The sequence below is a fragment of the Akebia trifoliata genome, chromosome 3, assembly GCF_017979445.1.
Source record: "Akebia trifoliata isolate Shusen 1 chromosome 3, ASM1797944v1, whole genome shotgun sequence".
Classification (NCBI taxonomy): domain Eukaryota; kingdom Viridiplantae; phylum Streptophyta; class Magnoliopsida; order Ranunculales; family Lardizabalaceae; genus Akebia; species Akebia trifoliata.
The window spans coordinates 41,137,811-41,201,951 of NC_141377.1; the positions used below are offsets into that span (position 1 = coordinate 41,137,811).

At 34.3% G+C, this 64,141-nt stretch overlaps 7 protein-coding genes and 1 long non-coding RNA gene across 30 annotated transcripts in view; 7 read left to right on the forward strand and 1 right to left on the reverse strand.

The window, feature by feature from the left end:
* Positions 1 to 451, forward strand: part of LOC147406994 (serine carboxypeptidase-like 18) — a 5,033-nt gene extending 4,582 nt beyond the window's left edge. The window contains exon 8 of the mRNA XM_086432581.1: positions 368 to 451. Within this exon, the coding sequence (XP_086288707.1) occupies positions 368 to 451 (84 nt within the window). The remainder of the gene's footprint in view (positions 1 to 367) is intronic.
* Positions 452 to 1,330: 879 nt separating this feature from the next.
* On the forward strand, positions 1,331 to 11,975 carry LOC147406995 (serine carboxypeptidase-like 18). 3 transcript variants are annotated; one of them, XM_086435360.1, is made up of 14 exons: positions 1,331 to 1,502; positions 2,082 to 2,227; positions 5,502 to 5,578; positions 5,657 to 5,779; positions 6,178 to 6,280; positions 6,413 to 6,450; positions 6,622 to 6,723; positions 6,888 to 6,974; positions 7,064 to 7,210; positions 8,385 to 8,456; positions 9,001 to 9,119; positions 10,794 to 10,907; positions 11,404 to 11,449; positions 11,580 to 11,975. In XM_086435360.1, exons 1-14 carry the CDS (start codon positions 1,366 to 1,368, stop codon positions 11,661 to 11,663), a joined length of 1,395 nt encoding a protein of 464 aa, XP_086291486.1. In that variant the 5' UTR covers positions 1,331 to 1,365; the 3' UTR covers positions 11,664 to 11,975. The 3 variants fall into 3 exon arrangements, with proteins under 3 accessions (XP_086291486.1, XP_086291487.1, XP_086291488.1); XM_086435361.1 differs by lacking the exon at positions 6,888 to 6,974 and having other exon boundaries at positions 1,333 to 1,502; XM_086435362.1 differs by lacking the exon at positions 6,622 to 6,723 and having other exon boundaries at positions 1,334 to 1,502.
* Positions 11,976 to 15,854: 3,879 nt separating this feature from the next.
* Positions 15,855 to 25,688, forward strand: LOC147406996 (serine carboxypeptidase-like 7). 3 transcript variants are annotated; one of them, XM_086435357.1, is made up of 14 exons: positions 15,857 to 16,109; positions 16,201 to 16,346; positions 19,529 to 19,605; positions 19,689 to 19,811; positions 20,240 to 20,342; positions 20,471 to 20,508; positions 20,680 to 20,781; positions 20,946 to 21,032; positions 21,122 to 21,268; positions 22,997 to 23,068; positions 23,636 to 23,754; positions 24,632 to 24,745; positions 25,247 to 25,292; positions 25,422 to 25,688. In XM_086435357.1, the coding sequence occupies exons 1-14, from the start codon at positions 15,973 to 15,975 to the stop codon at positions 25,503 to 25,505; spliced, it is 1,395 nt and encodes a 464-aa protein (XP_086291483.1). In that variant the 5' UTR covers positions 15,857 to 15,972; the 3' UTR covers positions 25,506 to 25,688. The 3 variants fall into 3 exon arrangements, with proteins under 3 accessions (XP_086291484.1, XP_086291485.1, XP_086291483.1); XM_086435358.1 differs by lacking the exon at positions 20,680 to 20,781 and having other exon boundaries at positions 15,855 to 16,109; XM_086435359.1 differs by lacking the exons at positions 20,680 to 20,781; positions 20,946 to 21,032 and having other exon boundaries at positions 15,855 to 16,109.
* A 3,313-nt stretch (positions 25,689 to 29,001) lies between these two features.
* Positions 29,002 to 37,685, forward strand: LOC147406997 (serine carboxypeptidase-like 7). 5 transcript variants are annotated; one of them, XM_086435363.1, is made up of 14 exons: positions 29,002 to 29,272; positions 29,359 to 29,504; positions 32,226 to 32,302; positions 32,381 to 32,503; positions 32,933 to 33,035; positions 33,164 to 33,201; positions 33,374 to 33,475; positions 33,643 to 33,729; positions 33,819 to 33,965; positions 35,076 to 35,147; positions 35,709 to 35,827; positions 36,642 to 36,755; positions 37,238 to 37,283; positions 37,419 to 37,685. In XM_086435363.1, the coding sequence occupies exons 1-14, from the start codon at positions 29,136 to 29,138 to the stop codon at positions 37,500 to 37,502; spliced, it is 1,395 nt and encodes a 464-aa protein (XP_086291489.1). In that variant the 5' UTR covers positions 29,002 to 29,135; the 3' UTR covers positions 37,503 to 37,685. The 5 variants fall into 5 exon arrangements, 4 of the variants coding, with proteins under 4 accessions (XP_086291489.1, XP_086291490.1, XP_086291491.1 ...); XM_086435364.1 differs by having other exon boundaries at positions 33,846 to 33,965; XM_086435365.1 differs by lacking the exon at positions 35,076 to 35,147.
* An 831-nt stretch (positions 37,686 to 38,516) lies between these two features.
* Positions 38,517 to 45,882, reverse strand: LOC147406998 (uncharacterized). 13 transcript variants are annotated; one of them, XR_015176668.1, is made up of 12 exons: positions 45,596 to 45,882; positions 44,341 to 44,410; positions 42,580 to 42,647; positions 41,790 to 42,484; positions 41,623 to 41,715; positions 41,428 to 41,478; positions 41,076 to 41,338; positions 40,946 to 40,998; positions 40,798 to 40,848; positions 40,431 to 40,713; positions 40,183 to 40,286; positions 38,517 to 39,399 (listed from the first exon to the last, which is right to left on the reverse strand). It is a non-coding gene; the product is annotated as an uncharacterized LOC147406998 (long non-coding RNA). The 13 variants fall into 13 exon arrangements; XR_015176663.1 differs by having other exon boundaries at positions 38,517 to 40,713; positions 41,790 to 41,985; positions 42,075 to 42,484; XR_015176669.1 differs by lacking the exon at positions 40,183 to 40,286.
* A 4,494-nt stretch (positions 45,883 to 50,376) lies between these two features.
* Positions 50,377 to 52,478, forward strand: LOC147406999 (uncharacterized). Its single transcript, XM_086435367.1, has 4 exons — positions 50,377 to 50,575; positions 50,796 to 50,865; positions 50,948 to 51,223; positions 51,445 to 52,478. The coding sequence occupies exons 1-4, from the start codon at positions 50,408 to 50,410 to the stop codon at positions 51,579 to 51,581; spliced, it is 651 nt and encodes a 216-aa protein (XP_086291493.1). The 5' UTR covers positions 50,377 to 50,407; the 3' UTR covers positions 51,582 to 52,478.
* Positions 52,479 to 54,526: 2,048 nt separating this feature from the next.
* Positions 54,527 to 60,665, forward strand: LOC147407000 (magnesium transporter MRS2-3-like). 3 transcript variants are annotated; one of them, XM_086435369.1, is made up of 7 exons: positions 54,527 to 55,064; positions 55,194 to 55,433; positions 55,527 to 55,655; positions 56,558 to 56,721; positions 58,570 to 58,813; positions 60,018 to 60,057; positions 60,138 to 60,294. In XM_086435369.1, the coding sequence occupies exons 1-7, from the start codon at positions 54,648 to 54,650 to the stop codon at positions 60,155 to 60,157; spliced, it is 1,254 nt and encodes a 417-aa protein (XP_086291495.1). In that variant the 5' UTR covers positions 54,527 to 54,647; the 3' UTR covers positions 60,158 to 60,294. The 3 variants fall into 3 exon arrangements, with proteins under 3 accessions (XP_086291495.1, XP_086291496.1, XP_086291494.1); XM_086435370.1 differs by having other exon boundaries at positions 60,021 to 60,057; XM_086435368.1 differs by lacking the exon at positions 60,018 to 60,057 and having other exon boundaries at positions 54,529 to 55,064; positions 60,138 to 60,665.
* Positions 60,666 to 61,581: 916 nt separating this feature from the next.
* LOC147407001 (WD repeat-containing protein PCN-like) overlaps positions 61,582 to 64,141 on the forward strand; it is an 11,690-nt gene continuing 9,130 nt past the window's right edge. Inside the window, 6 exon segments of the mRNA XM_086435372.1 lie at positions 61,582 to 61,957; positions 62,040 to 62,177; positions 62,881 to 63,178; positions 63,289 to 63,352; positions 63,741 to 63,854; positions 63,958 to 64,120. Of these exon segments, the coding sequence (XP_086291498.1) occupies positions 61,790 to 61,957; positions 62,040 to 62,177; positions 62,881 to 63,178; positions 63,289 to 63,352; positions 63,741 to 63,854; positions 63,958 to 64,120 (945 nt within the window). The 5' untranslated portion in view covers positions 61,582 to 61,789.

A 64,141-nucleotide genomic window follows, 5' to 3' on the forward strand; every position in this document is an offset into this window, starting at 1 on the left:
TAGTAAACCAAAGTTCATATTAATATTGACTAATTTTCCCAAACCATAATAATAAGATGTAATAAAAAAGTTAAATAAAAAAATTCTATAATTAGTATAAAAATATTTATATATTAGTATATAGCACTGGATTTTGGTTGAGTAGGGTTGCTCGTACCCTCAACCTTGGCTCTATCCGAATTGAAATCAATTTGAGATATTGTAACCCAGGCTCAACTCATCTTCTACGTAACTCAGTTTATGCACGTTCATCAATCAGGTTGAGTTCGGGCCAACCCGCCTAGGTTGCAGTCCTATCACATGCACCAGTTGAGTTTATTTAACTTATGAATCCAACGGTTGTAAGTCAAGATAATGTTGAATGAAGTATAAGATTCATGTTGCTGACCCATATTTGGAGTTGGCTGAGATGGTGATACTGATGATGAAGATGGAGAAAACTTTGAAGTGACCAGTCCGCTTCAAATTTCTGAAGAAACTACTTCTAAACCGTGACACGTGTTTTCCACTAATTTTTGAATTTTTTTATATACCTCCCTACTTTCTGGGTGAATTTTGTAAGGATTTCTTTAATTTCTACAGTAAAACTCCCTCTTTTAACCTCTCTCGACTCCCTTCTTTAATAGATAATGTATAAAATTACCTAATTGTCCATACTAATATCGTGACCAAGATACCCATGGTTTACAAATCGTGATTTTCAACATTTTTTATTTCTAATGGTCTTGGTAGCTTACTTTTCAACGAGATTTTATACACTTATGACTCATCACCTTTTAACAATAAAATTAAATTAAATTTTACATTATTTTCCCATAACTATATGCCCTTTAAATTTGTGTTTGATTAATATTTTATTTATTTCAACCTTCAAAAACGTGACACTCCTCTTTTATCTTAAGATTAATTCTAGTATAACCTTTCTAACAGAAGAATAAGATAAAATTTTAACAAATCAACATACGAACTCAATAGAAGATATAAAATTTTTAAGATTACCATATAAATTATAAATGAATCAATCTATTTTTTTGAAATTCAAACATAACAAAGATAATCTTAAAAATATAGTCGTATCCATCCCTTAACAAAAGTCAATCAGTCCCACCAAAAATTGAAAATTAAGTTACATTTATTCAAAATTTAGACTTTTTCTCTATTGATTGAAGTCATTCCCTTTGTTCCACGAAATATTTTTGCTCCGCTCATTTATTTTCACGTGGAAAAAAATCAATAGTTAGACGTACACTCCACGTCAATTGAATATTTTTGAGTCTGTTTAGCACGGTTCAAAAGAAATCTCCTATCTATAAAATCTTATGAACCCTCGAAGAAAATTAGTTTGCTTAATTGGTTGGTGTTGAAATGGGAGTAGTGGTGGATCCTCTCTTCATAATTTTGCTATTTCTTATGCTAACTTGGTCACTAGCAGTTGTCTCTCGCTCGACCGTCAGATCTCTTCCAGGCTTTCAAGGGTCACTACCTTTCGATCTTGAAACTGGGTATGTTTAATTTAGATTAATTTACCAAAACGGTAGAGTTTTTAAAATTATTTATCAAAACGGTACACTATTCAAAATATTTCCGAAAATGGTAATTTTACCGTTTTTGGAATTAATTTTTTTTTACCAAAATGGTAAGAACAGTCAAATGTATTTTTTTTTACCGAAAATACCCTTTTTTGTTTTACATATGTATTTATAATTTTAACATTAAAAAAATGAAAATCCAACTAAAAAGATTCACTCTCTTTCGGTAATCCAATAATCATATGTATTTACAATTTTTTTTTTTACAGAAATCAATTTTATTTTCGTAATTTTAGTCAAAAAATAAAAAGGGTATTTTCGGTATAAAAAAAATACATTTTACTATTTTTACCGTTTTGGTAAAAAAAATTAATTTCGAAAACGGTAAAATTACTGTTTTTGGAAATATCTTGAATAGTGTATCGTTTTGATAAATAAACAAAAAGTTGTGCATGTTTTGGTAAATCTGCCTTTAATTTATATGTTTCTTATCTTATTTTGAATACGATACAATTACCAATAATAGTGTGGGTTTCATATGTTCTGTGTTAGGTATGTGGGTGTGGGAGAGGGGAACGATGTGCAGCTATTCTATTACTTTGTTAAGTCACAGAGAAATCCTAAAGAAGACCCTCTTGTGATATGGTTCACTGGTGGCCCTCGTTGCTCAACTTTCTCAGCTTTTGCTTACGAAATAGGTCAAATTGGATAAATTGGAACTATAATATTTTTTCCGATTCTAGTTCTTATTGGTTCCAATTTTGATTCTAAAATTACTTGAATCGGAATCATAAATACCAGAGTAATAATTAGTTTTGATTCTTAAAAAAGGGATTTTAAAAAAAAATGTTAGTAGGAATCCTTCTCCTTTACAATCATGTTTTTTCATCATAAAAGACGAAAAATTATCATTTACAAATGAGTGATGCTAAATGAATCTTTCTCTCTCCTGCCCATAGTGTAAAAAAAAAATGCAAATTTTTTTATTTGAAATCTAAAAAAATTAAATATGTAGTGATCCCAACGACCCTTTTTAAGATGGAAAATGCTGGAATGACACAGGGCATTTACTGTGATTCTTATAAGTTTGACGTGGGATGTTCACATACTCATAGATGTGTTTCTTTGTGATACGTGTAAAATCATCTACGATTATGTATACACGTCCACGTCAAAATTGTGAGAATCACAATAAATCCTAATAAACATATAGGGAGCGTGCAAAATTGAGAAGATCTCTCTCTCTCTCTCTCTCTCTCTCTCTCTCTCTGATGTCATTGTGTCACATGTGAAACATAAGAAGTTATGGACGTGGGTCAAAAAAAAAACTGCCTCCTTTGAATATTTCTCTTTACAAATAAATTATTTATAAAAAATAGTTATTATTTACACCCCAAATTTTACTTATTACATTTAATTTCTTAAATTATTTATCACACCTAATTAAACAATAAAATACATCATCTTCTAATATTACAAATGTTTGACTCAAATTATTATCTCAACATTACAAAACATTATACCAATCTCCAATAAACAATTTTAGTAATTGTTACAATTATGATTAGGCTCATATAAAGTCTTAGACCCCCCCACCGCAAGAAGAGAAAAAAAGAAAAAGAGAGAAAGGTTCTATTGGTACCTCAACTTTATCTATTCTCAATTATTTACTTAAATTTTTTTAATTGGGGTGTAACAAGTTAAAGTTAGGGTGCTAACAACAGTTCCTTTAATAAATGATAATACATCGGTAATAAAAGCATTACCAACGGATTTACGCTTAGTTGGTTTGAAACATTGAAAAGGAAAAAACTTTGAAGTGGGCAGCCCGATTCAAAATTTTGAAGCAACCATCTCTAGTGGATTACATGTGGCACTTTCAAGGAGGTGTTTCCAATTTGAGTAGAAATGTAGAGATGAAATAAATTAAAAATGCCAAATGTTTTATAACGAAGAGGATTCCTTTAATTTTGAAGCGGGCTGTGTGCTTCAAAGTCGGACTCCATTGCAAAGGACTTTTGAGGCCTTGAGTAAGTCCCAACTTACCTATATAGAAAATGGAGAGTGTTCGATTGACTATCTTAGGATGGAAAAATGGAGTTAAAACTTTTATCTTATGTGGGTTAGAAATTTTTAATTGAACTGATTTTTTTTTAAGATAATCTCTATGGTGAGGAGATCAGCCTCACAAAAAATCAGCCCAATTTGAAACTTCTAACCCCATCAAAATTATTTTAGAATTGTAAACTACCATTTTTTTACTGAAAATTTGCAAACCACTTTTGATGAGCTTAGAAGTTACATATTGGGTTGATTTTTTGTGAGGATGATATCTATGGTGAGGATGATCTCTTCACCATAAATATCATCCTCACAAAAAATTAGTCTAATCCAAAAAATTTAAGTCATATAGAACAAATTTTGTTAATCAACATTGTCATCTTAAGATTGTCAGTCAAACGCTAACCATAGGATATATATATATATATATCCAAGACTTCATGGGGACCTTAGCATTCTCCACCAAGTTCATTTTTTAATAATACATTTACATATTTTGTCTTTTAGTGAAAAAGACAATAGTATATTAATTTTTTACATAATTAATACAGGTATTATGCCCTTAATAAATATATTTATTATATTGGCAATGATTGCCTTAACATTTATTATGAAAATGACTAATATATCATTGTCTTTTTCATTAAAAAATCAGTCCATTATGAAACTTATAACCCCAATTTACCAGTTGAACAATCGTTGACCTTTCATTTTTATTGTTAATTTGTAAATCATTTTTTATGGAATTAGAAATTTTGGAATGAGCTGATTTTTTGTGAGGATGATCTCTATGGTGTAAAGATCATTATTACAAAAAATCATCTCATTCTGAAACTTCTAGCTCATATTTAACAAAACACGTTGGCTACAAAAAAAAAGTCTACTATTTGGCCAATTTTGTCTTATATAGGTTAGAAGTTTTGGTTATGGTGGGTAGAGCTGCAACTTGGGCAAGTTGACCTGAACTCAACTCGATTGTTGGGCGAGCTTGAGTTATATAAAGATGACTTGAGCCTTGGTTAGAATATCTCAACCCGACTTCAATTCAGATTGAATTCAAGTTAAGGGTTCAGGCAACTTAATTGAACCCAATGCTCACATACCAATACATAAATATTTTTATATTAGTGTGTGTGTGTGTTATTTAACTTTTTAATTCAATCTTAGTATCATGGCTTGTGGACAATTGTATATTACTAATGTGAGTTTTGGTTTTGTATGATTTGTCTAAATATTCTCTCAATGATAGATTTGAAGGTTGCATGTGATTTTATTTTGACATTACATTTTTTTTAAATAAAAATTTATTTGCTTATCAAAATGAAATTAGGATTATTCAACGAGCCCAACCCATCCACCCCACCCAAAATTATCTAACTCAGGCTATCCAGAGCTCAACTCAATTTTAGAAAATCAAACTCGGGTTTAGCTTGGATTTATGAGCTCAAGTTGAGGGTTCTGCCATTTGGGTTGAGCTTGGGTACCCTCCAACCCCCTCAGGTTGTAGTCTTAATAGTGATGAGATATTCTTCACGAAAAATCAGTCCATTCTGAAACTTCTAACCCATGTAGGACAAAATATGTTGGTCGAAATATTAAAATTTTAGAAAAGATAAACAATTTAAATTAGAGTGCAAAATTAATATGGAAACCTATAAAAACTTTACAAGGCAGGAAAATATTTAACTATTTATACGATATTAAAAAATCTTAAAATAAATCGGTTCTGATTATTCGGGGATATCCATTGGATAGAACCAATTGGTTCCTATTCCTATCCGACTCCAAAACTATGGTTTTCAGTCTCCATTCCGGTTAAATGGGTCCATTGACAGCCCAAGTGTCCACTACAAGCTTAAGCTAAGGCCCTCATCAATGGCTTGATATTTTATTTTTTAATTTCTTTTTTAGGTCCATTTTACTTTGAAAATACAGAATACAACGGTAGCTTACCCACTTTGGTGCTGAACCCAAACTCATGGACAAAGGTAATTAATCGGGGCCCGGCCCATTTATTTGGAGGGTTAGGTTCATGATCTGCTTTAACGGTGATGATGTATTCTCAGATTGCCAACATCATCTTTCTTGATGAACCTGTTGGTACTGGATTCTCTTATTCAAGGACCATGCAAGTCTCAAACATTGGAGACACAAAATCAGCCCAACACAGCTATGAATTTCTGAGAAAGGTTAGTACGTGGAACACTCAATCAGGCCCACACATAAAATGACATGAGTCAACAGTTATAAACAAGAGTCGGATCGGTGTCCCGTTCCTATAAGGAAACACGGTCTCTACGTGGCACGTTCTTATTTATTGGAGAATAAGTGCATTGGGCTGCGTGAAATAAAGAAAACGGCTTGGTTACAAGCCCAATGCCTCATAAACTCCTATCTAAATATGGCACGTAGATACCATAATCAATCAAGCTGATTTTTGGGGTTGTAGATCCATATCCACTACACCAAGAGTAGGCTAAAAAATGTTTATTGGGAACACATGACATAATGTATGGAGATCTGAAGAACATTAATGATCAAAGCAATTGTATTTAAAGAATATAATTTGTGGTGTTTGCATTTGTAGTGGTTGATTGATCATCCAGATTTCGTATCAAACCCGCTCTATGTGTGTGGTGATTCATATGCTGGCATCATTATTCCAATTATTGTTCAACAAGTAATAAATGGTAAGAATTGTTACTTTGGGTTTTGTTTTCAAATACCACATTTACATATTTCACCTTGAAGTAAAGAAAAACAACATATATTGGTGGATTCTAAATGAAATCCAATTGATTTGAGTGTTTGTGGCTTTTCAGATATTGAAGCTGAGAAGAAGCCAATCCTCAATTTTAAGGTATATAATTTGATACATTTGCATATTGATTGTAAGTTATTAAGAGTGTACAAACTTTGAATGAATAAACGAGACTAGTACCAATCATTAAGATCATATTAATCACACAATGGACGTGAACAAAATTAACCATGCTTCGATTTGTTATTTTATGTGTTGTAATGGTTGAAGGGGTATTTGATTGGCAATCCGGTTACGAATGAACAACTGCAAGAGAATGCACAAGTCCCATTTGCTCATGGGATGGGTCTTATATCGGATGAACTCCACGAGGTAATGTAACTCATAAACTCTTCATGTTCATCTCATTTTTGATGAGTCAAACCATTTGAATCAATTTAGACAAATTATTAATATAAATTTATATTAAATATTTATAATTAAAATAGTTAAACAAGAAGAACTACATTTTTTTTTCTTTTATCTTTTAATTTCAGTCGATGAAGCGAAATTGTAAAGGGAAGTATGTAAGTTTTGATCTTAGCAATGTAATGTGTTCAAAGGATCGCGAGGCATTTGAGAATGTAAGGCAATTTAGTTTTATTTTACAAGGATTCTCATTCCCTATCTTATTATTTGGGTCCACGACCAAAATGATTATATTCATTTTCAGTGCATTTCAGGATTAAATAAAGGGCAGATTCTGGAGCCCTCGTGTCCTCATGATTCGGAAGTGAAGAAGATTGATCGATATAGACAATTGCTTACTAACTCGAGAAAATCCCTCATCTCTCAATCTATTTTTCCAGAGGGGTGTAGGGTAATGTCTCATACTTTTGTTGTTCCTTTTTTTTTTAATAAGCAAGTAGATTAGTCGTTAGTAACTCACCAGGCGTTAGTTGAGATGGCAATACTGACTGGGTTTGCTGCCCAGATCATGTCTTTGAAACTTTATATGCTCCACAAAAAAAGTGATTATTTAATAATGTACACAGACTGGGTAGGATGGTACATGCAGCTTGCCAAAGCCAAATAAAAAAGAAAAGTTTGATGTTAGTAATTACTAGGTGAACATGACGATTTTGAATCCAGACCATGGTATCAATGTGAAAAAATCGCAAGAGCAAAGATAACACAATTGCACAAATACACAAGGACTTACGTGGTTCAATAGTTTGCCTACGTCCACAAAAAAAAACAAGAACAATCACTATTTTCTCTCTTAAATTTTACAACCTTAGAGATCTCTATCGATATAACTGAGAGTTACCAAAACAAGTAAAACTCTCCAAAATAGAAAATCCCTTAAGAAAAAATTACACGATTGCCATTTTCATACTCCTTAAAAAATTCAAAACGTGTTTCGCCCCCACATCCTTGGGAAGGGACGTTGCCCCCTTCACCCCTACCCCCGCATCTCTACGTAGCATAATAGAATACAAGACATTTACACAACAATCAACACTTACAAACCTTTATCAACTTAGCAAGTTGGTACTTTCAAGATATGTCTCTCACTCGTGTGCATAAACATATAGACTAAATATCTACTTAGATCACACTTCATAACAACAAGATTTAGGTGATTCATGAACAACGTACCTACATCTACATATTAGATAAGAGAAGCAAAAATAGATGATCGTAGATGCCAATTTTTTTTTCTTTTTCTAAAATTGTCCTCCACATTCCAAAATGGCTCCATATTACATTTGAACTTGCTATCATCAAAATAAATAACATTACTTTTACTTTATTGAATAAGAGAGCATTATAATAAACAAATGATAACAGTACGATTTCTTAACCTCAAATGAAATGGCTAAGATGGGAGAAACAACACAGATTTCCTCGGAATTGATAACGGTTTTTCCAAAATTCATTTTCCCAGGAATCCCTAGCAATATTCTTCCCTCTCAGTTGTGCATCATACGTTGTTTGAGACTAGAGTTTACCATAATGTTGAGTGACTAACTGCACCACCATTTTTCTAGACACCCGGTTACTTGCTCTCCTACCACTGGGCAAATGATGATCACGTTCGCAAGGCTCTCCACATTCGTAAGGTACGTGAATGTTAATAAGAAGTGTCATATGTATTTTTAAAATATTTTAACATAATTTATTTGATAATGGAATATTTTTATCAAAAGGGGCACATGTTATTTTTTCATGTTTAAAAATTTACTTTCACACCTTTGGCTCAACTTCAAATAAATGTAAATTCCAAGGTATAATTTTCTTTTTAAAATGCAAGTACAATTTTTATTTTGATAACCGAGCTCATATTTGGGCTTTGCCCAGTCTATAGAACATGGTCTTGTCCAAGGACTAGTCCAAGGGCACGTGCAACGCCTACACGTTACACGATCCAGGTAAGCGAGGGTGCAGCCTTGTGGGTGGCACCTGAGGAATTAATGCTCATATTGGGTATCAAACTCATGACCTACGGGCATTAACCCATCTAAACTAAATCAGGGTCCAATTATTGTCTGACCAATTAAACAAATTTTGGGTTTGATCCAGTCCGGTTCAATTCTTTGAACATCGCTATTTCTCTAGGTGTCAATCTGCAAGAAGAATGGAAATAACAGTTTTGATGATGAGCAGGGAACAGTAGAAGAATGGATCAGGTGCAACTACGACTTACCCTACGAATTTGAGGTGGAAAGCAGTATAAAATATCATCGTAATCTTAGCACTCGAGGCTACCCATGTTTGATATACAGGTGAGAATATGAGGGGTGTTAATTGAACCGACAATGGTTGGGTCAGGCTCAAAATCTTCTAACCCATTAAATCCCTGGCTGGTTTAGAGCTAACAATGCACAGCCCAGCCCGTTAGTTTGTTTATATATATATATATATATATATATATATATATATATATATATATATATATAGGGTCCCGTTCGGCACCCTAAGTTTTACCACACACTTTAACAAACGCGTTTTGTCCTACATGGGTTAGAAGTTTCGGAATAGGCTGATTTTTGGTGAGGATGATCTCTATGGTGAGGAGATCATCCTCACCAAAAATCAGCTCATTCCAAAACTTCTAACCCCATCAAAAATGATTTACAAAAAATGGACGGTCCACGTTTTTCAACTTGTAAACATGGGGCTAAACATTTCGGAATGGGCTGATTTTTGGGGAGGATGATCTTCTAATCATAGAAATCATCCTCACCAAAAATCAGCCCATTCCAAAACTTCTAACCCATGTAGGACAAAAAACGTTTGTTAAAGTGTGTGATAAAACTTAGGGTGCTGAACATTTCCCATATATATATATATATATATGGGAAATGTTCAGCACCCTAAGTTTTACCACTATATATATATAATATGGGAAATGTTCAGCACCCTAAGTTTTACCACACACTTTAACAAATGTTTTTTGTCCTACATGGGTTAGAAGTTTTGGAATGGGCTGATTTTTGGTGAGGATGATCTCTATGATTAGAAGATCATCCTCCCCAAAAATCAGCCCATTCTGAAATGTTTTAGCCCCATGTTTACACGTTGAAAATTGTGGACCGTCCATTTTTTGGAAATCATTTTTGATAGGGTTAGAAGTTTTGGAATGAGCTGATTTTTGGTGAGGATGATCTCCTCACCATAGAGATCATCCTCAACCAAAAATCAGCCCATTCCAAAACTTCTAACCCATGTAAGACAAAACACGTTTGTTAAAGTGTGTGGTAAAGCTTAGGGTGCTGAACGGAACCCTATATATATATATATAGATGCAAACTATTTGCTCTTACATGTATAATTTTATAGTAAAAATAGAGTTTTTATTGCCACGTAATGCCACACCAAGTTGTGTGATAATTCTTTGGTGATTTACATATGATTGAGGTCGCGTTAGCAAAAGTTGGTGTGGCAGCTACAATATATTATTAAAGGGTCAAGATCCCTTGACTCCTAAGAATGACTCAAGAAAAAAACACATGATCCCAATCTTTTAAATGCAAAATCTCGTAAATCTCCACCATTAGATTTTGTGTTTAAAGGGTTGGGATCATGTGTTTCTATCACAAGTCATTCTTAGGAGTCAACGGATCCCAACCCATTATAAAATAAGTTTTTAACTAATTTTTTTTTTTTGAATTACGATGGAGATTGGACTCTTATCAAATGATTTTTAATAGTGCAAGATTCTTTATTCTAAAATCCAAAAATCAACTTAAGCCCGCCCAGATCAGTTGATGCTAAATTTGACTTAGCTAATCGACTCCAACCCAAGAGGGGCATAGGACTAGTCTACGGTACAACTTGCCTCATTAGGGCCATCTGCTCGTAATCATCCATTAATACTCTCTTTATTCTCCTGTTACCTCTTATTGGTATTATATTTGGTCTTCCTCTTATTAATATTTTACTTGTTCTTAACTCAGTGGTGATCATGATATGTGGGTCTCACACGTGTCGACGGAAGCATGGATACGATTACTCAACTTGTCCATCGTTGATGACTGGCACCCATGGCTTGTCCATGGCCAGGTCGCAGGGTTGATCAATCAAAACTCACAAACTCATATATAATTCATTTCTTTAAGACATACACTCAATGGTTTGGTGTATGTATCAGATATCACTGATTTTTTTCAAATTTTGATGACATTCCCTTCTTGACCACAATCTTATGTGAGCGACAAACAAAACATGACTAAAATACTCTCATCTTCGACGTCTTGCCAAAAATCCCTTTAAATGAAGTTGTTACCTAAGATGATGCCTAAAAAATCAAGGGTTTTCTAATAAATCAAAATTCTTACCTTAAATGTTGAAGAGGAAGGATTTTTGACAAGAGGTTGAAGCTTTAGGATATTTTTAGTTATTTTATGATAGTTTCTCATAGAAGACTGGCAAGGGGTATGTCATCAATTTGAAAACTGAGGGGTTATCTCAACAATACACCTAAAAACTCATAGGGTTTAAGTCAAAATTACCCTTTCTTTTATTCAATATCAATGTCTAGATCTAATGTATTAGTTTTTCATGTAGATACACAAGAACCTATTCCAATGGCATGACATATGCAACTGTGAAGGCAAGCAAATTCCTCTCTCTAAAAAAAAAAAAAAAAATCATTGAGAATGAGAAGAGTAGAGAATTAATGGTATAAGAGGGAAGGAAGTCTCATATATATACTTATATATAACGTGTGTTTGTGCATGCAGGGAGGGGGACACACAGCTCCAGAGTATAAGCCTAATGAATGCTTTGCCATGTTTAAAAGGTGGGTTTCTAATGAACCTCTGTAAGAAATTTCTCCATTGAAGCTCTAGATCGACTTTGACTATATTTCCTCTTAGCTCATTAATTTTCTTCTTGTGTAATATTCTCTATGACAATATCTTTCTACCATTTAAGTGAGGTCACTCTAGCACGACTCATAAATTAAATCTATATGAGATAGATTTTAAGGGGGCTACATAAATTTGAAAGGGCGGTGTAAACTAGTTCAAGCTTATATAGTCCTTAAATGGTTTGATTTTGAGATTGAAAGTCAAGTGATTTCGTTGTTTGACAAAAAGAAAAGCCTTCCCCGATACTTTTGCTCAGATTGTTGTGGTTCGAAGTGGCCTACTTTTGCTGGACCGAAGATTTAAGGGTTGTTTTATTCGAGGACCTTTTTTTTTTCTCTTATTTTAACTGGTTATATTAAAAAAATTAAAAATATATATATTGAACAATTTAAGGCCTAAAATCATGTGAGGTCCAAATCCGGTTAAAGAAGATAAACTAGGAATAGTGTGTGTAAGTTATATTTGGAAAAGACTTATGATCAAGCAAACTATGGAGAAGGTGAAATGGAATGTGTGTCATCTCCTTCTTTTTCAATTTTGGTGAATGGAAGAAATGCCTGCCGAGTAAGATGATTTCCAAAGCAGTTGAGTATGGAAAGTTCTTTGAGTTAATGAAGAAGGGGCGATACCTTAATTTTTGTAGATAATTTTTTAGAGCAACACAGATATTTGAAAGGATTCTTATGATGTTTCAAAGGTGTTTATGGGTTGCATATAAACCTATATAGATCAAGAGCAAGCAATTTCAAGTTAGTATCGTAGGAGTGAGTAAGCTACTAAGCTGTCTTTTGAAAGCTATGAATAGCTTTCTATAATGGCCTTTAAAGAACGCTATTACAAGAGAAACATATTGATAAATTTGGCGGTCCAATACAAAATCAATTGGCAATAAGTGGAGAAGCCTAGGACTTTATAAGTAAAGAGACAAGGCAATGAATGTCCGATGTGGGACTAAACTCACACAACACGCATGAATAGTGTTTGTTTTTTTAACGATGAATGCTATGGTTGCATTAACACAGTAATAGCATTTATTACATGAACGCTATAGCAGCTTCTTTTTTTTTCTTTCCAAAGTCACTTTTAATTATTAGAATGTACATTTCTAATATGTGTGACATTGTTACACACGAGGACTCAACTGTCTATTTGGACAGAGAGAAGCTGATTATGGCCAAGCTTTCAAATAAATATCAACAGTTAGGAGAACTTTTCAACGAATCAATGACCACAAAAAGTATCAAACAAATATCAAATGGAGAAGTTAAAAGTTCAAGAGAAAGAATAGAATATTATATCATATTTAATCTTCTATCATAATAATATGATCTGTAGGCCATGCAACCGTACTTCCTAAAGCATCCTCAATTGTGTGCAAGTCAGATGTTGGCCTTCATAATAAAGCTGACGGTTGTTTGGCATTATCCACCTAAACTCTGGAAGCATTAGGTCCAAGAGGTACAAAATGAACCATTGTGTTAGGGTCATTTGTAATTCTTCTTGTTTAATAAAATTTCAAAAACTTTTTAAACAACATTTCGCAAATTGAAAAGAGATTACCATATCATCCTCCAAACGAGCATAACCTTTACGACTGCATCTGTAAGGGAGATCTTGTTCAGCTCTCATTTCTTTAAAAAAATTTCTTTTTTTTTCCTACAAAAAGCCTTATATTTAATATACTTGACGAAATTTATATATTTATTACTATAAAAATATAGTATACTTACCATGAAATCTATAGATGCCTTTTGTTTGATGAAAGTCTGCCATTGTGAAGAATTAATATTATTAGGCTTGATAGCTAATAAATCTTTTTTTCTTTCTCGCAATCTTCTATTTTTGCTATCAATCTTGATTTATATGTTCGGCATAGTGTTCCAATCATCTGTAAGATAAGCTTTTTGTTTTTATCTTCTTTCAGAGAGAACTTTTGCTATAAAATAAAAGTAAGCGACATTATAAGTATCTTTTTATGAAAAAGTAATGAAATTCAAATCTAACTCCCCCCCCCCCCCCGTTTTGCAACCCTATCACACACACCAAGTAAGTGAGTGAGGATGCGCCCTCACGGGTGGCCCATAAGGAATTAATGTTCACACTGGGGTATCGAACTCATGACCTACACGCATTAACCCATCCAAATTGAATCAGGGTCCAACTATTGTTTGACCAATTAGACAAATTTTTAGGTCCTATCAAGTCCCATAATAGGTTTAATTGATGATGAGCAGATAACAGTAGAAGAATGGATCAGGTGCAATTACGACTTACCCGTGTTCTAACCATATCTGACATGACTAGTCCATGGGTACATGCATGGCCCACTCAACACATATACCAGTAAATCAAGAAACTACTAAGTTTCGCACTCACAATCAAGAGGAGCACACTTTTATTGCTATGTCTTACCATACCCCTGTGGGTGGCAAGAGTCATCTTGCCCAACTTAAATATGGATTTTGATATATAAACTATTTTTGGATCTCAAATGATCAGATCTCAAAAAATCAATTAAATGATTATGATGGATTGTAAGAAATTGGAACCCTTGGCTTGTTAATAGCTGAGTTTATTTAACTTATGAATCCAACGGTTGTAAGTCAAGATAATGTTGAATGATGATATAAGATTCATGTTGCTGGACCCATATTTGGAGTTGGCGGGGATGGTGGTACTGATGATGATGATGGAGAAAACTTTGAAGCGACCAGTCCGCTTCAAATTTCTGAAGAAACCATTTCTAAACCATAACACGTGTTTTCCACTAATTATTGAATTTTTATATATACCTGCCTACTTTCTTAGTGAATTTTGTAAGGATTTTTTTTATTTTCAACATTGAAACTCCCTCTTTTAACCTCTCTCGACTCTCTTCTTTAATAGATAATGTATAAAATTACCTAAGTGTCCATACTTATACTGTGACTAAAATACCCATGGTTTACAAATTGTGATTTTCAACATTTTTTGCTAGTGGGCTTGATAGCTTAATTTTCAACCGGATTTTATAAACTTATGACTCATCACCTTTTAACAATTAAATTAAATTAAATTTTACATTATTTTCCCATAATTATATTCCCTTTAAATTTGCTTTTGATTAATATTTTATTTATTTCAACTTTCAAAAAAGTCACACTCCTCTTTAATCTTAAGATTAAATCTATTTTAACCTTCCTAACAAAAGAACAAGATAAAATTTTAACAAATCGACATATGAACTCAATAGAAGATATAAAAAGTTTAACAAAAATTGTGCTAATATAATGAGAATATTAAAATCATATAAATAATTACCATATACATTCTAAATGAATCAATCTATTTTTTCTAAATTCAAACAAAACAAATTGGTCGGGCTCATCTTCTCTCTTGCGAGCCAAAGACAACAATGGGTAAGAAGAGATTTAATAAAATGTAATCTAATAAGACTAAGCCCTCTCCATTAAATTCTTTTTCCCTCGTATCTTTATAAAAAGCATTTGTGATTCTTACACACTTCCGCATCAGAAAAGTGAGATATGTTCTACAATCTTGAGGACATTTCAGCATTATTCGAAGGTAAATTGTAGAAACTCATCAATCATAGCATCTTATAGTCAAGACTTCAGTTTCTACAACTATTGCAATTATTGGCTGAAAGGAAAATTTTACTTTATAAGATTGTTAATGTTAATAGTCATTTTCTTAATCCCCTTTAATTCATATAGAGTTTTTTCATCGAAATTGTCAAATAAATTTATCTTATAAAAAAGCCTTATCGAAAAATTTATTCTCAATCAATAAATAAGAATCAGAATTTACTAAAAATTACAAAAGTAGTACCAAACATAACGTAACTATATATAAAGTATTTTTTAATGAAAAAAAATAGTTCCATTATTTACTAGAGCATCTCCTCATGTACTTACAAATTACCAAATATTTTAATTGGACTATGAAACTCTTTTTTAGATGTATTTTCCCAATTAATGTCTAGTGATGGGATATGTGTGGGGTCGTTTGACGTGGATAAGATAACAATCGTATGGAAAAAAGAAAAAGAAAACACAGTTGCCTATTGACTTTGAGGCTCACCAATCCACTTCATCAGACAAATGGTTGAGATGGAAGTGTACTCTTAGGCATTCCCACGAAAAAAAAATAAAAGAAAAACACTTCAATTGAATTTGTTTGAGTCACGGCTCTAAAGAAATATCCTCTCTATAAAATCTTATGAACCCTTGAAGAAAATTAGTTTGCTTAATTGGTTGGTGTTGAAATGGGAGCAGTAGTGGATCCTCTCTTCATAATCTTGCTACTTCTTATGCTTACTTGGTCACTAACAGCTGTCTCTCGCTCAACTATCAGATCTCTTCCAGGCTTTCAAGGTTCTCTACCTTTCGATCTTGAAACTGGGTACGTTTAATTTCTATGTTTGTTATCTTGTTTCGGATAGGATACGATACAATTACCAATAATAGTGTGGGTTTCATATGTTCTATGTTAGGTATGTGGGTGTGGGAGAGGGGAACGATGTACAGCTATTCTACTACTTTGTTAAGTCAGAGAGAAATCCTAAAGAGGACCCTCTTGTGATATGGTTCACTGGTGGCCCTCGTTGTTCAACTATCTCAGCTTTTGCTTACGAAATAGGTCAGATTAGATAAATCGGAGCTATAATTTTTTTTCAATTCTAATTCTTATTAGTTCCGATTTTAATTCTAAAATTACTTGAATCGAAATCATAAATACTGGAGTAATAATCAGTTCCATTTCTTTAAAAATGGATAAGAGAAAGAAAGAAAAAAACAAAAGAGTGTTAGTGGCATTCCTTACCCTTTACAATCATGGTTTTCCCTCAGACGAAAAATTATCATTTTTAAATGAGTGATTGTTAAATGAATCTTTCTCTCTCCTGCCCGTCACCTCAAATAAAATAAAAAAGCAAACTTTTTTATTTGGTATTTAAAAAAATAAATATAATAATCAATGTGGGCCCAAAGACCCATTTTCCTTTTAAGACGTGGAATCTTAAAAACAATAAATATGTTAGGCAGTCGTCAAAAGAGAAACTTTATCCTGATGTCATTGATCACGTGTGAAACGTTGTTGGACTATTTGCACCAAGACTTTTACTTATTACATCCAATTTCTTAAATTATTTATCACACCCAATTAAATAATAAAATACATCCTCTTCTAATATTACAAAGGTCTGACTCAAATTATTATCTCAACATTACAAAACATTATACCAATCTCCTACAAACAATTTTAGTAATTGTGAATATTAGGCTCATATAAAGTCTTAGAACCCCCCACCCCCCACCACACACACACACACACACACACAAAATAGAGAAATTCTACTTGCACCTCAATTTTTTATTTATTCTCAATTATTTATTTAAATTTTTTTGACTAAAGTGTAATAAGTAAAAGTTAGGGTGGTAACAACAGTTCTTTTAATAAATGATGATACATCATTAATAGAAGCATCACCAATGGGTTTACGCTCAGTTGGTTCGAATCATTGCAAAGGAAAAAAACTTTGAAGTAGGTAGCTCGCTTCAAAATTTTGAAGGAACCATCTCCATAGGATTATTTGTGGCACTTTCAAGTTTCCAATTTTGGCAGAAATGTAGAGACTTGAAATAAATTCAAATGCCATATGTTTTATAATGAAGAGGATTCCTTTAAAATTTGAAGTGGGCTACCTGCTTCAAAGTCGGACTCCATTGCAAAAGAATTTTGAAGCTTGGAGTAAGTCCAACTTACCTATATAGAAAATGGGGGGCGTTCAACTGACTATCTTAGGATGACAAAACGAAGTTAAAACTTTTGTCCTATGTGAGCTAAAAATGTTAAATTTAGCTGATTTTTTGTGAAGGTGATCTCTATGGTGAGGAGATCAACCTCACCAAAAATAAGCCTAATCTAAAACTTCTAACCTCATTCAAATTATTTTAGAATTGTGAACTGTCATTTTTTTATTATTGAAAATTCTACTTTTGATGAATTTAGAAGTTTCAGATTGAGCTGATTTTGGGTGAAGATGATCTCCTTAGCATAGTAATCATCCTCACAAAAAATCAGCCTAATCCAAAAAATTTAAGTTATATAGGAAAAATTTTGTCAACCAACATTGTCATCCTAAGAGTATCAATCGAATGCTCACCATAGAATATATATATATATATAGATATATATATATATATATATATATATATATATATATATATATATATATATATATATATGGGGAATGCTAATATCCAAGCCATTGAGGGGACGTTTGCATTCTCTACTAAATTCACTTTTCAATAATACCTTGCATATTTTGTCTTGTAGTGAAAAAGACAAAGGTATACTAGTTTTTTACATAATTAATACATGTATTATACCCTTAATAAATGCATTTATTATATTGGCAATGATTATATTACTATTTATTATGTAAACAAAGCGTTTCTTATGAAAAAAAAAAACTAATATATCCTTGTCTTTTTCACTAAAAAATCAACTCATTCAGAATTTGTAACCTCAATTTATAAGTTGAACAATTGTGGACCTTCAATTTTTACTGTTAATTTGTAAATCATTTTTTATGGGATTAGAAATTTTGGAATGAGCTGATTTTTTATGAGGATAATCTCTATAATGTAAAGATTATCCTCACAAAAATCAATCTAATTTTGAAACTTCTAGCCCATATTAAACAAAACACATTGGGTAAAAAAAAAAAAAACTATTTAACCAATGCATTTTGTCCTATATAAGTTATAAGTTTTGGAATGGGTTGATGTTTTATGATAATGATCTCTATGGTGAGTAAAGTTGCAACTTGAGCAAGTTAGTCGGAACTCAACCCGATTGATGGGCGAGCTTGAGTTATGTAGAAGATGAGTTGAGCCTAGGTTAGAATATCTAAACCTAACCTCAATTCGGATTGAACTTGAGTTAAGGGTTTGGGCAACTTAACTAAACCTGATGTTTACATACTAATATATAAAAATATTTATATTAGTATATGCGTGTGTGTGTGTGCGTGTGTGTTATTAATTCAATCTTATTATCATAGCTTGTCGACAATTGTATATTACTAATGTGAGCTTTGGTTTAGTATAATTTGTCTAAATATTCTCTCAATGATAGATTTGAAGGTTATATGTGATTTTATTTACAAGTAATTTTATATTTATGTTGCATTTTTTTAGATAAAAAATTATTTGCTTATCAAAATGAAATTAGGATTATTCAACGCACCCAAAATTATTGAACTTAGGCTAATCGGAGCTCAACTCGGTTTTAGAAAATCACACTTGGGTTGACCTTGGATTTATGAGCTCAATCCTGATGATCGGATTGAGCTGAGCTCGAGTTGAGGGTTCTGCCATTTGGGTTGAGCCTAGGTTAACCCTCCAACCCCCTCAAGTTGTAATCTTAATAGTGTGGAGATCTTTCTCACACAAAAATTAGCCCATTCCAAAACTTCTAATTCATATTGGCCGAAACGTTGAAAACTTATAGAAAAGATGAACAATTTAAATCAGATTGCATAATTAATATGAAAACCTAGAAAAACTTTACAAGGCAGGAAAATATTTAACTATTTATATGATATAAAAAAATCTTAACATAAATCGGTTTTGATTATCCGGGATACCCATTGGATAGAACCAATCAGTTCCGGTTCCTACCTGACTCCAGAACTGTGGTTTTCGGTCTCCATTCCGGTTAACTGGGTCCATTGCCAGCCCAAGTGTCAACTACAAGCTTAAGCTAAGGCCCTCATCAATGGCTTGATATTTTATTTTTTTAATTTCTTTTTTTAGGTCCATTTTACTTTGAAAATACAGAATACAACGGTAGCTTACCCACTTTGGTGCTGAACCCAAACTCATGGACAAAGGTAATTATTAATCGGGCCCGGCCCATTTATTTGGAGGGTTAGTAGGTTCATGATCTGCTTTAACGGTGATGATGTATTCTCAGATTGCCAACATCATCTTTCTTGATGAACCTGTTGATACTGGATTCTCTTATTCAAGGACCATGCAAGTCTCAAACATTGGAGACACAAAATCAGTACAACACAGCTATGAATTTCTGAGAAAGGTGAGTACGTGGAACACTCAATCAGGCCCACACATAAAATGACATGAATCAACAGTAATAAACAAGAGTTGGATCGGTGTCCCGTTCCTGTAAGGAAACAGGGTGTCTACGTGGCACGTGCTTATTTAATGGAGAATAAGGGCATTGGACTGCGTGAAATAAAGAAAACGGCTTGGTTACAAGCCCAATGTCTCATAAACTCCTATCTAAATATGCCACGTAGACACCATAATAAATCAGCTGATTTTTGGTGTGTAGATCCACTCCACCAAGAGTAGGCTAAAATTTTTTATTGGGAACACATGACATCATAAGATGATGAATGTGTGGGGCCCACCCTAACATCGATCACAATGGAGATCAAAAGAACATTAATTATCAAAGCAATTGTATTTAAAGAATATAATTTGTGGTGTTTGCATTTGCAGTGGTTGATTGATCACCCAGATTTCTTATCAAACCCGCTCTATGTGTGTGGTGATTCATATTCTGGCATGATTATTCCAGTTATCGTTCAACAATTAATAAATGGTAAGAATTGTTCCTTTGCGTTTTGTTTTCAAATACCACATTTACATTTCGTATCGAAGTAAAGAAAAACAACATATATTGGTGGATTCTAAATGAAATCCAATTGATTTGAGTGTTTGGCTTTTCAGATATTGAAGCTGAGAAGAAGCCAATCCTCAATTTTAAGGTATATAATTTGATACATTTGCATATTGATCATAAGGTTATTAAGAGTGTACAAACTTTGACTGAATAAATGAGACTAGTACCAATCATTAAGATCATATTAATCACAAACGAACGCGAACAAAATTAACCATGTTTCGATTTGTTATTTTATGCGTCGTAATGATTTAAGGGGTATTTGATTGGCAATCCGGTTACGAATGGAGATCTCGAAGAGAATGCACAAGTCCCATTTGCTCATGGGATGGGTCTTATATCAGATGAACTCTACGAGGTAATATAACTCATAAACTTTTCATGTTCATCTCATCTTGGATGAGTCAAACCATTTGAATCAATTTAATTAGAAAAAATATTAATATAAATTTATATTTAAATATTTATAATTAAAATAATTAAACAAGAAGAATTACATTTTTTTTAATCTTCTAATTTCAGTCGATGAAGCGAAATTGTAAAGGGAAGTATGTAAATTTTGATCTTAGCAATGTAATGTGTTCAAACGATCGCGAGGCATTTGAGAATGTAAGGCAATTTAGTTTTATTTTACGTGGCTTTTCATTCTCTATTTTATTACTTGGATCCACGACCAAAATGATAATATTCATTTTCAGTGCATTTCAGGAGTAAATACTGCACAGATTTTGGAGCCTTTGTGTTCTCATCATTCGCCAAGGAAGATGATTGATCGAAACAGACGATTGCTTACCAACTCTAGAAAATCCCTCATCTCTCGATTCATTTTTCCAGAGGGGTGTAGGGTAATGTCTCATATTTTTGTTATTTTATTTTAATTTTTTTTAAAAAGCAAGCAGATTAATGGTTAGTAACCCACCAAGGGATAACTGAGATGGTGAGACTGATTAAGTTTGCTCCCCAAATCATGTCTTCAAATCTTTATATGCCCTTCCGCCAAAAAAGTAGTTATTTAATGATGTACACATGCCGGGTGAGATGGTACATCATCAAATAACCACTTTATTGGCTTTCGGCATTATATATATATATATATATATATATATATATATATATATATATGGAATGGAATGAAAAAACATATGTAAAAACAATGTAACATTAATAAAATTTCAAAATATGGGTTAGAAGTTTTGGATTGAGCTGATTTTTTATGAGGGTGATCTCTATGATGGGAAGATCGTCTGAAAAAAAAAAATTAATCCAATATGAAACTTCTAACCCCATTAAAAGTGATTTAGAATGTGGACCGTCGATTTTTTACCAATAATTTGTAAACCACTTTTGATGGATTTAGAAGTTTCAAATTGAGCTAATTTTTTGTGAAGATGATCTTCTCACCATAGTGACCATCTTCGCAAAAAACCAGCTCAATCCAAAACCTCTAACCCATATTTTGAAAAACCATTGTTTTTACATATGTCCCATGAACCGCCCCAATATATATATATATATATATATTCGTTGTTAATAATTACTAAGTGAAGATGGCAATTTTGAACCCAAACTATGATATCTATGTGAAAAAATTACAAGAGCAAAGACAATACAATCACACAAACACACAAAGATTTACGTGGTTTGACAGTTTGTCTATGTCCATGAAACAGAACAAGAACAATCACTATTTTCTCTCTTAAGTTTTATAATCCTAGAGATCTCTATCTATATAATCGAGAGTTACCAAGACAATTAAAACTCCCCAAAACAAAAAAATCCCTTAAGAAAATATTATATGATTGCACTTTTCATACTCCTTCAAAAATTTCAGAACAAGGGCTCCACCCCCCGCATCTTTGGGAAGGGACATTGCCCCCTTCACCCCGACCCCCACATCTTATGCAACAGAATACAAGACATTTACATCACAATCAACATTTACAAACCTTTATCAACATAGTAAGTTGGCACTTTCAAGATGTGTCTCTCATGCATATGCATACACATCTAAACTAAATATCTACTTAGATCACACTTACTTCATAGCAACAAGATTTAGGTGGTTCAACAACGTACCTACATCTACATCATAGATAAGAGAAGCAGGAGTAGATGATTGTATATGCCAATTTTCTTTTTTCTTTTTTCTTTTTCTAAAATTGTCCTCCACATTCCAAAATGGCTCCCATATTACATTTGAACTCGCTATCATCAAAAGGTCATTTTCATCAAAATAAATAACATTACAAATGTGCAAGGTAGACACTATATGTTTTATAGGAACGGGACACCACTTTGGATTGCAACTCATATTGTAAAATTATTTTTACTTTATTGAATAGGAGAGCATTATAATAAACAAACGATAACGGTATGATTTCTTAAACCTCAAATGAAATGGCTGAGATGGGTGAAACAACACAGATTTCCTCTAAATTAATAATGATTTTTTAAAAATTCAATTTCCCGAGAATCCCTAACAATATTCTTCCCTCTCAGTTGCGCATCATACGTTGTTCGAGGATAGAGTTTACCATAATGTTGAGTGACTAACTGCACCACCATTTTTCTAGGCACCCGGTTACTCGCTCTCCTACCACTGGGCAAATGATGATCGTGTTCGCAAGGCTCTCCACATTCGTAAGGTACGTGAATGTTAATAAGAAGTGTCATATCTATTTTTAAAACATTTTAACATAGAAGGCTATCACTTATTTGATAATGGAATATTTTTTTCAAAAGGGGCACATGTTATTTTTTCATGTTTTTAAATTTACTTTCACACCTTTGGTTCAACTTCAAATAAATGTAAATTCCAAGGTATAATTTTCTTTTTAAAAATACAAGTACAATAAGTGATTTCTGTTTTTTTTTTTTTTTGATAACCGAGCTCATATATGGGCTTTGCCCAGTCCATAGACCATGGTCTTGTTCAATGACTAGTCCTAGGGCACGCCTCACACATTACACGCACTAGGTAAGTGAGGGTGCACCCTCGTGGGTGGCACCTGAGGAATTAATGCTCATATTCGGTATCGAACTCATGACCTACGGGCATTAACCCATCCAAACGAAATCACGGTCCAATTATCGTCTGACCAATTAGACAAATTTTGGGTTGGATCCAGTCCGGTTCAATTCTTTGAACATTGCTATTTCTCTAGGGGTCAATCAGCAAGAAGAATGGAAATAACAGTTTTGATGATGAGCAGGGAACAGTGAAAGAATGGATCAGGTGCAACTACGAATTACCCTACGAATATGAGGTGGAAAGCAGTATAGAATATCATCGTAATCTTAGCACTCGAGGCTACCCATGTTTGATATACAGGTGAGAATATGAGGGGTGTTAATTGGGCCCACTAACCCGGACCAGTCACCTAAAGAACAAGGGTAAGGGCCTTGATCTTGAACCCACAATAGGTAGGTAAGGCTCAAAATCTTCCAACCCATTAAGTCCCGGGCTGGGTTAGAGCCTAACAATGCACAACCGCGCCCGTTAGTTTGTTTATATATGCAAATTATTTGTTCTTACATAGATAATTTTATAGTAAAAATAGAGAGCTTCTATTGCCACATAATGCCACCCCAACTAATTCTTTGGTGATTTTCATATGATTGTGGTAGCATTAGCAAAAGTTGGTGTGGCAATAAAATCTCTTTAAAAATAACTACAATCTATTATAAAAAGGTCAGGATGCCTTGACTCCTAAGAATGACTCATGGAAAAAAAAAACACATGATCCCAACCTTTTAAATGCAAAATCCAATGATTGAGATTTATCTTCTGGATAAGTATATCCGAGATTTGCGTTATCACGATGCTCATAAATCTCAACCACTAGATTTTGTGTTTAAAGGGTTGGATCATGTGTTTCTTGAATGAGTCATTCTTAGGAATCAAAGGATCCCAACTCATTAATTATAAAATAAGTTTTTAACTAATTTTTCTTTGCAATTATGATGGAGATTGAACCCTTACCAAATGATTTTTAAAAGTGCAAGATTTTTTTTTCTAAAATCCAAAAATCAACTTAAGCCCGCTCAGATCCATTAATGCTGAATTTGACTGGTCTAAGGTATAGCTTGCCTCATTAGGGCTGTCTGCTCGAAATCATCCATTAATATTCTCTTTATTCTCCTCTTACCTCTTATTGGTATTATATTTGGTCTTCCTCTTATTAATATTTTATTTGTTCTCGACTCAGTGGCGATCATGATATGTGCGTCCCACACATGTCGACGGAAGCATGGATACGATTACTCAACTTGTCCGTCGTTGATGACTGGCACCCATGGCTTGTCCATGGCCAGGTCGCAGGGTTGATCGATCAAAACTTACAAACTCATATATAATTCATTTCTTTAAGACAAACACTCAATGGTTTGGTGTATATATCAGATATCACTGGGTTTTTTTTTTTCAAATTTTGATGACATTCCCTTCTTGACCACAATTTTATGTGAGCGACAAACAAAAAATGATTAAAATACGAGAATCTTCGACGTCTTGCCAAAAATCCCTTTAAATGAAGTTGTTACCTAAGATGGTGCCTAAAATATCAAGGGTTTTCTAATAAATCAAAATTCTTACCTTAAATGTTGAAGATGAAGGATTTTTGACAAGAGGTTGAAGCTTTAGGATATTTTTAGTTATTTTATGATAGTTTCTTGTAGAAGACTGGCAAGGGGTATGTCATCAGTTTGAAAACTGAGGGGCTATCTCAACAATACACCTAAAAACTCATAGGGTTTAAGTAAAAATTAACCTATCTTTAATTCAATCTCAATGTCTAGCTCTAATGTATTACTTGTTCATGTAGATACACAAGAACCTATTCCAATGGCATGACATATGCAACTGTGAAGGCAAGGAAATTCCTCTCTCTCAAAAAAAAAAACAAAAACAAAGAAGAAAAAATCATAGAGCATTAATGGTATAAGAGGGAAGGAAGTCTCATATATACACTTATATATAATGTGTGTTTGTGCATGCAGGGAGGGGGACACACAGCTCCAGAGTATAAGCCTAATGAATGCTTTGCCATGTTTAAGAGGTGGATTTCTAATGAACCTCTGTGAGAAATTCCTGCATTGGAGTTCTAGATCGACTTCGACTATATTTCCTTTTAGCTCATCAATTTCCTTCTTGTGTAATATTCTCTATTACAATATCTTTCGACCATTTAAGTGAGGTCACTCTAGCACAACTCATAAATTAAATCTATATGAGATAGTTTTTAAGGGGGCTACATAAATTTGAAAGGGCGGCGTCCACTAGTTCAAGCTTACATAGTCCTTAAATGGTTTGATTTCAACATTGAAAGTCAAGTGATTTTGTTGTTTGACAAAAAGAAAAGCCTTTCCCGATACATTTGCTCAGATTGTTGGGGTTTGAAGTGGCCTACTCTTGCTGGATCAAAGATTTAAGGGTTGTTTTATTCGAGGGGACCTTTTTTTTTTTTTTTCTTATTTTAACTGGTTATATTAAAAATAAAATAAAATAAAATTGAACATTTTATGGCCTAAAATCATGTTGAGGCCCAAATCACATTAAAGAAGATAAACTAGGGATAGTGTGTGTAAGTTAGATCTGGAAAAGGCTTATGATCAAGCAAGCTATGGTGAAGACTTATGATCTACTATTTGTAGATAATTTTATATAGCAACACAAATATTTGAAGGATTCTTATGATGTTTCAAAGGTGTTTATGGGTTGCATATACACCTATAGATCAAGAGCAAGCTATTTCAAGTTAGTATCGTAGGAGATGTGGATACTTTGATAGAGTGAGTAAGCTATTAACATGTCTTTTGAAAGCTATGAATAGCTTACTATAATGGCGTTCAAAGAACACTATTACAAGAGAAACACATTGATAAATTTGGCGGTCCAACACAAAATCAATTGGCAATGAGGGGAGAGGTCCAAGAACTTATAAGTAGAGAGACAAGGCAATGAGTGTCTGATGTGGGACTAAACTCAACACAACACACATTAACAGTGTTTGTTTTTTTAACGATGAATTCTATGGTTAGATTAAAACATTGAAGCTTGAAGTATTCATCGCGAACAATAAACCTCGTTCTTCACTAAACCATTGCAACAATTAATTTGAGTTTCTGTTTTTTTAGCTTTTTCACCAAGTTTCTTCTCTTAACAAGGAGAGAAGAGGAGAAGATGTCAACTTCTTCACCAAGTTTATGTTTTTTTCTTCTTTTTTTTAATAATAAAAGATGACTGGCTGCTGACTCATTAAGTGGATGACATGAATATTAAGCCACGTCAGAATTATGAGAATCTAAGTAGAACTGTTGTGTCATCCCAGCATTACTCTTTAATTATTAGAATGTACATTTCCAGATAATAAGTTGGCAGATATTGGTGGTCCACCGACTAGCACAAGTGAATCGCGACATCAATAAGAAGTAATACATAAGAACAAGTCCTAGTTCACGGAAAAATAAATAAGAAATTCACAGATCATGGGAGTTTGATGGACCTCAAATTCACGATTCATCGTATAAAGATGAGTTGTGATTACAATAAAATTTGGTTGCTATTTCAATTACTTTCATTTCACTTGAGTTTAAAGTTTACAAAAGAACCTTACCAAAGGAGATACCACACGACCAATGGAGAACCACAATGCTGCAACTTTAACAATGTGTTTTAACATCCAAGATGCTTCCTTATTTTGAGTATTCAGAAGAGAAAATAGGAGACAATAAATAATAATTTTTACATCTGATGATAAGCAAAAATAAAGCCCACAGTAAGAGCATTTGTGATACAGATAGACTTGAATACTAGAGATTATCAAGAACAACAATGATGATATAAGCATATGCTAATCATTATATTTAAAAGTAAGTATTTACTGTTAAGCAAAGAACTTGGAAGGAAAACAATAGAGATAGCAAGGGGCATGGGAACCAATGCAACCTATTTATTTGCCTGTTTTATAAGATTGGAAACTATGTCTGGATCTACAACTTAGCAAAACAGGGTCAGAATGACATGTGTATTGGATGAGTATGGATGATGTATCAAGATGTGCACAATATGTAAGGTTTTCTATGGGTCATTTTTTTTTTTTTTCCAAATGGAAAGTATCACCAATACTGTATCATATATAATTCATACTGATGAAGCAATTGACAACACAAAAAAAACTTTTACCAAATCCTTTCACATGAGGGATGGGATTTGTGTTGCAAACCCAAATAGTTGTAGTTAAGCGCCATTGTTGAGGATGATGATCAGCAACAATGTTACACATATCTCTCTTTCCAAGAACTAGATCTAGTACTACATTGAGGACTCAACTGTCCATTTGGACAGAGATTACAAACACAAAAGACACACTAGAACTCTTGGTGGGAAAAGAGATAAAAATGATGTCATACCCATAATATAAAAATGAGATTAGTAGCAAGCCAACAAAAAAAACTCCTCTTCTCAATCATTCTTCATTCTAATCGAATCTTGGGTATGAAAACTAAATACTTCCTTAGAATAAGTTTATTATGGCCAAGCTTTCAAATAAATATCAACAGTTAGGAGAACTTTTCAACAAATCAATGACCACAAAAAGTGTCAAACAAATATCAAATGGAGAAGTTAAAAGTTCAAGAGAAAGGAATAGAATATTATACCATATTTAATCTTCTATCATAATAATACGATCTGTAGGCCATGCAAACGTACTTCCTAAAGCATCCTCTATTGTTTGCAAGTCAGATGTTGGCCTCCATGATAAAGCTGACGGTTGTTTGGCATTATCCACCTAAACTCTGGAAGCATTAGGTCCAAGAGGTACAAAATGAGCCATTATGTTAGGGGCATTTGTAAAAAGCATTAAATTATTTTTGGCTCTTATCTTTATAAAAAGCATTCGTGGTTCCTGCACACTTCCACGTCAGAAAAGTGAGATATGATATATAAGGTTGAGGTCATTTCAACATTATTCAAAGGTAAATCGCAGAAACTCATCAATCATAGCCAAATGATAAATTGACCATCATATAAAATTTTACTTTATGAGATTGTTAATGTTAGTCATTTTCTTAATCCCCTTTAGTTCATATAGAGTTTTGTCATCGAAATTATCAAATAAATTTATCTTATAAAAAAGCCTTATTGAAAAATTTATTCTCAATAAATAAATAACAGAATTTACTAAAAATTACAAAAGTAGTACCAAACATAACCTAATAAAATATGTAAAGTAATTTTTAAATTAAAAAAAAAAAAAAAAAAATAGTCCCATTATTTATTAGAGCATCTCCTCATGTATTTACAAATTACCAAATATTTTAATTGGACTATTAAACTCTTATAGATGTATTTTCCCAATTAATGTCTAGTGATGGGGATATGTATGGGGTCGTTTGACGTGGATAAGATAACAATGGTGTGGAAAAAAACACACTAGGCTATTGACTTTGAGGCTCTCCCACAGACTCCATCAGACAAACGGTTGAGATGGAAGTGTAATTTTAGGGATTCGCACGAAAAAAATAAAAGAATACTCAGCAATAAATTTCATGAGGAAAACAATCAATGGTTAGACGCACATTCCACATCAGTTGGATTTGTTTGAGTATTATTTTTTTGGTCAGTTTAGGACGGCTCAAAAGAAATCTCCTCTCTATAAAATCTTATGAACCATTGAAGAGAATTAGTTTGCTTAATTGATTAGTGTTGAAATGGGAGCAATAGTGGATCCTCTCTTCATAATTTTGCTACTTCTTATGCTTGCTTGGTCATTAACAGCTATCTCTCACTCAACCGTCAGATCTCTTCCAGGCTTTCAAGGTTCTCTACCTTTCGATCTTGAAACTGGGTATGTTTAATTTCTATGTTTGTTATTTTATTTCGGATACGATACAATTACCAATAATAGTGTGGGTTTCATATGTTGTGTGTTAGGTATGTGGGTGTGGGAGAGGGGAACGATGTGCAGCTATTCTATTACTTTGTTAAGTCAGAGAGAAATCCTAAAGAAGACCCTCTTGTGATATGGTTCACTGGTGGCCCTCGTTGCTCAACTTTCTCAGCTTTTGCTTACGAAATAGGTCAGATTGGATAAATTGGAAGTATAATATTTTTTCCGATTCTAGTTCTTATTGGTTCCAATTTTGAATCTAAAATTACTTGAATCGGAATCATAAATACCAGAGTAATAATTAGTTTCGATTCTTAAAACAGATAAGAGAAAGAAAAAAATATGAGTGTAGGTAGCAATAGCATTCCTTCTTCTTTACAATCATGTTTTTTCATCATAAAAGACAAAAATCGTCATTTACAAATGAATGATGATAAATGGATAAATTCAAACTTTTTTTATTTGAAATCTAAAAAAATTAAATATGATAATCAATGTGATATGTGATGGCCAACGACCAATTTTAAGATTTGAAACCTAAAAAAATAAATAAATATGTGGGCGGCGGGAAAAAGTTGTCATTGGGTGACATATGTGAAACGTTTGACACATCATAAGAAGTCAAAGGGCGTGGGTCAAAAAGAGTTGCTATTTGCTCCGTGACTTTTACTTATTACACCTAATTTCTTAAATTATTTATCACCCAATTAAATAATACATCATCTTCTAATATTAAAATGTTTGACTCAAATTATTATCTCAACTTTACAAAACATTATACCAATCTCCTACAGGCAATTTTAGTAATTGTTACAATTATGATTAATGAGAGGTTATATTGGTACCTCAACTTTTACATATTCTCAATCATTTACTTAATCTTTTTTAATTTAGGTGTAATAAGTAGAAGTTAGGGTGCTAACAACAGTTCTTTTAATAAGTGATGATCAATCCTTAATTAAAGGAAAATACTGGAATGACGCAAGACATTTAGTGCGATTCTCATCACCAAGGGGTTTTCGCTCAGTTGGCTTGAAACATTGCAAAGGAAAAACCTTTGAAGGACCCATCTCTCTTGTTGGATTACACATGACACTTTCAAGGAGGTGTTTCCAATTTTGGCAGAAATGTAGTGACATGAAATAAATTCAAAATGCCACGTGTTTTGTAACGAAGAGGATTCCTTTAAATTTGAGGCGAGCTACCTGCTTCAAAGTTGGACTCCATGACAAAACGAAGTCAATTTTTTTGTCTTATGTGGGTTGAAAATTTCAAATTGAACTGATTTTTTGTGAGGATGATCTCTATGGTGAGGAGATCAGCCTCACCAAAAATCAGCCCAATCTGAAGCTTCTAACCCCATCAAAATTATTTTAGAATTGTGAACTGTCATTTTTTTATTAAAAATTTGTAAATCACTTCTGGTGAATTTAGAAGTTTCAGATTGGGCTGATTTTTTGTGAGGATGATCTCCTCACCATAAAGATCATCTTCACAAAAAATCAGTCCAATCAAAAAACTTTAAGCTATATAGGACAAATTTTGTCAATCATCATTGTTATCCTAGGATTGTCAGTCGAACGCTCCCCATATATATATATATCCAAGATTTCATGGGGCGTTAGCATCCAAGATTTTATTATGTAAACAAGCATTTATTATGAAAAAAAAAAAAAAAACTAATATATATTTGTCTTTTTCACTAAAATATTAGTTCATTTTGAATTTGTAACCTCAATTTACAAGTTGAACAATTGTGGACCTTCAATTTTTACCGTTAATTTGTAAATCATTTTTTATGGGATTAGAAATTTTGGAATAGATTGATTTTTTGTGAGGATGATCTCTATTATGTAAAGATCATCCTTACAAAAAAAGCATCTCATTCTGAAACTTCTAACCCATATTAAACAAAATACGTTGGCTACAAAAAGAAAAAAAAAAAAGAGCCAACTATTTGGCCAACATGTTTTGTCCTATACAAGTTAGAAATTTTGGAATGGACTGATGTTTTGTGAGAATGATCTCTATGGCGAGTAAGACTGCAACTTGGGCAAGTTGGCCTAAACTTAGTCCGGTTGATGGGCAAGCTTGAGTTATGTAGAAGATGAGTTGAGCTTGAGTTAGAATATCTCAACCCGACCTCAATTCGGATTGAACTTGAGTTAAGGGTTCGGGCAACTTAACTGAACCTGATGCTTATATACTAATATATAAATATTTTAATCTTAGTATGTATGTGTGTGGCGCGCGCGCATGTGTGTGTGTGTGTGTGTGTGTGTGTGTTATTAATTCAATATTATTATCATGGCTTGTGGACAATTGTATATTACTAATGTGAACTTTGGTTTAGTATGATTTGTTTAGATATTCTTTCCATGATAGATTTGAAGGTTCTATGTGATTTTATTTACTAGTGATTTTATATTTATGTTGCATTTTTTTAAAATAAAAAATTATTTACTTATCAAAATGAAATTAGGATTATTCAATGAGCCCAACCTATACAACGAGCCCAAAATTATCTAACTCAGGCCATCCGGAGCTCAACCCGGTTTTAGAAGATCAAACTCGGGTTGAGCTTGGATTTATGACCTCAATCCTGATGGTCGAATTGAGTTGAGTTCGAGTTGAGGGTTTTGCCATTTGGGTTGAGCTTGGGTTTGCCCTCCAACCCCCTCAAGTTGTAATCTTAATAATGAGGAGATCTTCCTCATAAAAAATTAGTCAATTCCAAAACTTCTAACCCATATAGGACAAAACATGTTGGTCGAAACGTTGAAAACTTGTAAAAAAGATGAACAATTTAAATTAGATTGCATAATTAATATGGAAACCTAGTGTCCACTACAAGCTTAAGCTAAGGCCCTCATCAATGGCTTGATATTTTATTTTTTAATTTCATTTTTAGGTCCATTTTACTTTGAAAATACAGAATACAACGGTAGCTTACCCACTTTGGTGCTGAACCCAAACTCATGGACAAAGGTAACTAATTGGGGCCCGGCCCATTTATTTGAAGGGCTAAGTTCAGGATCTGTTTTAAAGGTGGTGATGTATTCTCAGATTGCCAACATCATCTTTCTTGATGAACCTGAGGGTACTGGATTCTCTTATTCAAGGACCATACAAATCTCAAACATTGGAGACACAAAATCAGCCCAACACAGCTATGAATTTCTGAGAAAGGTGCGTACGTGGAACACTCAATCAGGCCCACACAAAAATGACATGAATCAACAGTTATAAACAAGAGTCGGATCGGTGTCCCGTTCCTACAAGGAAACACGGTGCTTACGTGGCACGTTCTTATTTATTGGAGAATAAGGGCATTGGACTGCGTGAAATAAAGAAAACGGCTTAGTTACAAGCCCAATGTCTCATAAACTCCTATCTAAATATGCCACGTAGACGCCATAATCAATCAAGCTGATTTTTGGTGTGTAGATCCACTCCACCAAGAGTAGGGCTAAATTTTTTATTGGGAACACATGACATCATAAGATGATGGAATGTGTGGGGCCCACCCTAACATCGATCGCAATGGAGATCAAAAGAACATTAATTATCAAAGCAATTGTATTTAAAGAATATAATTTGTGGTGTTTGCATTTGCAGTGGTTGATTGATCACCCAGATTTCTTATCAAACCCGCTCTATGTGTGTGGTGATTCATATTCTGGCATGATTATTCCAATTATCGTTCAACAATTAATAAATGGTAAGAATTGTTCCTTTGCGTTTTGTTTTCAAATACCACATTTACATTTCGTATCGAAGTAAAGAAAAACAACATATATTGGTGGATTCTAAATGAAATCCAATTGATTTGAGTGTTTGACTTTTCAGATATTGAAGCTGAGAAGAAGCCAATCCTCAATTTTAAGGTATATAATTTGACACATTTGCATATTGATCGTAAGGTGATTAAGAGTGTACAAACTTTGATTGAATAAACGAGACTAGTACCAATCATTAAGATCATATTAATCACAAAACGAACACGAACAAAATTAACCATGCTTCGATTTGTTATTTTATGCGTCGTAATGGTTTAAGGGGTATTTGATTGGCAATCCGGTTACGAATGGAGATCTCGAAGAGAATGCACAAGTCCCATTTGCTCATGGGATGGGTCTTATATCAGATGAACTCTACGAGGTAATATAACTCATAAACTTTTCATGTTCATCTCATCTTGGATGAGTCAAACCATTTGAATCAATTTAATTAGAAAAATTATTAATATAAATTTATATTTAAATATTTATAATTAAAATAGTTAAACAAGAAGAATTACATTTTTTTTTTTTATCTTCTAATTTCAGTCGATGAAGCAAAATTGTAAAGGGGAGTATGTAAATTTTGATCTTAGCAATGTAATGTGTTCAAACGATCGCGAGGCATTTGAGAATGTAAGGCAATTTAGTTTTATTTTACGTGGCTTCTCATTCTCTATTTTATTACTTGGATCCATGACCAAAATGATAATATTCATTTTCAGAGCATTTCAGGATTAAATACCTTGCAGATTTTGGAGCCCTCGTGTCCTAGTGATTCGGATGTGAAGAAGATTGATCGATATAGACGATTGCTTACAAACTCTACAAAATCCCTCATCTCTCAATCCATTTTTCCAAATGGGTGTAGGGTAATATCTCATACTTTTGTTATTTTATTTTAATTTTTTTGAATAAGCAAGCAGATTAGCAATTAGTAACCTACCAGGAGTTAGCTGAGATAGCAAGACTAACTGGATTTACTCCTCAAGCCATATCTTCGAATCTTTATATGCCGAGTGGGATGGTACATGTGACCCGCCAAAGCCAAAGCCAAACAAAAAAAGGATTTGCTGTTAGTAATTACTAGGTGAAGATGGCGGTTTTGAACCTAGGTCGTCGTAAAAAAACGCAAGAGCAAAGATAACACAATCGCACAAACACACAAGGATTTGCGTGATTCAGCTGTTTGCTTACGTCCACGGAACAGAACAAGAACAATCATTATTTTCTCTCTTAAATTTTACAACCCTAGAGATCTCTATCTATATAATCAAGAGTTACCAAAACAAATAAAACTCCCTAAAACAGAAAGTCCTTATGAAAATATTACACGGTTGCCCTTTTCATACTACTTTAAAAATTCAGAACGGGAGCTCCACCCTCACATCCTCGGGAAGGGGAGCTGCCTTCTTCACCCCCCCCCCCCCCTCATCGCTGCATAGCGCTATAGAAGACAAGACATTTACATAACAATCAACACTCACAAACCTTTATCAACTTAACAAGTCGGCACTTTCAAGATATGTCTCTCACACATATGCATACACATCTAGACTAAATATCTACTTAGATCACACTTACTACAGAGCAACAAGATTTAGGTGATTCAACAAGATACCTACATCTACATATTAGATAAGAGAAGCAAGAGTAGATGATTGTAGATGCCATTTTTTTTCTTTTTCTAAACTGTCCTCCACATTCCAAAATTGCTTCCATATTACATTTGAACTTGCTATCATCAAGGTCATTTTCATCATAATAAACAAACGATATTAGTACGATTTCTTAACCTCAAATGAAATGGCTGAGATGGGAGATACAACACAGATTTCCTCGGAATTGATAATCGTTCGTCCAAAATTCATTTTCCCAAGAATCCCTAGCAATATTCTTCCCTCTCAGTTGCGCATCATATGTTGTTTGAGACTAGAGTTTACCATAATGTTGAGTGACTAACTCCACCGCCATTTTTCTAGACACCCGGTTACTTGCTCTCCTACCACTGGGCAAATGATGATCGCGTTCGCAAGGCTCTCCACATTCGTAAGGTACGTGAATGTTAATTAATAAGAAGTGTCATATGTATTTTTAAAATATTTTATCACAACTTATTTGATAATGGAGTATTTTTATCAAAAAGGGCACATGTTATATTTTCATGTTTTTAAATTTACTTTCACACCTTTGGTTCAACTTCAAATAAATGTAAATTCGAAGGTATAATTTTCTTTTTAAAAATGCAAGTACAATAAGTGATTTTTTTTTTTTTTTGATAACCGAGCTCATATCAGGGATTTGCCCTGTCCATAGACCATGATCTTGTCCAAGGACTAGTCCTAGGGCACATACAACGCCCGCACATTACACGCATCAGGTAAATGAGAGTGCACCCTTCTGGGTGGCACATAAGGAATTAATGCTCATATTGGATATCAAACTCATGAGCTATGGACATTAACCCATCCAAACTAAATCAGGGTCCAATTATTGTCAGACCAATTAGACAAATTTTGGGTTCGATCTAGTCCGGTTCAATTCTTTGAACATTGATATTTCTCTAGGGATCAATCAGCAAGAATAATGGAAATAACAGTTTTGATGATGAGCAGGGAACAGTTGAAGAATGGGTCAGGTGCAACTACGACTTACCCTACGAATATGAGGTGGAAAGCAGTATAGAATATCATCGTAATCTTAGCACTCGAGGCTACCCATGTTTGATATACAGGTGAGGATATGAGGGGGTGTTAATTGGGCCCACTAACCCGGACCAGTTCACCTAAAGAGCAAGAGTAAGAGCCTAACGATGCACAGCCCCGCCCGTCAGTTTGTTTATATATGCAAATTATCATAGAGAGCTTCTATTGCCACATAATGCCACCCCAATATGTGTGCTAAATCTTTGCTGATTTACATATAATTGAGGTAGCATTAGCAAAAGTTGGTGTGGCAATAGAATCTCTTTAAAAATAACTACAATATATTATAAAAGGGTCAGGATCACTTGACTCCTAAGAATGAACCACGAAAAAATACACATGATCCCAACCTTTTAAATGCAAAATCCAATGGTTGAGATTTATACTCCGGCTAAGTATATCCGAGATTTGTGTTATCAAGATGCTCATAAGTCTCAACCATTGGATTTTGTGTTAAAGGGTTGGGTTCATGTGTTTCTTTCACGAGTCATTTTTATGGGTCAAAAGATCCCAACCCATTTTAAAATAAGTTTTTAACTATATTTTTATTTTTCAATTATGATGAAGATTGGACCCTTATCAAATGATTTTTAAAAGTGCAAGATTGTTTTTTCTAAATAAAAAAATCAACTTGAGCCCGCCCAGATCCATTGATGCTGAATTTGGCTTAAGCTAATCAACATCAACCCAATAGGGGTTTAGGACTGGTCTAATGTATAACTTGCCTCATTAAGGCCGTCTGCACGAAATCATCCATTAACACTCTTTATTCTCCTCTTACCTCTTATTGGTATTATATTTGGTCTTCCTCTTATTAATATGTTATTTGTTCTCGACTCACAGTGGTGATCATGATATGTCGGTCTCACACGTGTCAACGGAAGCATGGATACGATTGCTTAACTTGTCCATCGTTGATGACTGGCACCCATGGCTTGTCCATGGCCAGGTCGCAGGGTTGATCGATCAAAACTCACAAACTCATATATAATTCATTTCTTTAAGACATTAACTCAATGTTTTGGTGTATACATCAGATATCACTGATTGTTTTCAAATTTTGATGACATTCCCTTCTTGACCACAATCTTATGTGAGGGAGAAACAAAAATGACTAAAATACTCTCATCTTCGACGTCTTACCAAAAATCCCTTTAAATGAAATTGTTACCTAAGATGATGCCTAAAAAATCAAGGGCTTTCTAATAAATCAAAATTCTTACCTTAAATGTTGAAGATGAAGGATTTTTGACAAGAGGTTGAAGGTTTAGGATATTTTATGATAGTTTCTCATAGAAGACTGGCAGGGGGTATGTCATCAGTTTGAAAACTGAAGGTTATCTCAATACTCCTAAAAACTCATTGGGGATCAAGTCAAAATCAGCCTTTCTTTAATTCAATCTCAATGTCTAGCTCTAATGTATTAGTTTTTCATGTAGATACACAAGAACCTATTCCAATGGCATGACATATGCAACTGTGAAGGCAAGGAAATTCCTCTCTTTCTCTCAATAATAATAATAATAATAATAGAGAATGAGAAGAATAGAGAATTATTGGTGTAAGAGAGAAGGAACTCTCATATATATACTTGTATATAATGTGTGTTTGTGCATGCAGGGAGGGGGACATACAGCTCCAGAGTACAAACCTAATGAATGCTTTGCCATGTTTAAGAGGTGGGTTTCTAATGAACCTTTGTAAGAAATTCCTGCATCGGAGCTCTAGATCAACTTCAACTATATTTCCTCTTAGGTCATCAATTTCCTTCTTGTGTAATATTCTCTATTACAATATTTTTCTACCATTTAAGTGAGGTCACTCTAGCACGACTCATAAATTAAATCTATATGAGATAGCTTTTAAGGGGGCTACATGAATTTGAAAGGGTGGCGTCCACTAGTTCGAGCTTATATAGTCCTTAAATGGTTTGATTTCAATACTGAAAGTCAAGTGATTTTGTTGTTTGATAAAAAGAAAAGCCTTCCCCTTGCTCAGGTGGTTGTGCTTTGAAGTGGCCTACTCTTGCTGGATCGAAGATTGAAGGGTTGTTTTATTCGAGGGGACCTTTTTTTTTCTTATTTTAACTGGTTATGTTAAAAAAATAAAAAATTGAACAACTTATGGCCTAAAATCGTGTGAGGTCCAAATCTCGTTAAAGAAGATAAACTAGGAATAGTTTGAGTAAGTTAGGTCTGGAAATGGCTTATGATCAAGCAAACTAATGGAGAAGGTGAAATGGAATGTGTGTCATCTGCTTCTTTTTCAATTCTGGTGAATGGAAGAAGTGCCCACCGAGTAAGATGATTTCCAAAGCAGTTGAGTATGGAAAGTTCTTTGAGTTAATGAAGAAGGGGCAATACCTTAATTTTTGTAGATAATTTTATAGAGCAACACAAATATTTGAAAGGATTCTTATGATGTTTCAAAGGTGTTTATGGGTTGCATATAAACCTATAGATCAAGAGCAAGCAATTTCAAGTTAGTATTGTAAGAGATGTGGATCACTTGAGTCTTGGGATAGAGTGAGTAAGCTACTAAAACGTCTTTTGGAAGCTATGAATAGCTTTCTATAATGGCATTCAAAGAACACTATTGCAAGAAAAACACATTGATAAATTTGGCAGTCCAACACAAAACCAATTGGCAATGAGTGGAGAGGCCCAGGAACTTCTAAGTAGAGAGACAAGGCAATGAGTGTCCGATATGGGACTAAACTCAACACAACACACATTAGTAGTGTTTATTTTTTTAACGATGAATGCTATGGTTAGATTAACACATTAATAGCATTTATTACATGAACGCTATAACAAATTCTTCTTTTTTTTGTTCCAGAGTCACTTTTAATTATTAGAATGTACATTTCCAGATAATAAGCTGGCAGATATTGGTGGTCCACTGACCAGCACAAGTGAATTGCGACATCAAATATGAAGTAATACATAAGAACAAGTCATAGTTCATGGAAAAATAAATAAGAAATTCACAGATCACGGGAGTTTGATGGACCTCAAATTCACGACTCATCGTAAAAACATGAGTTGTGATCAGGGGTGGAGCCAGGATTTTCTTGTAGGGGGGGGGGGGGGGGGGGGGGGGGGGGGGGGAGAAACTATGGTTAGTTGTATAGTTGAAGAACTTGAAGATGAATGGTTTTAGGGAGAAATTCAGAGGTTTTTGGTTAGAAATTGAAGAAAAGGATATTTAGGTCATTTCCAATTAGTATATGAGAAGGCCCGGTCAAGAGGTCATGTCATCAACAAAAAATTGAGGGGAGGGGGGGGGGGGGGGCAAAAATTGGAGGGAGGTGAGGGTGTGGGGGAAAATGGGGAGAGAGGTGAGGGAGTAGGGACAAATGGGGCATGTAATTAGTTGAAAATATAGGGGTGTTTCAAAGTTCTGTGGGGGCAATTGCCCCCACCAGCAGCTCTGCCCCTGGTTGTGATTACAATAAAATTTGGTTGCTATTTCAATTACTTCCATTTCACTTGAGTTTTAAAGTTTACAAAAGAACCTTACCAAAGGAGATACCACATGAACCAATGGAGAACCACAATGCTGCAACTTTAACAATGTGTTGCACATCCAAGATGCTTCCCTGTTTTGAGTATTCAGAGAAAATAGGAGACAATAAGTAACAATTTTTACATCTGATGATAAGCAAAAATAAAGACCACAGTAGGAGCATTTGTGATACATGGTACAGTATAGATAACCAATTAACTTGAGATAGACTTGAATACTACTGATTATCAAGAACAACAATGATGATATAAGCATATACTAATCATTATATTTAAAAGTAAGTATTTACTGTTTAAGAAAAGAATTTGGAAGGAAAACAATAAAGGTAGCAAGGGGCATGGGAACCAATGCAACCTATATATTTGCCTGTTTTATAGATTGGAAACTATATCTGGATCTACAACTTAGCAAAACAGGGTTCAGATTGACATGTGTATTGGATGAGTATGGATGATGTATCAAGACGTGCGCATTGTGTACAGGGTTTTCTAAGGGTCATATTTTTTTCCCAAATGGAAAGTATCACCAATACTATATCATATATAATTCATACTGATGAAGCAATTGGCAGCACAAAAAAAACTTTTACCAAATCCTTTCACATGAGAATGGGATTTGTGTTGCAAACCCAAACAGTTGTAGTAAAGCACCATTGTTGAGGATGACGATCAGCAACAATGTTACACATCTCTCTCTTTCCAAGAACTAGATCTAGTAATATATTGAAGACTCAACTGTCTATTTGGACAGATTACAAACACAAAAGACACGCTAGAACTCTTGGTGAGAAAAGAGATAACAATGATGTCATACCCATAATATAAAAATGGAGCAAGAAAAGGGTGAAGAATCATACCACAAAATTGAGAACCACCATTAGTAGCAAGCCAACACAAAAACTCCTCTTCTCAATAATTCTTCATTCTAATCGAATCTTGGGTATGAAAACTAAATACTTCCCTAGAATAAGTTGATTATGGCCAAGCTTTAAAATAAATATCAACAGTTGGAGAACTTTTCAACAATCAATGACCACAAAAAGTATCAAACAAATATCAAATGGAGAACTTAAAAGGTTCAAGAGAGAGGAATAGAATATTATACCATATTTAATCTTCTATCATAATAATATGATCAGTAGGCCAAGCAACTGTACTTCCTAAAGCATCCTCTATTGTTTGCAAGTCAGATGTTGGCCTCCATAATAAAACTGCGGTTGTTTGGCCTTATCCACCCAAACTCTGGAAGCATTAGGTCCAAGAGGTACAAAATGAACCATTGCAATAGGGTCATTTCTGACCCAACGTGCATCAGCAGCTATGTCACCTGGCATCATCCAATTTTACAACTTGCACTTGCCGCCTCCACATTTAGTTTGACATAGTGCCTATCATTAACCAAAATAATATACAGTTATCTTTTTAGTAGAAGATATCAATCCAATATACAAAAATGCAATGTTACGTTTTACCTTGGAAGTACTTGCATGTTGAGTTGGGGACACTTTTTCATTTCCTACAATCTGACCATGAATGTATGTAAAAGGTGAAAGCGATATGAGTAAGAAATAAATATTAATTAATAACTATATATAACAACAAGATGTCGATAGGTTTTACCTGGGAAGTATTTCCATACATTTGGGCACTTGCTCATTCCTTATTCCTTGGCCCTGTAAAAATGCAATCAATATACATAAGAAATAAATAAGAAAATATTATGCATACTAAATTTATATTATCTACTCGCCTGATTATTTAGCAATTGTTTGACTAAGCTCTCCAAATGTTGGACTTTTGTTCATGCACTTCCTCCATCTGCTCCATCTTTAGTTCAATCTGAGCTATCTTATTGCCGTTTTCTGATTTTAGACCTAATTTAGATGGTGTAATTCCAAATCCAACTCCTCGTATTTGACCACGACGTTCAGGTCCATGTAGTTGTGAGAGTGCATCATCTTTTACAGAAGACGAGGATGATGGAGTTGATTCTTTGATATTTCGAATCTTTATCTGAGATTATGTATGCAAGATTACTATTACAATTGATATTTTATTATAACAATAAAAAATAAATAAAAGAATAACTGTTCAACGCATACCAATTTATCAACTGTTGTAGTGGATAAATCCTCACCCTTCTTAAGATGTACCTGAGTCCAAACATCAACCCTGGTTATGGAAGAGGGATTTGAACTATTTTTTTTCTACAAAACATAATTTACATTAGCATAACATAGTAATAAACTTTTCAAAAACCTTTTAAACAACATTTCGCAAATTGAAAGGAGATTTACCATATCATCCTCCAAATGAGCATAACCTTTACGACTGCATCTGTAAGGGAGATCTTGTTCAGCTCTCATTTCTTTAAATTTTTTTCTTTTTTCCTACAAAAAAAAGTATATTTAATATACTTGACAAAATTTATGTATTTATTACTATAAAAGTATAGTATACTTACCATGAAATCTATAGATGCCTTTTGTTTGATGAAAGTCTGAATTAATATTATTAGGCTTGAAAGCTAATAAATCTTCTTCTTTCTCGCAATCTTCTATTTTTGCAATCAATCTTGATTTATATGTTTCCCTGGTCTTCCAATCAATCATCTGTAAGATAAGCTTTTTGTTTTTATCTTCTGTCAGAATAAACTTTTGCTACAAAATAAAAGTAAGCAACATATATAAGTATCTTTTTATGGAAAAGTAAAGTAATTCAAATCTAACATCTTATATTTATATATTACCATTACTACTTCCCACATATGGTCTTTTTCTTCCTTGGGAACCCATCTCCAATCATCATATGTTATTAGTATCATGTCTCATCCCAAAGTTCCCAAGAACGATGACAATTTGACCAATTCTTTCTCAATAGGTTGGCCTTTGCCATTAAATTCAACCTCTAATCTTTTTTCACCATTGGTTTCCATTGTCTTACATTTGTTAGGCCCGCACTTCCTTTTAGATTTAGTTAATTCCTCCATTGAAGAGCTATGTAAGAGGATGAATTTTGGAGATTACGTGTGTTATCATTTGAATGTCCCTCTGATATATGTATTCCAGTATCATTAGGATCATTTCTAAGAGCAACTAGGATAGACAATATTTCCCTCTCTGCTCTTTTAGCTGCTCTTTTAGATGCTTTTTTAGAACTCTGTACATATGTATAAAAATAAATCAAATATAGAAGATATAACAAATATTTGTGAATGTGATATTATATTTTAAAATAAACAAATCAAATATTACCTCAGCTTGATTCGACATTGTGTACTTATGTCCTAAAAGATAAACTCAGTGTCCTGAAAGATAAAATTCTGAATAGACAACATATTTAATTAGATAATATCATGTTCTAGCAGTGGTAAAGCTTCATCAATATTAAAACTAAATTGGGACAAGTACAAAGAAAATACAACTGAACTATTTCTACATTGAACTTTAAATGAATATGCAAACAACAATATCTCAAAATTATATTGAGCTATTAAGAGTGAAAACACTAATCCTATTACAAAAGTCCACAATACGTATTACACATACAGTCCATCATAATCCCTTCTTACATATGTATCATCCTCATCATCAACACTCACGTCAAGTCTTGACGAATCTATTGGAAAATAAGTTTTAGGCAACAAATATTATTAATTTTCAGGAAGCACGATGGTCATTCGTCAAACAACAAAGCGATTCAACATGAAATGAAATCTGCAAAATCTTGATGTCAAAAGGATGCAAATTGCACAGAGTTCACCTGAACTATTATCCACAACATCTTCAAAAACTTAAAAAAATCAAGCAACGGAACCATCGTTTACAGAAGAAAAGGATGGAGCCAAAAATTCTGGGATTCAAAGAAATGTACTAATTACTTATCACCCCCCCCCCCCCCCCCAATCCCGCCCAAAAAAAAAAGAGGAAATGTACTAATTATATTTCTTATAGAGAGGGACATTCACACACGATATTTTTTACACCAGTTTGTATGTTCGACCTGGATATGAGTGAAAGCTCAGTTATTGTGAGGATGCAGTTAATAGGCTTAGAGGTTTCAAAATGGCCTAATTTTTTAGAGGATGATCTACTTGCCTACCAATTATTGGGTCAAAGTTCATGGTAAAATGGATGGTTCAGAACGTTGCACATTTGTGCATACAAGGAACACAGCATAATCTCTCAATGTATGAATTGAGAACTCATGCTTAAATCGATTATATATATGGTTAGCTTGCCAATAGCAGGGGATGATGTGCTAGGTAAGAATTGTGTCTAAGTGAGTGAAACAGTTTCGGGGCCCTTCTACATGTGGCCCACCATGATGGGCCACTACTTATATGGGCAATTTCAAGTCTAATGTATGTGCAACCTAACCATATGATGACCATTTGGGTAGAAGAAACTCAAAAGGGTGTGGGAGCTTATCAACAAAATAGGCCACTGATGAAACTGGATATGAATTTGGGCTTTGGTGAGCCATAGATTGAACACGCAGGATCATAGTCAGTAACCACAGCTACAATATGGTATGTTGCACACACATAAGAAGACTGATGCCATGTCACAGCTGTTGGAAAACATGCAGAAAATTTTCATGAGTGGACAATCACAACCATTATAAAGCAGAACCTGGCTACACCTAGATTGAACAGTCGGGATCTCTGTTACCAGGTTCATGGTTTGCTCTGTTCAAATTTGGGCTCGTGGTTCACAGTTAAATTTTTTATAATGATGACAAAGGATAACGTGTGTATGAACATGTTAAAGGACTTAAAATATATTCATAGTTCCATCTATAAAATATTTATCATTCATCACCTATCCAACAAAATGACAAATACAAGGAGCTAGGGAAAGCAGCATCACAAAACCGATTTTACTATAGTTTTCGGCTCCAATTAGATTGTTCACATGATTATCAAAAATTAAGAAATTAAAAAAAAATGCAGCATTTTGATCATCATGAGATCACTACAATCTTAATGTGAGAGATAAAGAGAGAGGATAAACCTTGGAATAGGAACTCAAGGTCGTAGATCTTGCCCAATTAGAAGTCGCAGATGTTTTGTACAAGGTAAATCTGAGATTGCAACAAAACAAGTTAAAGAATACCAAGTCATGCACATTCAAAGGCAAGGAAACCATAGAGCGCAAAAAGAATGTCAAAGCTAAAAATTAATTTTCAAAAATACATATTTAGTCAATAGCTTAGTGGTATAGCATTTAACTGCAGAACAAGGGATCACCTGTTTGAATCCAACTGAACCAAAATATATTGCAATTGACCTATAAGAACAATTCTGAGTGGTTTTTAACTGAATGTTACATAACTCTGTTTCCAAACAGTAACATAGTGAATGTCAAAAAGAGGAAAGCCACATTATCCTTTAAGTAAATCTGTAATCAAAGAGACTATCATCAATTTATTATAAACCAACATTGATTCCATGAGTTTGAGACATTTCTGTCGTGAGTCACAACTACTAACAATGAAAAAAATTGTAAATATGAATGGAACTCGATGGTATAACCCATGTAACATTCACAATTTTTTGGGTTTTTTCTAAGTAACAAAAATAGCAACACAGCACACTGTTTTTTTTCATTTCAAATTCAACAAAATCTCCATTTCTAAATTCAATAGTCAAGCTGCTGATTATCTCTCTTTTTTTTCTTTTTTTTTTTTTATTCTTTAATGATGTATAGAAAGCAATATTTTTGTTTCTAGGTTGTTAGAGTAGTTGTACTTGTGGATTTTATTTGATTCTATTATGTAGGATCTCATAGGCATCCACATGTCAAGAAAGCATTTTTTTTTTTTTTTTGGTCTATTTAAATCACATATTCGTGCTAAGTAACATAGGAGCTACAAACAGAAAATTGAGGCTGAAATGCAGCTTATACTAGGTATATATGGTCCACATGACTGGGCCCAACATAACGTATCATATGTGAAAGTTCAAGGCTCTGCCAACTTTCAGCCCATATAACATAGTTATTGTTATGGGGCGATGTTCAAAATGCATTCTTCAAGAAATTGAGGAATAATAAAAGAGAGATATAGAAGATTCGTTTATTGCGAGTCATTTCTTCTGTTTCACTTTTTTCTTCCAATCTCTTCACTCAGTGAGTCAGAGTCTCCCTCTCAAGCTTCCTTTTTTTTTTCTAACTCTTCAGCTCTCATTCCTCAACATATCCGCCATTACTAACACAGGATGAGGTGACATCACCACACACACACACACACTCACACATAAAGACTCACCGATTTCTCTGCAATATCTTTCAGGAAAAGATCCACCTAGTCTTCTGCAAAACAATCGGATCAGAAAAATGGAGCTTTGCGAGTGAGTGAGAGGTAACAGAAATTAGGGTTCGCGAGTGAGTGAGTGAGAGATAAGAGAGATTAGGGTTCTTGAGATGGGGAGAGGTAGAGAGATAGAGAGAGAGAGAGAGTAAATCGGATCAGAACCAGAACAGATTAGGCGGACATTATGGTTCGTAAGTGCATGTTTTCCTCTCGAATTGCTGACAGGAAACTAGGGTTCGTTGTGTTTTAAAACAAAGAACACTGTATAAAATACATAGCGTTATAATGTATTATAGTAGCGTTTTAATAAAACATTATAGTAGATATAGGTCTATAGTCCATAGCGTTTTTAAATAAGAACCCTATGAAAATTGAATTATTGATAGTATTTCTCTATGAATGCTATAAATTAAACTTCATAAAAACTCATTTTTGTTAAATTGGCACCAAATATACATCAATAATAATTTGGGATCCTTTATAAAAATTCGATAGATTGGCGTCTTGGAAGCATACATAAATACTATTACAAGAAAGAAATAATCTTGATTATAAGTGTTTCTTCCAGCATCGTGTATTACATGTTTATTCTCCCTACAAATGAAAGTAGTAATGACATCGGAAGGAGGATTGGGAATTTTATGTGGAATGACACAATCGAATCTCATAAGTACCATTTAGTTAAATAAAATTAAATTGCACTCCTAAGAACAATGATGATCAAAAGAACGAAGGATACAAATCATGCATTATTGGATGAATGATTGCAGAGATTTAGGAAATAGTCTTTTAATATCTAGAGGGGAATAATAGTTGAGAGGTTCAATCATGAAGTCTTCTAATGGAAAATTAAGGATCTAGAGCCATTTATTGGTGCAAATTTTAGAGAGGCATATTAGAAAGGAATGAAGAGTTCAGAAAAGACAGAGGGTTGAATGTGGGGAGACGAATGAATAATGTGTTTTGAATGATAGGAGGAGTAAGATCATACGTTAAGATTATTTCTTTCATCTAGCAACAAGAATCATTCTATTCAAGGAATGGCCAAATACTTGTAAGAAGATCTCACTTAGGACTTAAAATTGGTTGGATTTTATCGAAAATCGTAGTGATCCTAATCCGAATTAAGTGGATTTGGTTCCTTCAAATATATCAAGATTAAAAAATGGTTAGGATATGGGTTGGTGTCCCTTAACGTCGAGTCGAATCCGGATTGAAAACGGATCCATCCTTATATATATACATATATCCGAAGGATATATTGTCTTGTACTTATATTATGTAAGATACATTTTTTAAACCAACAACTATTGGGCACAATGGTTAAGGCTTCCCTTTAAAAAATGAGAGGTATTGAGTTTACCTCATCTTACAAGAGAGGCTTTTATTCTTTATTAAAATAATCTTAAAGAATTTGAAGGAAAGCTGAATTATTGAAAAATAGTGTACCCTAGCATTGACGAAATGCATTCCTTTCCTTCTTTTATCTCTTACAATAGTTGACAAAAGCATTCGACTTAAATGTCATGATGGAGAATTTTCTTAAAATCCATTTATTCTATAATCTATCTTCATTTGGATAGCCAATTCTTCGAGGCAGAGATCTAGGGCTCTAATGTTCCTCCCAAGGTAACCTCCAGCATATAGTTGCCCAACGTAGAAAATTTCCTTACGATAAACAAGCTAATCACTTGTAAAAAAATCATTTGTGGACTTTTGTGTGATGAGCAAGGAAATGGAGAGACTGTCGATCATCTTCTTATCATTGTTCAATAGCCAAAATTCAATTTGGTCATACTTTTTTTTTATGTATTTTCGGTATAAATTGGATTTACCCAAATTTATCTAGTTTCACATTATTTTTGTACTAGATTTAATGCTAGATGAAGTGTCTTTTAAATTATTTTATTATACTAGAAGGTGGCATGTGCAATCGCACAAGTATCAAAGGGGTTGCAATTTTTTTGGCATGTGCAATCGCACATGGTTGTGGGCTCTGATTTTTTTGGCCTTTTACTAGAGTGCCTTGATTATATTGAACTTAAATATAAAGCAAGGACGTTTATGACCACTCAAATTTTGGTGTTGAACCACTTCTACCCCACCTTCTCTCATTATATATAATAATACTAAAGATGTGAACGTTATATGGGTTATTTTGTGTTTTGTAAGGATTGATATGTTTTCTACTTTGAAGTCTCTTCAATCGGTGCCCCCACCACCTTTGAGCCTAACTAGAACTAAGATTTGTTACTTTGAAAGTTATGTGCTAAGCTGATGAGCCAATGGCATGACACCATGTGTATTAAATGAGCAAAAGTGATTGGTGACTGAGAAAAAATTCGGGGAGAAAATTTGGGAGCATTTTAAGTGCTTTAATTTTAGAAACTTTTTAGTAAACATGGCGTCGTGTCATTGGTTCATCAACTTAGCACATAACTTTCAAAACCACAAATCTCTATTCGCCTACCTATTATGTATTTACATTTTTTCCAAAAGAATAATGCTGAAGTGACCTCAAGATTGTACTCGTATCTTACTTTCTTAACGTGAAAGTGTGTAGGAATCATAGATGCTTTTTATCAAGAAAAACATCTATGGTTCCAACACACTTCCACATTAGGAATGCTCTCCACAATTCTATCACTTCAATGGCATGAACATCTCACTAGGTTTTTCTAGTAACAATGATTGTGAAATATTTTTTTTTACTACCATATGAAGGTGACTTCTCTTTGGGCCAACACACCTTATTTTAATACTAATTCTTAGAATCATAGAAGATTTCAAAAGGGGACGGACCTTTGAAACCCCTTTTTCCTGTAGTTTTGTTCTACAGTCCACAAAGCATTTGCGAAAAAATAACAACCTAGTTTTCTTGTATTTGTGGTTAAGATCAGATTAAAATATAATAAAAATGTTTTTTTTTTTTGTTAAAGTGTTAAAAAATGGATGGTCACCAAACTCCTAAATTAAAACGATTGGATGTAATCATCTTGATGATGTGGCACGCCCTTAACCATTTATAATAGCTACAAAGAGCTACACGAAAAAGGGGTTCCAAAGGATATGTTCCCATTTCTCAAAAATGATTGATTTTGTTAGAATCATGAAGGTTGGTTTCACTAAATTTAAAAGAAAATAATAACAATAAAATTTAAACCAAAACATTGGAGTTGATTGAGACTTGTGTTTAACACAATGTCCTTAAGACAAATTTGTTTCCATTATTAGTGTCCATGATTTTGTGAACAACTATCTCCCAAAATACAACGATCTCAATGGTATAAGGGTAGGACTTCAATCTGTATGCCTGGATAACCAAATGCCTGTGTTTTATACTCTCAAAGAATGCACACAAAAATCCAGAATGTAAGAAAATCAAATGAATATAAGCATACAAGAAAATCAAATAAATAAAACCCAAAGTCGAAATGACCATTTTAAAGGAAAGGAGAAGATATGGAGTCTATTGGAAAAGACCTATGGAACAGACAATGTGTCTTTAAGGGACAACCAAAAGAATAGGCTTAACAAGTTGCAAAGCCCAAGTCCATCTATTTAACAAAAAACGCTGATTTTTTGAGAAAAAAATGCGTATTGCATAGTTGATGATTAAAAAAAGCAAGTCTTTCATTTGTGACAAAAATGTCGTTTTATTCTCAATTTTTTTTATATGAATTTTTTTTAAAATACTTTCTTGTTTTTTCAACGTCGGATTTGATACATAATAGAATTTGGTAATTCATAAATGTAAAAATATGGGATTTGATGATAATAACTTGATTTTATGAATTTTCATTATATATATAATATATATATTTTTATAATTTTAATATATATATATATTTATAATTTATTTTTATCATATTTTTTTTTTCATTTTCAACATTTCTTCCCTTATCAATTTAAACCAGTATTCCGACTTTGTGACTATGAGACTAGGTCCAGCAAATTAAGACTTTTCGCGCGTACCCACATGAAGACAACGTTTTTGGATCATGGGGTCCAAAATCCTTCTTTGAACCCATGGGCTCTCGTGCACGTGTGGGGTTACTCATGTTTCTTTTTTATATTCACTTTAATGATTAGAGAGATTCCATATAAAAGTAAAAATTCTTTCTTATAACTTTCTTATATGGGACTGAACAAAATTCACCCCATTATATATCAATATTCATATACAAATAAGGATTCTTTGACCAACTTTTCATTCATTCATTAGTTAGTTTTGAAAATCAAATATACAAAATTATTATCCTCATCGAAGAGCATAAATTTTCACGTGATCCCACCCCAAAAAGTATGTGGATCCCATATAAATTTAAACTCAAAGAGACACAAATGAATATGTTAAAAATCTAATTTTTCAATAGATTTTTCTTCCAAATATTCAATATCTTAAAATTCTTAATTAGATATTTATTTTTAAAACCCATAAATAACATCTTCATTCTGTCTCAATTTTTTTCTTTCTACTAGTCTATTATTGTTTTCAACTTCTTTAAAACTCCAATCTCATTCTTGAGGTTTGAAGGTGGAAAGAGAGAATCTTGACAAGTCCAAAGAAGAAGATAATATCTTCTAGACATTTGGAGGCAGCTTTGGGTGAAAAATCAAGGTCATAAGAGGTTGAAGCCAAGAGCATTTAGGACAAATTTTTATTTATTTTTAATAATCTCTCACAGTAGACCATAGTTCAGGGTGTTTGTTAATCTTGAAAACACAGGGTATCTAAAAAATTCACCAAAATATGGAGGGGTATATATGAAATACGAATCACCAGAAAATTTGTGTAATTTGGGTTTCTCTTCGGTGAGATGTGCCCCAAAGCGTAGAGAATTCGGGATGGAGAAGAAGGAACAGAAGCGAAGAAAGTTCCAAGAAACTCTCCTCAACATTTTCTACCCCAACACCCAACAATCTCCATATCAAGTAAGTTCTTTCTCTCTCTCTCTCTAGAAAACCATTTAAAACCCTAATAAACCTCTCAGCCATGAACACATTTTACAAATCTTCATCTTTTCTTCTATGTAGTGTTTAATTTACTGAAATTCAATCAGTTTTTGGGGTGCCCCAAGCCAATTCCCTTAAGAAACCAGTATATTTCTCCGTTTTATTTGTCTTTTAAATTATTTATTATATTACACTGAAGCAAGATGTTGAAGAAGAAGAACCAGCAGTCATTGTTCAAGAAGAGTGTTCGAATATGGATCACATTACAGGTAAAATCTTAAACAAAGAAAACATCTCCAATTTTAGCTTAAATCGGTGTAAATTGTGATTCTTTAACTGTATGAGTATCAGATTTTTTCGATGATGCTGAAGAGAAGTCACTTAGCGATACGGGTGATTGTGCCCCTCAAAAGCTCACAAGGGCTCAGAGGAAGAAACTTAGGAGAAAAATGCTGAAGAAAACCGCTTCATGTCGAAGGAAAATTATTGGTCCATTGTTACCGGCTTCAATGGATGGCGACGATGTTCTTAGAGATGATGATGAGCCTCCTAGCTTTCATGAGATGCCAATGCTGGAAGCCACTAGTACTGATGTTCAAGGATTGGATGGTGAAATTGACAAGGCGGGTAAGGTTTTATGATATGGGTGTTGGGATTTTTGGAGCTCACACTCATATTTTTGATTGCAAGTTTACGACTTTATTGAGTTTTTATCAAATTTTGGATCATCAGCGATTTTCAGAGCTCACACTCATTTGTTTGATTGCAAGTTTACGACTCTATTGAGCTTATATCAAATTTTGGATCATCAGCTGTGTGTGTATGTGTGTTTTTGTGTGCTTCTTCAGGAGGAGAGATGAGTGGTTGTAGTACTCAAAACAAACTAAAGCACAGAAGATTGGCTAAAAGGCTTAGCCGAAACATGGTGGATGCTTGCGATGATCAAGTTCATCCGTCCTGCAGCAAGGATGAGAGTGCACCCTGAAACATGGAATAAAGGTAAAACTAGCAACCAAGTTCGTTCTCAATATATAGCATGTGCAAGCCCCACTGCAACAATTCAACCTCAAAAAAAAAAATGATGGGATACAGAACAAGTTAAACAGGGAAGTGTTCGATGTGAAAATGAATCAGAATTTGATAATTTCTGAAGGTTTAAAGCTTTGGAGTTTTGTAGTCTAAGCTTGAGACACCGAGAAGTGTAAGAAAGTATACTCATCATTAAAAGAATGCCATAAACTTGAAAATCCTGCTCCGCCATTCAATTCTATGTAATGGTTGGATCTTCTTTTTGGTAAGGTGCAGGAGTTTTGTAATGTCTGCTTAATACATTGTTGGTTAACTTTACTTGAATTCGGAGATTAGATGCCAGATTCGGATAATTGGGTGATGAGTTATAGGTCCAAAATTATCATACAAATTGCTGAAGAATTTTTGACACACTAAGTTGGTTAAAGTCTGTTACTGTTGATATTTGACATCATGAACTGGGTTCAAAACCTTCCCGCCACCCAGGGGCTGAGCCAGGATTTTCTTGTAATGGGGGCAAACTATGGTTAGTTGTATAGTTGAAGAACTTGAACGGTGAGAAAATTATTAATGCTTGAAAATACAATTGGAGGGAGGTGAGTGGGTGGGGGCAAATGGGGAGAGAGGTGAGGGAGTGGGGACAAATGAGGCATGTAATTAGTTGAAAATATAGGGGTGTCTCAAAGTTCTGTGGGGGCAATTGCCCCCACCAGCTCCTTACTAACTCCACCCCTGTCGCCACCTACTAATCCCTATTTCTAACTCTTGGGTTAGACCAATGGCTTAGTTGGTTTGTTACATTGCAAAGCAACTTTGAAGTTGTGGGTTAAGTCCAGCTTACCTATATATATATGGGGTGCGTTCAAGGGCTAACTTTTTAGCAAACTTTTTGGCAAAACTTTTTTCAAAACATGGGTTAGAGGTTTTGGAATGGGCTGATTTTTGGTGAGGATGATCTCTACGGTGAGGAGATCATCATCACCAAAAATCAGCCCATTCCAAAATTTCTAACCTCATAAAAAATAGTTTATAAAAAATGGACGGTCTACGATTTTTCAACTTGTAACATGGGTTAGAAGTTTGGAATGGGCTGATTTTTGGTGAGGATGACCTCCTCACCGTAGAGATCATCCTCACCAAAAATCAGCCCATTCCAAAACCTCTAACCCATGTTTTGAAAAATGTTTTGCCAAAAAGTTTGCTAAAAAGTTGGCCCTTGAACGCCACCCTATATATATATATATATATATATATATATTATATATATATATATATATATATATTAAAAAAAACTCCAAAAAATTGATTTTATGGTATAGATGGTTATGATGACTGCCCTCTCCGTGGCTTGCGAAAATGATTCCTCTAACATTACAACCTTTTCCACTACAATGCTGCCCATAGATCAAATTCTTCGTGGATCGGTGGATTTCACTTGTTTGCTTATGAAAAAAAATGTTTATTTTGTGTCGAAGGAGACTGTTCATGTTGTTAGATGGATAGGCAAGGTAGCTCCTTGTAAAACTGCATCAAACTTTAAGTTTTGAATGCCACAAGGTAGTCCGATCAGTAAGTTTTCATTTTCCACTGTAGGCAGGAGAAATTTTTTCTCTCTTATTGCTAAGGTCATTTGTGTCATATGTCATACAATTGTTCGGCTGTAAGCAAAAAAATCACTCTCCTTGGGAGTGTGATGTGTTACGTGTTACCTGATCCTGATTCAATTAAAATGACTCTTGAGAAAACATATGATCCCAACTGTGTCAACACAATATTCAATGGTCAAGATATATACTTTTTTCTCTAACACACATCTTGGGAAACCCATCTCAAGATAAATCTTGACCATTGGATTTTGTAATCAAGGCTGCAATCATGTGTTTTTTATAAGTCATTCTTCATGAGTCATGAAAACCCATAAAAAAGAGTTGTGATAATCTGACCACCTCACATGGCATACTTGATTGACTATCTAATGTGACAATTTCTGGAATTGTGGATCTGTGCTCCTTGGGATACATGATTTCTTTCGAGAGACATTTTTTAATGGGGAAGAGCAGCCGTGTATCTTGAGGAGCAAATATCCATGGTTTATGAACTTGTCATGTTAGGGTATTCGATTGAATTTACCACATGGGATAGTCAGATTGTCACGATTCATAAAAAAAAATATAGAACATGATCCACATAATTTAAAATAAATTGTTTCAACTTTTTCCAGTATTCTATAACATTTTATGATAGCTGCTAGTGGCATCTCATTTTTTACTTATTATACCTTAGTTCCTTAAATTCTTTGTCACACCCCAATTAAAGATTAAAACACTCTTCAAACCTTACAAAGGTTTGACTCTAACTATATGTAAGGTTTGACTTTAACTATAATCCTAACATTACAAAACATGATAATACCCACTCAAACAATTTCAATCCTTGTTAGAAATATGATTAAGCTCATAAAAAAGATATTATACCCCTAAAGTGGAAATACAAAAGAAAAAAATAAAAAATACAATAAGAGAGTTTCTTTTATTGGCATCCCAACTTTTATTTATTCTCAATCATTCACTTATTTTCTTTATGATGAATGTTATTTTGTGAGTTGAATTTGACAAAATTTCGATTTTGATATCTCATTCATTTTAATTCTCAATACATGCTTTTATAGTAAATTTGTCACTTTTATAATCTACGAATTCGTCGAGTATAAAAGTGACGAAAAAGCATGTTTTGAGAATTAAAATGAACAGTGTATCAATACCAAAAATTACACATTTTGCAAATTTTCTTTATTTTTAATTAGAATGTAATAAGTAAAATTTGGGGTGCCAATAGCAGCTCTAAGTTACATACCGTTATAACGGCGTATCTGCTGTAGTACACCAAAGACCTGGAAGCATAGGATCACCACTCTTGTCGCTTCTTTTTCTTTCCATCTTTTCCACCTCCTTGCCCATTCTGTAAACTACAAAGACGAAAGGACCTATCTCAAACCAAACCTCCACCATAACAGGAACACAAAATGAGAGGTCTTCGACACCCAACAACGAATTCGGGCATAAACCCAGTCGAAGACGAGACCGACCTGGCTCGAGCCGTAGGTGGCGTTGTTGGTCTCAGGAAGAAGGTCACTGGGGTCCGAACATGGCTTCTCATCGACTCAACCGGTCAAACCCAAGCGGTCGAAGCTGGGAAACACTCTATAATGCGCCGAACCGGTCTCCCAGCTCGAGACCTTCGAATCCTCGATCCTCTCTTGTCTTACCCATCAACGGTCCTTGGCCGAGAGAAAGCCATCGTCATCAATCTCGAGCACATCAAAGCCATCATCACCGCCCAAGAAGTTCTCCTCCTCAATTCCAGAGATCCCGCTGTTACGCCTTTCGTTGAAGAGCTTCAACATCGTCTCTCGCGTCATCACCACGCCACCAAAACCCATGTTTATTTTACTTCTTAATTTGCTTTAATTTCAATCTTAAATACTAATTTTAGGGTTTTTGATTCAAGATATGTTTCTGAATTATTGATTTTTAGTATTTTTTTTAATATTTAATTGTGATTTGTGAAGGAAAGTGGGATGAGTGGGGATGATGCCAACTGGACGAATTTGTACAATTTGGAGGAATTACGGTCGAGGACATTAAGCCCTCCGAATTTCTCCGAAGGGTTTCCAGTGAGTATTGATGAGGGAGCTAAGATGGAGGGGAAAGCTGGTTTCGAGAATAGGGATGGTCCGAAGGTTCTTCCATTTGAATTCATAGCGTTGGAAGCTTGTCTTGAGGCTGCTTGCAGTTGTCTAGATAATGAAGTAAAAATTCCTTTTTTTTTTTCCCTAATTTAAATTGATTTAAATTTGTTGTTTATTGCTTATGTTTATTCTATAAAATAAAATTTTGATCAGGCAAGGACATTAGAGCAAGAAGCACACCCGGCTTTAGATAAATTGACATCGAAGATTAGTACTCTCAATTTGGAACGTGTCCGTCAAATTAAAAGCCGATTGGTCGCAATAACTGGCCGTGTTCAAAAGGTTGGTTTTTTCTTCTTTCTTTTATTAATATTTGTGAAAATGTACAACATATATGCTAGAATTGTTTCCATCTTTTGGTTTGAACTCTGCTGATCAAGACCCAAATCCCTTTATGCTTGTCCCACTTAACCAAAAGATATTTAAAGGAGTCCTCAGTACTTTCCGTTATAAAAAAAAAAAGTCTAAAAGTTTCTTGAGTTTATTTGCCAATGCCATAAAGAGAGAAAACAAGAAGAAAGGCCAATTTGATAGTAATTTTTTATTTGCCATTGCCTTCAATAGACCCTATTATTGTAGCTCTACTTGTCATCCTGCTTAGAGCTTTCTTAACCCCAATGAATTGAAAAGAAGATAATGGCTTTTCTTGTTTTAGACCTCTTGAGCTTCTGAAAATACAATTGGTAACCATTCACCATAATTAAAATGCACATATAATATAGAAAAGTTGTACTAACATGGTTGTATGCCCTTTCCATCACACTTACAAACAACAGTCGATAATCATTCCTAATTGCAGAAATCAATGCACTCATAAGCAATCAACACTTCACTCCAGTGGTAAGTGAAGTCTTGAATGTAATGACTTCATTTTATCTATCGTGGGTTTAGGTTCTTCTACCTCAAGATTTATTGGTCAAAGAATAGCACAAGCTTGTTTGCATACCTTCTGGTGAGTGTGGAACATTAGAGATTTCAAACTGGAACTTTGGTTTTATAAGACCTCTGGCAATTTTGACTTTGGGTTGAGGATGTAGCTTAGAGAGCTATTTTCATTTTCTTTTATTTATTTGATTGATGGGCACTGATAATAAACATCAACCAATTGCGCCTCTTGCTTAACCATGTCCTTCATTTTTAGTTTGGGCTGGTTCTTATTGATTTTTTCATATATTTATCATCAGGTCAGGGATGAACTTGAACACTTACTGGATGATGACGAAGATATGGCTGAGATGTATTTGACCGACAAGATGATGCAACAACAATTTGATAGGTCTTCTTCTCTTTCCTCTCCAAAAGGAGATGATGCTATGAATGGAGTTATGCAATCAGACGTGGACGACAGGTTCTTAAATTCTTCATCAACTAGTTTAGTGGCAGTCACTGTTAACAAACCAACCACTCCAAAAGACCTGAGAGTGGAGGAAAATATACACTCAACACTCCCCCTCACCCATAAGGGTGGAAAGAATCTAACCTGTGACTCTTTTTATGGCTTGCTTCTTTGGGTAGAATCTTAACTTTGGATAATTTGATCTATCGGGGGTGATTACCCCAAACTTCTGCCATCTTTGTTTGAGGGATGGGGAGTCAACCAACCACATTCTTATTCATTGTTCTTTCGCCCGTATTATTTGGATGTTCTTCTTATCTCGTTTCCAGGTGGATTGGGTTCTTCCATTTTCTATCTTTGGGCTTTTAAAGGGTTGGAGTTTCAATATCTTCTCTGCTAGAAAGAGGCATCTTTGGACTATCCTTCCATTCGCCATTGCTTGGGGTCTTTGGAAAGAGCGTAACAACAGGGTGTTCCATAGCAAGGAAAGCTTGCCTCATACGGTGATTTTAGAGACTCTGGGATTTCTTTTCTTCTGGTCAAAGATGAGTAAAGGTTTTGAGGGATTGAGCTTCCAAGATTTTATTTTTAATTGGGATATGGTTTGTGAGCCATAGCCTCCCGTTGGGCGTGTTTTTATTTTTTTTGTTTTTTATTTTTCTTGTTTTTATGGTTTTGTTGTTTGGGGGCTATCTCAGCCTCCTCTTATCCTTTTTCTTTCATTAATAAAATTTATATTTATCAAAAAAAAAATTCTAACCTGTGACCTGTGGAACCTAGCTCTCTGATACCATGTTTTTTTTTTTTTTTTTTTTCTGATAAGTATAAAATTTCATTAAGAAAGAGGAAAGGAGGATAATAAATGGTCCAAGAATACAAATGGCCAAAGCCAAATGAAAGAAAACAAAGGCAAAGCAAACAGGGCCACCCCACTAATCAGGGCACCAACTAAGCATACAAAGCATCCCATCTAAAACTAAAATCCTCAAAAAACACCACATCGAAGTCTTTATTCTTCTTGCACCAATAGAAGACAAGGCCCAAGATCTCCAAAAACACGTCTCGAGTCACCCGCTCCTTTCCTTGAAAAATCCGTCTGTTTCTTTCCTTCCAAATTCCTGAACCCATGGCAAATGGAGTAATGGCCTAGAGATACCTCTTTCTGCTAGAAAATATATTGAAATTCCACCCAACAAAAAGATGCTCCACGGACAAAGAGAAGACCCAAGCAGTCCGGAAGAGGGAGGGAAAATAAAACCAAATTTCTGATGTGAAAGCACAATGAATGAAGATGTGATTACCTGATTCTCCACTAGAGTTACAAAGATTAGGCCTGTGGAAGCCTCTTTTCACTAGATTGCCCCAGGTTAGAATCTTACCAAGAAAGGCCAACCAAGTAAAAAAAGATGTCTTTGTCGGAACCAAGGATGACCAAACAGAAGACGCCGGGAAAGTACTGGTGGAGGGGGGCAAGAGTATGTGGTGAAAAGCTTTTATAGAGAACTTACCATCCTTACTCCCCCACCCCACACCCTCCGATCCTCCTCATTAACTGCCAAGTGCCAGGGGGAAAGAATTGAGAAGCTCTAGAACTTACCATCTTGATACCATGTTAACCAACCAACTACTCCAAAATATCGTTTTCTCGGAGAGTGGGTGAACTATGAATATGAGAAGGCCAAGGGGCTTAACTGGGGTATGACACATCCGAGAGTGAAGGAAAATATACGCTCAACAGACACTATAATTATGGGACATATAGACCGCTTTAATTCATGATTAAGTGATCACAGCAAAGTTTACTTTTCTGTGCGATAATATCTAGTACTTCTCAGACAAATTTGCATCGTAATTTTACAGGAATCTGGCTGAAATTCTTTCAGAAGCTAATGAGGTTCCCTATAATTATGAAGGCGGTCTTCAGAATATAGTTAACCAAGACCATTTGTTGGCCATGCGTAACGCACTTAGCAGGGATAGCCATGGGACCCATGCTAGTACCACACACACTTCCATCAGCAAACACCTTGATGTGGAGGAGCTTGAAATGCTCTTGGAGGCGTACTTTGTGCAGATAGACGGTACACTGAACAAATTATCCACGGTATGTGATTTAACCTTATGGTTTGGATTTTGTGGTACACTTAACAAGTTATACATGGTATGTGATTTAATCTTACCATTTTAATTTTATTCTTTAACTTTGGAGCATTCCCTTGTATTTCAACTTCACTACACTCCAATGTAGCTTAGTAGGCCCTGTATGCAAAGTCACCCAAAGGTTGTGATTAAATCATGAAATTTGCTATTTAATGGTAAAGTTCATAAAACTTGTAACTTATTAAAAAAGTTGTGATTAAATTATGGTTTAATCTGTGAAGGAAAAAGTGTTGATTTAATGGTGATTTTCAGTAAGTAGTCGAATTTGGTGACTGTCTGTAAGGAAGCTTACAGAATTTTTCATTAAAATGAAACCACTCTGGAATTAACAGGGCCTAAAATGATTCTTTTCTGGTTGAAGACCACATGTTTCTGCATTTTATTGTTAAGACATCATTGTGGCCATCTTTCAAAATATCTGGAGAAAAGAAAAGAAAAAGAAAATTTTCTGGTTTACTGTTTACCCAATTGGTGTAAGCCTGGTTTTTAGCCTTCCATTTTAAATTCACGAAGGAAAAAAAAAAAAAAAAAAGCTTAGAAGGCCTTACTCTACATTTCAGGGAATTTTTTTTTTTGTGTTTAATGTTGAATAAAACTAATTTTTATACATTGTTCACCTTCAGGAACAGTATCCATAGTTGTTTAAAGAATAATGCTGAAGTGACCTCAAGATAGGACCTCACATCGCACACCCTGACGTGAAAGTGTATGGGAATCATAGACGCTTTTCCTTGAGATACAAGTGAAAAAACATCTATGGTTCGTATCCACTTTCACGTCAGGATGTGCGATATGAGGTCCAATCTTGAGGTCACTCCAGCACAACTCTTGTTTAAAACCAGTTTTTCTCCTTTAAAGCACCAGTGCAAACTATTTTAGGCAGCCCATCCAGTACATCCTGGGTCAGATGAGGTTCTTCGTTGGGTGATGAGCAACGTAACTTAGGAAATAACAAAGGGAAAAATCTAAGATCCCTATCTTAAGGGCCAGGGCTATGGTCGTGGACATATGGCATGAATGTAGGTGGTCAAACATACTCTTTAGTGAGTGATCCTGAATAGGAGATATACTGGGTGGCATATGATCCTGAACAGTTGGTTTTATTATTAACTGATGTCAAGTAAACGGCTATTTATGATTTTTCTCAGAAGACCTCAAATCAAAAAGACTATTGTGCTTTCCAACAAGGTGATCAATATTTCTTGTCTGATATTTTTCCAAAGTTTATTTCACATTCTTATTTAATGTTTGGTTGTCTGATTCTGAAGCTGAGGGAGTATGTCGATGACACAGAGGACTATATTAATATAATGCTGGACGACAAACAGAACCATCTGTTGCAGATGGGGGTCATGTTGACGACAGCAACCCTCGTGGTGAGTGCATTTGTCGTCGTAGCTGGTATATTTGGGATGAACATCAAAATTGAGTTGTTCGATGATGAGAAATTTGGGATGCCTGAGTTCTTGTGGACTGTTGGTGGTGGTGCCACGGGCAGTATATTCTTATATGTCATTGCTATTGCTTGGTGTAAGCACAAGCGTCTACTGGAGTGAGTCAGATGATACGCTACTACTATTGAGAGTAACGGTGAACCACTTCTTTTGATTTTGATACTTCCATACATGTCGGTGATGCCTAACAAATAACTTTGAAATTACTGTATTCTCTTGTATTAGGGTTCTGAAACGAGATAAATTAAGTAGGAACTCTTACAGTCCAGCAGGGTATTCTCTTATTCTTGTTTGGTCTTGTTTGGCAATGCTATCCTAATTGATTTTGGGTTTGATGATCAATTACAGATTCTATTCTTGGTTATAAGGATTTTTCAAGTACCATTTGATAATCAATTATCACAATGATAAATCAAAAGTTTATTTCTGTTTAAACCAAAATAAGGGTCATTTGGTCAATGTTGCATCCTTGGGCGGTTAATGATATAGATTAAACCAAAATAAGGGTCATTTGGTCAATGTTGCATCCTTGGGCGGTAATGATATAGATTAAACCAAAATAAGGGTCATTTGGTCAATGTTGCATCCTTGGGCGGTTAATGATATAGAGGGTCTTTTAAACACAATAATCAAAATGATTTTCTCACTTACCTAGTGGGTGTGATGTGTGGGCGTTGCACATGCCCCGGGACTATAATGCACCTCAGGACTAATTTTTGGACAAGACCATGATTTATGGACTGGGCAAAGATCAGATACGGGCCCGTTTTGTTGCCTACAAGGAGTCCTAGTTATAAAAAAAATAATCAAAATGATTTTGATTCATCCATGGTTTAACACTCGTAGTTTCATGAAACTAAAAGAGAGTATCAGATGACGTCTTTTGGTTCGTGGGGGGTTCAAATCCGACACGGATCCTATAAGATAAATCATATTCGAATCATTTTAATTTCACTTAAGTCATATCCGACTTGACCAAATTGTTTGATTCAGGTTGAATAATTCTGGATTCTTCAATATTTTTTCTTCTTTACTTGTTTGTTAATTGCTATATTATGTTAAAGTGATAGATAATAATATTTGAAAAGCTTAAAAGCAATATATAATTTGGATCTAGGCCGAAATAGGACCCCTGTCTTATTTTATATCCTAGATGATGGGGGCATTTAAGTCATTTTCAAAATCTTTCAGACTTCACTCAAGTCGATGTCAATAAAAAAAACACAAAGGGTATCTCAAATATTTACCAAAAAAAATGGAGGGGTATGTCTAAAATTTAAATCACGAAAATGAAAAATGATTTCCGGCCGCCCTAACCTATAAAAAGCAGAAGAGCATATTTGCTCGCTCGCTCGCTCGCTCAACCGCCGCGCTCTTAAAGTATTAAAAGCTCCAACCGTTAAAATCGATCAAATAAAACGCGAGGCTCTCTTGGTGGTGGTGACTAGTTCGATTTTACAGCACCCATGGAAACACTTAAAGTACACAGGAACAGCTCCATAGATTGGAAACCATCGCCCATTGTAGCTCTAGCCACCAGTATCGACGACTCGCTTGTCGCTGCTGCGAGAGAAGACGGATCTCTCGAGCTTTGGCGTGTTTCGCCAGGTTCAGTTGCTTGGCATTGTCATCTGGTATGATCTTTTTTATATTTATATATATGATTTTAACTTTCAAGTGGTTTGCATTGATGGGAAATCTTGTTTTGTTGCGTAGACGATCCATGGAAACCCTAATTCTAGAGTTTCTTCATTGGTTTGGTGTCGTTCCAAGAGTATGTCTTCGGGTCACTTGTTGTCGTCAAGCATCGATGGATCGATTTCGGAGTGGGATCTTTTTGATTTGAAGCAAAAGGTATAATGTCGTTTTTTTAGATTATAAATTTGCATTTTGAGTACTTGTCATGGTTTTAAAACACGGTTTCACGTCTCGTCTCGTCCATGCCAGATACTGAGTCATGTCCAACGAGCTTTCCAATACTTTTGAGACATCTTGTTCAACAATGAGAAAAATGAACGTGGGGGTTTTAAATCTCGTCCGATACATTGATTTGTCTGTCCGTCTCGTCCATGCCTGATACCGAGATGACTCGGGCTATATGTCTTGGATGAGTTTTGAAACCATGGTACTTGTTCTAGTTCCTATAAGTACGGAAATGTTGGTATCATATATTTGTATGCATGGTTTTAAAACTCGTTTTGACGTCTCGTCCATGAATGAGATCGAGTCGTTTCGGACGAGTTTTCTGCTACGTTTGAGTCGCTTCGTTCAACAATGAGACAAATGAACCATGGTTTTAAATCTCATCCAATACGTTTGACTTGTCTATTTGTCTCATTGGTGGATAATATTGAGACGTATCAGATGAGTTGTCTCGGTCTTGGATGGGATTTAAAACCATGATTGTATGACCCAATAATAATTTTAGTTGCATTTTTTTTAAATTCAACCCTGCTTGTATCTCTTCCATGTTAATTAGTTGGGTGTGTTATCCATTTAACATTTTGCTTTGAATGCAGCATTGGAGTGGTTATCTTACTTTTTTTGTATCGTGCAGATTGTACTAGATTCGAATGAGGTTTCAATCTGGCAGATGGCTGTAGAACCCTTGAAGGATTCACTAGACTATGCACGAGATGATTCCCAGCTTGCAGTGAATAGTTATGCAAACAATAAGTATGATGATGATGAAAACAGTGAAAGTGATGGGGATGTTGGATCTGTTGAACTTAATGTGCAATCAATTCTTGAAAATCCACGTGTAGCCATTGGCTGCGATGATGGTTGTGTACGATTATATATTGTCTCTGATTCAGATGGAATAATATATGATAGGTCATTGCCTAGGGTTTCTGGTGAGATAATCCATCCTTCTTTCATAAAGAATATTAGCGATTGTTGATTTTTTTACCTATTATTGTCATTAAAAAAAAAAAAAAAAATTTGCTTCTGTGTCCATTGCCAGGTCGTATTTTAAGTGTTGCATGGAGTCTTGATGCAAAGCTAATATTTTCTGGGGGTAACGATGGGTATGTCTGATTTATTGATACAACCTCATATGGGCAGGTTCAAGGGCCAACTAAATGGCCAACGTGTTTTGTTCTATATGTGGTAGAAGTTTCTGAATGGGCTGATTTTTTGTCGCCTCACAAAAAGCAGCCCATTCCGAAACTTCTAACCCATATAGGACAAAACATGTTGGCCAAAACCCTTATAGGCAAATAATAATAAGAGTTTTTAGTTCACATACAGATTCCATATAAATGAGTTATTGATATTTAATCGATTTTTCTTTTTCTTTTATTTATACTTATATCTCCCAAGTGATCAATTTCATATGTCTGGCTATTGTTTTTTGTGCTTTAAGTTGTCATGATAATTTTCTTGTCTCACCTACAGCATAAGTGGTATTTTCAGGTATATAAGATGCTGGGATGCTAATTCAGCTCATGAGATCTACAGGATAACAGTTGGTCTTGGAGGCTTGGGTAGTGGACCTGAACTTTGTATATGGTCGTTACTTTTTCTAAGGTAGAATAGGAATTATATTCCAATCGTTACTCATCTTTTACACTGATCGTTTTGAATATTACAACACTTCAATAGGCTGATTATTAAGATCAGATGGTTTCAGGTCTGGTACCCTTGTTAGTGGAGATAGTATGGGCAACGTTCAGTTTTGGGACAGTCAGCATGGAACCTTTCTGCAGGCACATTCTTTCCATAAGGGTGATGTCAATGCTTTAGCAGCAAATCCTAGACATAACAGGGTGTTTTCTGCTGGTTCTGATGGTCAGGTATGGACTATGGCTGTTTTT

What these genes read in the sequence shown, in the direction of transcription:
- LOC147406997 (XM_086435363.1), top strand. Translation starts at nt 29,136, where the DNA reads ATGGGAGCAATAGTGGATCCTCTCTTCATAATTTTGCTACTTCTTATG. An exon ending in TATCAGATGAACTCTACGAG is followed by an intron (nt 33,476 to 33,642) that starts GTAATATAACTC and finishes TTCTAATTTCAG; the next exon opens with TCGATGAAGCAAAATTGTAA. An exon ending in AGGCTCTCCACATTCGTAAG is followed by an intron (nt 35,148 to 35,708) that starts GTACGTGAATGT and finishes GATGATGAGCAG; the next exon opens with GGAACAGTTGAAGAATGGGT.
- LOC147406999 (XM_086435367.1), top strand. Translation starts at nt 50,408, where the DNA reads ATGAAATACGAATCACCAGAAAATTTGTGTAATTTGGGTTTCTCTTCG. An exon ending in GAATATGGATCACATTACAG is followed by an intron (nt 50,866 to 50,947) that starts GTAAAATCTTAA and finishes TATGAGTATCAG; the next exon opens with ATTTTTTCGATGATGCTGAA. An exon ending in TGGTGAAATTGACAAGGCGG is followed by an intron (nt 51,224 to 51,444) that starts GTAAGGTTTTAT and finishes GTGCTTCTTCAG; the next exon opens with GAGGAGAGATGAGTGGTTGT.
- LOC147406996 (XM_086435357.1), top strand. Translation starts at nt 15,973, where the DNA reads ATGGGAGCAGTAGTGGATCCTCTCTTCATAATCTTGCTACTTCTTATG. An exon ending in CGTTCAACAATTAATAAATG is followed by an intron (nt 20,343 to 20,470) that starts GTAAGAATTGTT and finishes TTGGCTTTTCAG; the next exon opens with ATATTGAAGCTGAGAAGAAG. An exon ending in TATCAGATGAACTCTACGAG is followed by an intron (nt 20,782 to 20,945) that starts GTAATATAACTC and finishes TTCTAATTTCAG; the next exon opens with TCGATGAAGCGAAATTGTAA.
- LOC147406995 (XM_086435360.1), top strand. Translation starts at nt 1,366, where the DNA reads ATGGGAGTAGTGGTGGATCCTCTCTTCATAATTTTGCTATTTCTTATG. An exon ending in AGGCTCTCCACATTCGTAAG is followed by an intron (nt 8,457 to 9,000) that starts GTACGTGAATGT and finishes GATGATGAGCAG; the next exon opens with GGAACAGTAGAAGAATGGAT. An exon ending in TGACATATGCAACTGTGAAG is followed by an intron (nt 11,450 to 11,579) that starts GCAAGCAAATTC and finishes TTGTGCATGCAG; the next exon opens with GGAGGGGGACACACAGCTCC.
- LOC147407000 (XM_086435368.1), top strand. Translation starts at nt 54,648, where the DNA reads ATGAGAGGTCTTCGACACCCAACAACGAATTCGGGCATAAACCCAGTC. An exon ending in CAATCAGACGTGGACGACAG is followed by an intron (nt 56,722 to 58,569) that starts GTTCTTAAATTC and finishes GTAATTTTACAG; the next exon opens with GAATCTGGCTGAAATTCTTT. An exon ending in CACTGAACAAATTATCCACG is followed by an intron (nt 58,814 to 60,137) that starts GTATGTGATTTA and finishes CTGATTCTGAAG; the next exon opens with CTGAGGGAGTATGTCGATGA.